The 56,154-nt window shown below is 39.1% G+C and overlaps 2 protein-coding genes across 3 annotated transcripts; both read left to right on the top strand.

Moving 5' to 3' along the window:
* The first annotated feature begins 21,317 nt into the window (after positions 1 to 21,317).
* On the top strand, positions 21,318 to 41,265 carry LOC135480874 (chymotrypsinogen B-like). The gene is made up of 9 exons (XM_064760804.1): positions 21,318 to 21,398; positions 21,823 to 21,979; positions 24,049 to 24,191; positions 26,019 to 26,076; positions 34,025 to 34,214; positions 36,865 to 36,955; positions 38,305 to 38,461; positions 40,125 to 40,267; positions 41,095 to 41,265. The coding sequence occupies exons 1-9, from the start codon at positions 21,318 to 21,320 to the stop codon at positions 41,263 to 41,265; spliced, it is 1,191 nt and encodes a 396-aa protein (XP_064616874.1).
* A 3,921-nt stretch (positions 41,266 to 45,186) lies between these two features.
* Positions 45,187 to 54,676, top strand: LOC135480109 (pre-mRNA-splicing factor 38B-like). Of its 2 annotated transcripts, XM_064759866.1 has the most exons (7): positions 45,187 to 45,315; positions 46,794 to 47,037; positions 47,521 to 47,589; positions 48,262 to 48,413; positions 48,819 to 48,879; positions 51,230 to 51,483; positions 52,314 to 54,676. In XM_064759866.1, exons 2-7 carry the CDS (start codon positions 46,882 to 46,884, stop codon positions 52,768 to 52,770), a joined length of 1,149 nt encoding a protein of 382 aa, XP_064615936.1. In that variant the 5' UTR covers positions 45,187 to 45,315; positions 46,794 to 46,881; the 3' UTR covers positions 52,771 to 54,676. The 2 variants fall into 2 exon arrangements, with proteins under 2 accessions (XP_064615936.1, XP_064615937.1); XM_064759867.1 differs by lacking the exon at positions 45,187 to 45,315 and having other exon boundaries at positions 46,794 to 46,912.
* Positions 54,677 to 56,154: the final 1,478 nt, after the last annotated feature.

Here is a 56,154-nt window from a genome sequence, read left to right as displayed (position 1 = left end):
CAGATATTTGAACGCATTTCAACACTGTAAAAAATATCTGTAAAAAATAAATGAAAGTATTTTTACATATAGTTTTCAGTTGTCTGTGTGATGAACCTTACTTCATATTTTGACTTTATTTTATTTTATTTTACCGTTGCTCTCTTACATATTATACGGGAATAGTTAGAAAACATATTTTTGTAGATATGCATGTTATAAAATGTGTCAGTCATATCATTTTGCACTAAATTTCACGCTGGAACCAGGGTTTCGTATTTACATTCAATGCATCCTCATAGAATACTTAAATATGAATTATTCTGTTCGTGAAAATTACCGTATTACCCACATCAGATAACTAACTCAAGGGAAAATTTCCTCTGGCGAAAGCACGCAGTTGAATGCCTCTCAGGACATGAGGTTGCTAGTTCGAATCAAGCTATCTCTTGTTCGGTTGCGACCTTAAGTTAGGAGTTATGTTCTGGAAAAGTTTTTCACGTACATCGTCTCCCCCTTACCTACCTACGAATCTAACCGCCGTCGCATTGATGGTTTAAAAAAAAAGAATCAAATTAACAAGTAAATAAATCCATAAGATACTAGTTATGTGTGAAAATAATTATGTCTTATTTAGTTTGTTTATAGCGCCGCTCTGACCTTGCCATATGTTTTCACCCGGGGGCATTTTCGATGAAGACGTAAACTGAAGAAAATACGTCAATTAATGAATAATTTTCCAGCCATTAAGTGAAAACAGTGGAACGTTACGAGACAACAATAGGTGCGAGGATGTTCTACAGCCCAATTATAATGCTGGTTCGTCGCTTTATGACTGACAAATTACTAAGTACGACGTGAAAGCCAAAGCGTACAATACGCATACCTACATAGAACTGCTACCACAGGAATATACATTTCTGAATACGCGCAAAACGTAAAAAAGTAAATGATAGGCCTATTATAATTAGTTCTCACCTAAAACAGGCAGTTTTCATCTAGGTTGTACTATTGTTTTATCCAACCCACGGCAATTTGGACCTGCTATTTACTCCAGAATAAAAACCACGTATCGAATAGACTAGCGAAGTTGACAGCAACTCGTTTTTTAGCCGCGCGAAGGTAAAGGAACTTGTACAGCGCCCTAGGGAGCCATAGCACATGCTTAAGTACATTTATGTGACATAAAGGTTAACCGGAGACAATATACATGTGTGCACATACACCTAATGGCTCATCGTTTTCATATGACTGAAAAAATGCTAAGTACGACATTCATCCCCAAGCATACATTCATACATACACACATACCTTTGTATGAGAAGAACAAATGCTACGCGTTACGAATGAAATAATGTAGATATCTACAGAAAAGTAGTGCCTGCATGGAGACACAACGGAGATAATGCAACAGAGAATCACAACTGAATATAAGATTTATTTATTTATTCGATTGGTGTTTTACGCCGCACTGAAGAATATCTAAATTACACGACGGCGGTTAGTATTATGGTGGAGGAAACCAAGCAGGTTGAAAGCCACGGCCACTCGCAGGTTGCTGCAAGGCCTTCCAACATAGGAATGGACAGGAAACCGGCATTAGCTGGACTTGAACCAAGAGCGATCTCATTGGTGAGGGGCTCTTGAGTTGTTGTGCTGCACTAGCATATAACACGTGATATGTGTTATGCAACAAATGAGCCAAAAATACAGTTATTCTTTTGGAATACCAGAACAAATCGGCCATACTTAGCATAATATTTTGAAGCAATAACATAATCTATTCTGCTATTAATCAGAAGATTTTGCGAAAAGCTGCAGGGAAATAAGTAGGTCTAATCTGTGTTATTTAGAGAATCATAACAAGGAAACCACAACAATGTTCATTTCCCACAGTTTATCTGCAAACGATCAATCAAATAGTGACAGCTTTAGGACCACAAACTGGACATAAAGTCGTAGGCGGAAGATGTTGACTGATGAATGACTGGGCGGGTCCATGCAGCGTCATGGCGGCCTGTCGCTACCGCGTGCGTGTGGTAGTTACCATGGGACTCACGTGCATGGTACGTCATCGACTAATAATCAGTAAGACAACTCCCAGAGTGCCTCGGGCGGACTGATCTATCCTGATGAGGATGAGGCGAACGAATAAGCTCACGTCCTTGATTAAATTACAACTGAGGTATAGCAACTCTTTGATACCAAACGGAAATATGTTCAGTGCTTTCTCTTCATCTGTATAGTTTAGTCTTTTTTATGCGTTGTTGTCTTGAGGATTACTACCAGTTTCGAAAAGAGTCCATCTATAGTCCAGTATATATATATATATAATTTTCCACCCATAACACTTATATACACTTCAGTTAAATTAACACTTAATTCTATTAACTCAACATAAATATTCTATCAGACTAACTTATATACACTTAAGTTAAGTTAACACTTAATTCTACTAACTCAACATAAATATTCTATCTATGACTAACAATCATACGCTGAATATGACAGAATGTTAAGTTATAATATTAACAGAATACATTTAAGCATCACTCAGACAACAGACTTTCCGTTAAAATTAACAGATTAATTTTTGAGCTTATATTTTCCGAGCGCCTTGCACATACCTTAAGTTGCCCGGTGACATAAATAATCATGCCATATATTAAATAAAATTTAAACTAATATCTATGGTCAACAATATTTCCATACAGAGTCAGGAACCTTTACAAATAGTCAGGATCATCCAAAAATGGTCAGGATCATCCACAAATGGCCAAGAACATTCACAAAAGACCAAGAACATTCACAAATAGTCAAGAACATTCACAAATAGTCAAGAACATTCACATATGGTGAAGAACTTTCACATATGGGCTTTTGTGAAAATTATGGTTATCAGTGGATGAAATCGATATAAGACTGTTTGAGTCAGGTAACATTTTAATGTAGTTTTTTTGTAAGTGACTAGTTATATTTCAACAAAAATGGATTCTTATCATAATTATACCCAATACATTCTTTCAGGCCGCGATAAAAGGGACATATGCTACGATATAGCATATGAAACAAAATTTATATTTATTTAGTGTATTGTTTTTAACGCGACAATTGGTCTATTATAAATTGATAGTTTTATGGGCACAGGAAACCGGAGTAAACCACTGAGACGTTTGAAGTAGAGGCGCACAGATTTTTGCGCCATATTGGTTAAGGCGAAGTAGACTAAACCAGTACAAATGACCACACCACCTCAGTCAACCGCTTACTGTGAGAAGACGCGAGGAATCGCGAGATTTCCTGGCCAAGGCCTGAATTGTCGCGCACGTAGCCACGGAAGGCCAGAGAAATCATAAAAATCTTTTAGATTATTTCTAAAAATCTTTTAAAAATCTAAAAATCTTTTAGATTACACGCATGAAAACGTCGACAACACGTAGTAACAGTTCAGCAGTCTTGTTAAGTGCCCACAACGGTAGGTGTATATGTGTGTTCGGGGTTTTACGTTGTACTCAATTTTCCGAATATGACGACGAGGAGTCATTAGGTGTGTGAGCATATATTGTGTGTTCTTGTGGTATGACGAGTCCACGCCCCCGCTCCGCAATCATGAAAGTATGTTCGCATTAACATGATAAGCGACTTTTTAATCTTTTAGATTACACGCATAAAAACGTCGACATTCCAAACCCATTCTGTTTAGGCAAACAACAAAGAATCGTAGTTGCTTATAAGGTACCGGTATGGGTGCAAAGCTGTGAAGGCGAATTGTGAATTGTAACGCGTTCACATCTTGCGACAGTGTGGGCAAACACAGGTCAGTGGCGTACATTGTCCTAAATCGGGTTTGGAAGGCACCAATACACCGTCAAAATTTCAGCTTCATCTCGACCCAATTTTTCAGGCTCACAGGCAAACTGACCCAGAAACACAGCATCGGAAAATAAGAGTCATTGTTCTAAATAAGACAGATTTTTAGGGTTGAAACAGGACATTGACCCTAAATATTTGGGATAAGTGACCTTTTTATTTGGAGTTGGTCATGATTATGCCCTGAATATCAGGGTCACATCTGACCCTAGCTTTTCTGCTAGTTTTGACCCTTTTCTTTTAACAGTGTAATTTAAGCTCTTTTAGTTTTTCTGTTTCGTTTTATAAGTATTAACAATTGTCATCTAACTTCATGTTACAACCAACAACAATGATTACATTATGTTGTAAATTAACACTATGTAATATCAAATTAACACCTTTAATTGTTGTGTTTCACATTTATAAATGTTATGCCCGCGCTGCCCAAGGCCACAGTAGCCTCTCACCAATGCGATCGCTGTTGGTTCAGTCCAGCTCATGCTGGCTTCCTGTGATGGATGGTGGTGGGCTTTTTCCGGGGTCTGCCCGATTTCCTCAAACCATAATGCCGGTCGTATAAGTGATATATTCTTGAGAACAAATCAGATAAATAAATAAAATACAAATGTAAAAAATATTGTAATCTAACTTGATATTACTTCAATCAATCAATGCCCGACGTAGCATGATGTTGGCACTCCTGTTTTACATATTAAACATGTTACTTCATTTCATACATTTAAAGAGAGCACAAAGTAACTTCGTTATGCCTTCTTCTGCTTGGTACATATTGTATGCATTGTATTGTGTATTATATTCTACATATACTTAACAAAGATATAAAAGCAGGAAGCAATGAAATATTGTTTTCTCTCATTAGGTACAGTGTTAGCTTCACAATTAGGGTAGGTATTCATTAAAAACTATGGCTTCAATTTCCACCAGATTTTCACTTTTAGGGCAATAATCCAGGAGATAAGGCTGCATGAAAACAGAGAGGTCGGTAATCATAGTTCACGCTCTGATGCTAACGGTGGACAGACCAGACGCTGAGTGTTGTGAGCTGTGATTACTGACCGCACCGTTTCCTCGCTGCCATAGCTCCTGGATTATTGCCCTAGAATGTTAAAATCTGGTGAAGCCACATTTGATAATACTTACCCTGTTTGCTGAGTTAACACATTATTTAATACTGAGAGAAAACAGTATAAAATTGCTTCGTGCGTTTATATTTTTGTTCAGGTCAATTATTTCACGCGTAGCTTATGAATTTTTTATCCCTAGTGCCCTAGCTGTCAAACTGACATCAATATTTATTAAAATTTCTGTTAAGCGACTGTAGTATGCATTTGCAAAACATTTGTTTCGACCTTGAAACGGCGTTAAGAACCAGTTTTATTCCAGACGACTTCATGCTAAGAGGAAGCTGTCTAGACCTGTGTGTTATGATAATGTATGTGTGTATCAACAATGGCTGATTTTTCATTGTTTTCTTTTTTTTATTTACACATGTTTGGACACAGCACTCATAATAATGACATTGAGTCATATTTTATGTGCGTCTGAAAGCGTGGCCAAATTAGACTTCTCAGGAGAGCCATTTTAGCCATTTTTTTATTGTTGTTTGTATGGTATGTATGTATGCTTGGGGCTTGACGTCGTTCTTAACTATTTTCAGCCATAAGATGACGAGGGGTCATTTAGTGTGTGAACATAATATTGTGTCTTCTTGTGGGAAGGCGAGTACACGTTGCCAGTGGTGATGCCACTGAAGTACCATGCCGAAGACACCAGACATGACACACCATCCATCCACATTGACACAGGGTCAACCGGCCATGTTTCCTTTCTCAAACCTCTGAGTGTGGAGGCAAGCAGAAAGCACTATTCTTAAAACCTTTGGTATGACCCGACCCGGGTTTGACCGAGGGTTCTCACGACTTCGAGGCGGACGCTGTAACCTTTGGGTCACTGAAGCGGTTTATTATTGTTTAAAGTTACTTTTAGGATGCCGGCCCGATTTATTGGTGTCCAGGTTAAATCAAGTAACAGGATAAACTTTCCCACATGCAACTTCATATTATATATTAGCAAGGTACACGATGTGAATATCGATTTCACTCATTCATCTAGAGCATACTTTAGATCTTTCAAACATCGCAGAAAACTGCTGACAGCTTCTCTTTCCATGCCAGACAGCAACAAGTACCATTCTGAAGTTTTTTTTATGAAATATACTACACATTTCAGTTGTGCCCGTGTTTGAATTTTTGACTTAAGTTTTCAGGTTTGATAAATATGGGCCCGAGGGCCGAATCCACAAAGCCATATCTGATCCAAGTCAAGACTGTATGCAATTACTTCGCAATAATTAGTTTTTGGTGCTGGAAGTAGAAACTTTGACATATTTGCCTTACGACAACATTGAGGAGTTGGTCAGAATTTCTAGCACCGCCCTCTCTCTATAAAAAGCTTTATAATCGCATTTCGAAAATTATTTGTTTACAAAATGTCAGATTTCAAAACATTTTCACATTTGTAATAGGAAGAACATCTTAGTGGTGCTTAATACATCAGAAAGTGTTTACTTAACGTGGACAAGTTATTGTCAAATGAGAACATCTCAGTATTTTATAAAGTTATAAATCTCTAAGGATTTTGATATAAAGTATTAACTTAACGATATAATTTTTTATTTATTTGATGTTTATTTATTTGATGGTGTTTTACGCTATACTGGAGAATATTTTACTGATACGACGGCGGTCAGCATTGTGGTGGGAGGAAACCGGGGGAAAACCCACGAGCATCCGCAGGTTACTGGCAGACCTTCCCACGTACGGACTTGAATTCACAGCGACTGCATTGATGAGAGGCTATCTAACGATATAAATGCTTTCTCTCCACCACAAGGTACATTTTGAATTTAACATTGTGAAAGTCATATCTAACATATCGGTTTTAAGAATGTAGTAAATTTGCGCTTAACAATATTTGAACTGCACTAACATCCTTAACCCTCAGGCCTTAATTTATTTCTTATTTATTTGTTTTTCTTTAACTTATCTTACAAGCTGTCTCCGGAGGCCTTTTACAGATCTATTTCATACATTGTGTAACTGAACGCTTAATATTCTTTTCCAAAGCACCGCGGGCCTCCTTGAATGTCTGTCTCATCACTGCTGTTTTCCGATTGGTTGACACACTGAGTTGCTGCTCGTGCCGAGAATGACGAACGCCCGTCTCGTGACAGACGCTAGAGAGCTACATCATTATGAGTCAGCTTAAATTACTAAGTCTTCCCAGTACCTGTCTAAAATACGATTACAACCAAATAAAAACACCATAATACAAGGAGAAAGAAAAAATAAAACGTAGTTCAAAGCTATTAAAGAACAATTCAACGCGTGGGAGTGAGATTTGGGGCAAGATATATGTTCAGCATGGAGTTTAATAATTATGCAGCAGATACAGCGATTTTCGTTTGAAGTGTGCACGTGAAAAGAATTATGACTTAAATTTACTTGGTAACAGAGGAAAACGATGGACAAGCGAATTCAATTCATTGATCACGTTAACTAGATAAAATCACGCCTGCTGGTCCACTAATCCAATTGGTCAAATCTATAGCAACACCACTTTTGTCTGCAAAAAACACCACCGAACGAAAACATATGCTGAATACTTAATCACGTCATGTTTAGCTAGTACACCACAAGTTAACTTGAATGATCAAACAACATGTTAAAGGACCGGTATCGCGGTTTCTAGAGCATCAAAAGAACATTATCTGACCAAGGTTGAAACTAACAGATTGCAAATAATGTTGTTTTTATTTTAAATGAGCTTCCTGTAATGGATTTACATCGGTAACGAGACTTTCGCAAGTCACTGAGCAGACGAATGGCATCGAAGTCGACCTATGTCTGTGCATCTTGTAATGTCAACAAGTCAGGATGACAAAATAAAATAACAACTTACATTTATGGACTGAGCTGCTATATTCAAGTAGATACCTATAGTTATTAATTTGACTGGTGTTTAACGTCGTACTGATCCTTTACTTATCAATCATTTTTGTGGGTGGAGGAAATCGGAAAGGCAGGAGAAAACAACGTATCACATTTGCCAAGTAACTGTAAAACTTTTCTCATGTTTCTCATATTGCTGAACATATTGCTGGTGGCCAAGTGATTTCCAACGAACTCAAGCCGCCCACGCTGTTTGTACATGTACCACCAAGGCATACCTCCCCCACCCGCCACGAACTGCAGGGGAGGGAAATCGCAGAAATGGACATGCTGTGGGATTGAGCCAAATCCTTTGAAAGACTCTGTCACGAGTCGCTCCAAATATCGTTAAGACAAAGAAAAAGAAACAAGGGTCGTAAAAAGGACCATGTACATCACATCTGCAGATATTTCAAGGGTTTTTTTTTTCACCAGATAAGTGCAATTAATTGTTCAAATAGCAATGTGATTTACACGGTTTATATTTTTGAATTTAACAGAAGATGTATTGTCTGTTAATTAGTCAAATTAGTCTGTTAAGTATTACATGGATGATCTAACAGAAGATGTATTGTCTGTTAATTAGTCAAATTAGTCTGTTAAGTATTACATGGATGATCTAACAGAAGATGTATTGTCTGTTAATTAGTCAGATTAGTCTGTTAAGTATTACATGGGTGATCTAACAGAAGATGTATTGTCTGTTAATTAGTCAGATTAGTCTGTTAAGTATTACATGGATGATCTATTAACTCGACACAAATTTTGTATAAGATTAACACCGTATTAAGTTGAATATGACCCATGTTATGTTATAGTAACTAAATACATTCTGGCATCACCCATACAACAGAATTTTCTTTAACATTAATAGATTATTTCTTTTTGGCGTTTTTAGGAGAGAAAAAAACCGAAAACATTTGTACACTGGTGTTAACGTACAGCTTTCAATGGTCTTTGTCTCGTCATATTTTTTTTGCCTTCCTCACCCTTAATTGAGGATATAATTTGATTTATGACTTGTCATTTTTTTCTTTTTATTTTGTGTTATATAACTTCCTGATTTACTAGCCCCAGTTTTACATAACCGCTGTATATGTATGTGCGTCTTAAGAACGACTTGGGGTATGCATTTTTAGATAGTCAGTACATGTATCTTACTTCGTTATACCAGGAGGCTTTGAATTAAAACAAAAGACAATGGTGGATCAAATGTACATATGCAACGATAGAATATCCCAAATAAAGTTTAAAAGGTGTGTCTTTCTAGTTTTGTGATGATACATAGCCGATATACAGTAGTTTAATGTGACAAAAGTTGCGCATATTTAGAATGCCACCATATTATTACTTTGAGCCAAACAGGTGCGACTTATTTCAACAACCCGAGGACGCATCTTTCCGCTTTCGTTACACAAACCCTGTTTTGCCTTCTCACCATATGTGCGTGGGGTGTGAGTGAGGTGACATCGAGTTTCCAGTTTCTCTAACATGGTCTCATAAGAGTTCCTGATTAAAGCTGATTTACAAACCATATCAGAAAAATGAAGGTTGCCCTTTAGGCCAATTTCCTCCCATCTTCGGAAGTAACAGAAATTATATTAGTCGCCTTTTTTAAAAAGTCTAATGAGAAATGCGGGTCATTAAGTGCTTGATTGGTGATCAGCGTCGAATTCAGTCATATTTCCCTTGTGTTTCGCATGGGTGGAGGAAATCAGAGTTCGCCGAGAAACCCACCGGCCTCTGGCAAGTAAGTGATTTTCTCACCGGCAAGGTACAAATTTTCACCAACAGAGCTGGTTTCCTGGAATCTCGTCTTCCTCGTGTTATCGGCATTTTGTTCGTGTAAGTCGTGTGTTTAATTTTTTTTTGATTGGTGTTTTACGCCGTAGTCAAGATTAATTCGGACCATCCGCAGGTCGCTGGCATACTTTCTCACGTACTTTCCGAAAGGAACGGAAGTCGTGTAGCTAAAAGTTTCGAATACAGCAACAACAAACACATCACTTCAGTGACCAATGACTGATTTTGCCCCCGTGTGACTGGCGCGTAAAAATGCGATAGGCATAGGAACAGGAAAACATCTTCGCGCAAGTCCAACGTCAGAGCGCCTATTGAGCTTCATTGGCGTAATGTAAATGTTTTTGTTCGGTCTTGAACTTTTCTCTCCGGTCGTTTGCTGGATGCCATGTAACTTGGTATAATGTAAGGTTTTGCGGGATTACCGCACAGCGATTTCATTGCGTCGTGTATTTTGGTTGAAGGAATGTGATCTGCAAGGAACTTTGTATAAGACTACCAAATGAGTTCTAGAGAAGGCGGAGAAATGGGAATAGTGCAATATCTCCCGTGAAAAGCATCTTAAATCATCTTCAACCAGGCAGCCGCATTCAGCCGCATCTATCACTACCGGCTGAGAAATTTCACGGATCTTTAACCAGGAAACAGATGATACCATGTGTATGTTTCATGTTGACACATTGTGAAAAGAACTTTACTTATGGATATCCATTTAACCGTTTAAGATAATTGATCTGTTCAAGAAAGCTTGTTTTTCTCTCTATTTTTTTTTGTCTTTAAGATTTTCTGCTTTCTGAATTTAGGCACATTGCCACTGGTGGAAAATATGATAACAATAGTTTACATAACAAAAATGCACATACATACGTTAAGATTTATATCTAGGATATTTTCATTTGCTGGATTTCTCGAAACGACTTATTTAAATGTTTGTTTTTTTTTTGTTTTGTTTGTTTGTTTTTGTGGATTTAACGGTTGACTGTTTTGAAGACGCTTTAAGGTTATTGTTTCAAAAATGCGGTTAAAATATCACATTCCTGTGTTAAAATGCTCGCGTCCTAAGGGCACCAAAACAGTGGATGAAATCCTTGCTTCTGCCTTCAAATACATATCTAAATCTCCACGCATTCGTGTTCACCCAGCCATGCGGTTGTCAGTCTCACAGCAGCATGGGACACCGGGTTAAAATAAAAAGGCCCCTATCTCACATATTACAATAGCCATATAACACACCCATTATTAAAATTTTCATTGTTCTTGGGTCGAAAACTGCTTTTTATCGCTTCAGAGAACAAAAAGGCCTCTCTCTATGTTAATGAATCATTGTGTTTTATTTATTTATGTTTTATTTAACTTTTTTTTGTACTTAAGGCTTTTTTTTTTTCTTTTCTGCCGTAGTCATCAGCTTGCTACAACCTACGCCCGAGGCTGTAGGGATTGTTATATGAGGTTTTACCTATACTCAGATAGCGTCAGTGTAAGCTTGGCTGCCTTGTACAGGGAAGATGGATATCGTATATTGTGTGCTGTCTTTGACAATAGCGAGCTTTGTCAGTAAGTAGTGTTTATACTGATTCTATTGTGTAGTGTATACAAAAACACATTTTCCGCCAAGATATAAGAGTTTACTTAGTGACTTAAGATAAACGGACCCTTGGCAGGAAAATTACCCATCTCACAGTTCGTGGGCACTTCATAACATTTGACTCACTCAAAAGCATTCAATGAAGATCTCTTGTCTTCCATCAGTATATGGTGTACACGTCTATACGTCACACGTCGGAAAATTCACCAGTTACTTGCCCGGGGTCCTGCCACTCTGGTTTCCTCCACCTACAAAACTGACATCGTACAAGTGAAATATCTTTAAGTATGGCGATAAACAACAATTAAATTAGACAAGAAATAAAGAGAACAACTGATTAGCAAATAATACATTGCTGATGTTTAGAAGTACAGCTTACTTCAACATCAAAAGACATTTTCGACGAATGTTTTCATTGCAATTTCTCGTACGTTATGTTGCCATAAATTTACTTTATCTAGAGCAAAGTTGCAAACAACTAGTTCTCAAAGTTTTTTGAAAGTTTCGTCAGAGCGGTAACTCTGCCATGAGTGAGAACTCTAACATGCATCTAGATGAGTTGAGCTTTTCACAATAATTTTAAAGCAAAACTATATGTGATGCGTAAGAAGATACATATTATATATGTACACGAACAGGTTATCATGTTCAAAATGGGCTCAGTTGTTTAGCGCGCTAGCTCAGCGTAATGACCAGGAGTCTCTCACCAATGCGGTCTCTGTGAGTTCAAGTCCAGCTCATGCTGGCTTCCTCTCCGGCCGTACGTGGGGATGTCTGGCATCAACCTGCGGGTGCTGTACAACAGTGAAACAATGTAAAACGAAATTACTTATATTGGGCTGTTGTTTGCATATGGTGCAGAAATCCTTTTCTTTTCAGCCCGAAAGCTGAGTCTGTAACGGAGTAGACTAAAGTATAACTGTTTATTGCATATACAGGGACATGGCATAGTTCAAAGTGCTTTTTAAATACTTATTTTATTGTTTATTGTTGCACCGAAGAAGTTTTTGTGTGTGGAAAAAAACCCGATGTACCGCGGATAAATGTGCGCCATTCGGCATGAATCTGGTACACTTTTTGATTTAATGTCGCGGCTAACCCTGCGACATCACGAGTGAGGGACCAATTACAAAACTTTTCCTGAATTCGCGACGAACGGCTTCCCGTTGAAGGACTTTTCTCTAGTCAATATAATAATAATCCAATAATTTGGATTCCTTTTTCATTCCCACTCAAAGGAGAGGTTATCGGTCGTTATCCAGGATGTTATTCGTTTAGCTGTGAATTTGTTTATTTATTTACTTGATTGATTTTTTTTTTTTTTTGATTGGTGTTTTACGCCGTACTCAAGAATATTTCACTTATACGACGGCGGCCAGCATTATGGTGGGTGGAAACCGGGCAGAGCCCGGCGGAAACCCACGACCATCCTTAGGTTGCTGGCAGACCTTCCCACGTACGGCCGTAGAGGAAGCCAGCATGAGCTGGTCTTGAACTCACAGCGACCGCATTGGTGAGAGGCTTCTGGGTCACTACGCTGCGCTAGCGCGCTAACCGACTGAGCCACGGAGGCCCCCTACTTGATTGATGTTTTATGTCGTACACAAGACTATTTCACTAATACTTCGGTATCAAGCATTGTGGTGGGAGGAAACCTTATATAGTCCGGGGGCAAACCACGACCATCCGTAGGTTGCTGCAAAACCATCCTACGTACAGTCAAAGGGGAAGAGCCAGCATGAGTTGAGCTTGAACTCAAAGCGACCGCATTTGAGAGCTTCTCCTGTCAAGCCTTTATTCTTGTATCTATGTATATATGTCTACATTTATCTGTCAGCACATACAAGAATACCCTATTGAAGCAATCAGAGTGTAACGATACGAATGTACACTCCAAAAAATAATCTGTTAAATCTAACAGAAAGCCTGTTGTCCGAGTGATGCTAGAATGTATTCTATTATTGCAGCAGATCATTCTGTTAAATATAACACACATTCTATTTGTCAAAATAAAGATTCTATTAGGCTAACAGAATATTCTGTTTAATATGGCATCACTTTAGCATCACTCAAACAGACTTTCTGTTTAAATTAACAGATTAATTTTTTGAGTGTATCTATGTTTATTGGGCGAACGCATGCCTCAGAGCATGACAGAATATACAGTTAATTGAGGTTGTATAACATGCGTTATATAAATTTATATTCAGCACCAACCCGCATGTATCTGCCCGGAAACTTTCGTTCAGTTCTATTCTTCAACAGAGCACCTTGCCAAAAGCTGTTTATTTCATTGCTCTTTTATTTGTTTGTTTTTTTTACGCCGTACGGGTGCTTTTCTCCGGGGACTTCATTTCAATCCACCCATAAAATTCGCCGACATCGCATTAGTGAATAATTCTTGAATAGGTCGTGGACTAACTAAATGAATAAATAAGTACGTAAACAAATGAATGAATGAATGAATGAACGAATAAACAAACAGACCAATCGGTATTCCTACTGGTAATTTGACTAAAAGTTCTAGTTCACTCGCATAACGATTGACCTAGTCCAGTATAAGAACATCTACACATGCAGTTTATCCTTTGTAAGCTGTGACGAGAAAACAAATTTAAAAGGAAAAAAAATGACACGCTACATACATTTACACAATAATGCATTCACACAATTAAAATTCTCTTTAAGTGCCGAGAGCGCTTTGAGCTGAGCGTAGAAATGAATAAATGCTCTAGAGTTTCTTGAAACAAAAGAATGCTCTTTTGGAAAGGAACGAAGAAAGAAACCAAGATATAGGGCATAAGTTCGTCAGTACTGTAAGCGTGAATGATTTTCCCAAGCGGTAGCTATGTGTTAATTACATTGCCTAACTTTGGAGTAAAACGTTAACTGAGATAATTTGACAAGAGATCATATTTCACGTATGACCATTTGACAACTATCACACTGTCGCCGCGACAATCAATGAGTCTTTTACGCTGTACTGTTTGTAGATTTACCTGCACAGTCATGTTCATGTGTTGGGTACATTCATGCAGTAAAAAAGCCCAATACCTACTGTCCTACTAGTATTTATGGTCTGACTCTACCCTGCATTTATTTATTTATTTATTTATTTATTTATTCGATTGCTCTTTTACGCCCAGAATTATGGGGGAAGGAAACCGGGCAGAGCCCGGGGAAACCCACGACCATGCGCAGGTTGCTGCAGACCTCCCCACTTACGGCCGGAGAGGAAGCCACACGTGTGATGACACACGAGTTGTGGATTCAATCCGGGCCCTGGACAGCGAATTTATGGAATCGCCTTGTCTCATTGCTTGCGTTAGCTTTGGTGACAATAATCGGTCAATGTTACCGTGTTAACTGTGTTACTGTTTGTGCAGTTTAATAATGTCGTTGATAACCACGCATCTCGAACCAATTTGGTGTATATATCTGTACGCCACACGTGGTTAACGAACCAATTTGGTGTACATATCTATACGTCACACGTGGTTAAGTTCTTCATTAACTTCTTCATTAAACTACCAAAGGAAGCCCTTGGGAAACTCAGGACCATTTGCAAGTTTCTGGAAGACCTTCACTCTGATAAATAGCATTCTACAAAGATGGCTGATATTATTCCACATACTTACAAACAGACTTCGGTAAAAACCACATACTCCATTTCCTTCTTTTAGGGAATACAGAGACAACCGAAATATCGCACTTCATCATTAACGGAAATGAAGCCGCTGACCTCGCGTATCCATGGCAACTGTCCTTTCAGCGGCGGGTGAACGGCAACTGGGCACACACGTGCGGGGCGGCGCTGATTGACGAGCGGTGGGCGTTGACAGCCAGCCACTGTGTCTACAACAGGAGGTAGGCAAAATGCAATTAGTAGATCGATAGGCAGTAGATAACCAATCAGTTAACCTAATCCTCAAATAATCTATCTATTTATTCATTCACTTTTTAAATCAACCAATCAATCAAGCAATGAATCATCTGGTGAGCTTCGAATCGTTCACTAACTCAATCACTCATTTGCCCAATCAATCAATCAATCAAGCAATCAAGCAAAACAGCATTAATTAATTAATTAATTCGTTTATTCATTCATTCATTATCCAACTAATGAAACAGTCAAACAGAAAATCATCCACCTTTACTTCTTTCAAGTATTCATGCATCCATTCAGTCACTCGGTTTCTTAGTTAAACTGTCAGTCAGTTGATCAATCAGTCAGCCAAATATTGTGTGGGTGCTTACATGTACGTCCAATATCTGTGGAAACCGGATGAAAGTACGCCAGCGGCATTACAAATAGTTACAATTTTTTCCATGAGTACCTTTTAGCTTCATGTAATTAGCAAATGTTTACATCAATGAGTAAAATCGATAAAACAACAACACTAGAAACTGACACAGCCAAACGCATTGACTGATATTACCTGCATATACAGTTAGAATAAAACCCTAACTGAGATGAAGTGACAAAAAGCCGAATTTTACTAATTACATGTAACCATCTATCAAATTGCACACTGTTGTCGCTGCTTTGATTTTATCCCCTGTGTTGTTTTCTTTTGAGCCAAGGGCACCGACAGACATTACATGCAACAAAGTGACAAGAAGACAGATTTCACCTGGTTACCTGTAATCGTTTGCCAAGTATCACACCTTTGACCTTCGTGGCTCGCATATTTTTTCTGTGCCCTTTAGTCTTCTGTATTGTATCCCTGTACAAACGAGGTTTCCGCTGGTAGACTAAGTATCCACGAGGCCTGGTCCCTGCTGGTGGACTAAGTATCCACGAGACTTGGTCCCTGCTGGTGGACTGAGTATCCACGAGGCCTGATCCCTGCTGGTGGACTAAGTGTCCACGAGACTTGATCCCTGCTGGTGGACTAAGTATCCACGAGGCTTTGTCCCTGCTGGTGGACTAAGTATCCACTAGACTTGATCCCTGCTGGTGGACTAAGTATCCACGAGACTTGGTCCCTGCTGGTGGACTAAGTATCCACGAGACTTGGTCCCCGCTGGTGGACTAAATATCCACGAGACTTGGTCCCTGCTGGCGGACTAAGTGTCCAGGAGGCTTGGTCTCTGCTGGTGGACTAAGTATCCACGAGACTTGGTCCCTGCTGGTGGACTAAGTATCCACGAGGCCTGGTCCCTGCTGGTGGACTAAGTATCCACAAGGTCTGGTCCCTGCTGGTGGACTAAGTGTCCACGAGACTTGATCCCTGCTGGTGGACTAAGTATCAACGAGGCCTGGTCCCTGCTGGTGGACTAAGTATCCACGAGACTTGGTCCCCGCTGGTGGACTAAGTATCCCGAGACTTGGCCCCTGCTGGTGGACTAAGTATCCACGAGACTTGGTCCCTGCTGGTGGACTAAGTATCCACGAGGTTTGATCCCTGCTGGTGGACTAAGTATCCACGAGACTTGATCCCTGCTGGTGGACTAAGTATCCACGAGGCTTGGTTCCTGCTGGTGGACTAAGTATCCACGAGGCCTGGTCCCTGCTGGTGGACTAAGTATCCACGAGGTTTGATCCCTGCTGGTGGACTAAGTATCCACGAGACTTGATCCCTGCTGGTGGACTAAGTATCCACGAGACTTGGTCCCTGCTGGTGGACTAAGTATCCACGAGGCCTGGTCCCTGCTGGTGGACTAAGTATCCACGAGGCTTTGTCCCTCCTGGTGGACTAAGTATCCACGAGACTTGGTCCCTGCTGGTGGACTAAGTATCCACGAGACTTGATCCCTGCTGGTGGACTGAGTATCCACGAGACCTGGTCCCTGCTGGTGGACTAAGTATCCAGGATGCTTGGTCCCTTTCCTGCGATGATAACACAACCTTATTACAATATTTAGACATGTGAAGTCTGATAACTTACACCCTTTATCACTGCAAATTTGTAAAACTAATTCTGCTGAACATTTGTGTAAATTGTTGTTATGTAGGCATGTATATAGACATTTTAAGAAAACATTTTAAGTACACTGACTAGAGGTTGGATTTCACTTGTTATGTTAGACCATTTACAAACTATCACACTGCCCTTACATTTCTGATTTTTACTCTCTGTATATGCTGTAGTCTTTTATATGTTATGGCAATCAACCCTATTCTCCTCCCCAAAACCCCTTGATTTGAATCCCTCTTTAATAGTCAGACGTGGGTTCTCCTTGGGTTCTGCCTGGTTTCTCCCACAATAATGCTGGCCGCCGTCGTATAAGTGAAATATTCTTGAGTATGTGTACATGTAGAATGGAAGTGCCTCTCACCAATATTCTAGAGCAGGAATGTGACAGAAGTGTTACTCCAGAGCGGGAATGTGACAGAAGTGTTACTCTAGAGTAAAATGTGACATCTTACCGGAGGTAAATCGCTACCTGAACCGAATCACGATTTTGGTGGATTTTTCTTTTCGGACTAAAGTGGAGCCTACTATTAATTTTAAAGAAGAAATAAAAGAGAAAATGGATGCATATGACTGAGTTTAGTATTATTAAATGACTGTATGAAATAATATACACGTATAATCTATGGCTGGATGGGCGTGGGTTTCTCCCGGGCTCTGCCCGGTTTCCTGCCACCATTAATGCTGGCGCGTAGTCTGATAAGTGAAACAAGTTTGAGTATGAAGTAATCAATAAATAAGTAAATAAATAAATAAGAAATGAATATTAATAGTTAATAATTATCTTTTTATTTCACAGTGCTCAGAACCCTGATGGCACGTATCCTAGCTATAGGTGAGTACGCCACTGATTCAGATATATGTCATGGCCGATGTTTGATGAGCCAGAACAATTTATAAACTAACATATTTTCATCATACTATCACTCTAATTTTATTCACCACACTTTAGTCTTTTATATTAAATAGTGATATCTTATGTGAGGTAGTGGAAAATCAATTTGTTGCGATTTGTTTATCCTACTTCAACGTGTTTGTCGTAACATAACAATTATCAATTCTTTTTCAAGAATCGCGCTGTGTCATTTCAAGCAGGGGCCTCCGTGGCTCAGTTGGTTAGCGCGCTAGCGCAGCGTAATGACCCAGGAGCCTCTCACCAATGCGGTCGCTGTGAGTTCAAGTCCAGCTCATGCTGGCCGCCGTCGTATAAGTGAAATATTCTTGAGTACGACGTAAAACACCAATCAAAAAAAAGAAAAAATCATTTCGAGCAAGTAATAAAAAGCCGTTACATCACAGTTAGCGTCAATGAATGCCTTTTTGTCAGGCTGAGCCGCAATATTTGCATGGTTGAAAATAATGCGTAGCATGGTTGATCTTTCGTGACGGTGTTACATGAGGTTATAGCGCAACAGCGTTAAAGCTTTTAGACAGTGGGAGCTCAGTCCGTTGTACTCAATGTTGGTTACTACTTGAACATACACCAAGTGTGTAAGATTATGGACGGTGACTCGACCTATGATTTGTTATGTGGGAAAGTAAATCTGAATTGATTAAAGCTTACATATACTCTTGGGAAGTCTAATAGTAGATTATACAACTTCTGTCACATTGACATAACCAGGCCCCGAGATAACCAAAATGTTCGTAATCAGAGTGCAACAAATTAGACCCACCAGTTCACCTGGTACAAACTCTGTTTTGCTGTTCATATTTGTGCCTGAGAGAGTTGATAACGCCATTCTGCCTTTTCTCACAATGGCAACATTTGGTGTATTTCAAATAAAGGCGAATAACGAAACTGTCAGAAAATAAATCTCACATTGATAAGAAACGAATGGAGCCTTCATATGTAACATTCGTATGTTAGACAAAGGATTGACGCCACAACAAACGTTTAAAGTAGTTTAAAAATTAACAGTTTGCTTGTCTTCCCGGATAGCTCAGAGGGATATTGGAATGTTTTAGTGTTATGGTCGTAGGTTCAAATCCCGCTCTACCGTACACCACTCATGTGGTACAAGTTGCAACCAATCACCACTCAAACTCGCAAGTGTGGATGCTTGAAAAATAATCAACTACGCAGAAAATAGCGTGACGTCCCAGCAAACGTTTAATGCGGAATAATCCAATCCAAGTAAATGTGACGAGTATCAGTGCTTTACTTTCTGCTTTGTGGGCGTGTCTTGCATTAAAATTTATTCATAACCTTAAGGTCGTATTGAATTATCGTTTCATGACACAACGTTTGCTATAGCGCTAGTCTTAAGTTCACTACCAGCGGACTAGAGCGGGCCCATGTCAGTCCAGTCTGAACTGGCTGTATTATTATGAAGGCGCAGAGACACATGCTCTCAAAGGGTTAGAACAGTTGATTATACCGACTGCACTCTGAAAGCACAATTCTTGGCGGCCCTTCGTTGACCTTTGGTTCCTCTTGTTCTGGAATTTGTTTCCAGCACCTTATGAGGCACATGTAGGTTGTGACCGCGAAACTGGGGTACTCACCATTGAATCATAGGACACACGATGTTGTTGTTGTTTTTTGTTTTTAATAATCTCCGATTCCAGTGCTTCGGTCATGCTATTATAAGCTGTAAAAACCACGTGCTGTGCCGTGTTTTCACAAAAAAGCTTCATTTATAATTTTTTAAAACCCTTTTCTATACTACAGGCAACTTCCTAAAAATGTATTTCCTGGAAGTCTTTAACATGTAGCCATAGGAGACGCAATTGTATTGTGTGTCTCTTAACGTGTGTTAATAAAATCGCCTAATATACTGAACGAAATCAGCCGAGAAGTGTTTTTTGCTCTGTTCGAAACAGCTCTGACACACTTTCTTCGAGAATTTTACAAGCAGTTGTAGGAACTGCCTTCTGTATACCAGCCGTCAACCATTAAGGACGTTCCAGGTCAATACTCTCAAGGTCATTCAAAAACGACGTATAACACAAACCACCAAAGAACTAAGAACTAAAATTTTACTGAATTTTCTTTGCCTGCAGCTTTTTGCCTACACATACAACTCTATTGTACGAAATTGATCGGACATACTTATAGCATTTTATATGCGCTTGTAGGAGCTCTCAGCCTGGTGACATTTTTGTCTAAACTTTTTGGTCACAGTTGTTACACAGTTATGTACAGAAGCCGACTACTTATATATACAACATCACTTATGAGCACTTTAATAGACTGTACTCCTAATTTTATTAACCTCACAGGGTTTTGGGAGTTTAACTATGATTTTGTTTCACCTGTCGACGGCCTAAACAGCCATTTGGATTTTGTATTGAAGTAACAGTACTGAAACTTCATAAATATGTAAAGTTTTAAGTAACACTGGATAATTTTCAAAACGGAACTATCTCAGCAGCCACATCCATTAAACCCTATGAAAACTGCATTAAAGTCATCTGGAGCTCCATGGTTTGAACCTGCTGAGACCATACTCGTCCAGATAAAACGGAGTGAATCGAGTACAGTGGCCATTCATTTCTTTTGGGGTTTCATGCCATTCTAAAAAAGTATACCTTACCTACCCTATTCGGCGGTGCATGTGTGCACAAGTATTGTCCGAATTTTTCAGCATTATTTTTAAACGCACAAGGGCCGGTTTCATGAAGCTCACTTACCTAAGCTTATGTATTTGTTTGATTGGTGTTTTACGCCGTACTCAAGAATATTTCACTTATACGACGGCGGCCAGCAAACCAGGCAGAGCCCTGGGGACACCCACGACCATCCGCAGGTTGCTGCCAGACATTCCCATGTACGGCCGGAGAGGAAACCAGCACGCGCTGGACTTGAACTCAAAGCGACCGCATCGGCGAGAGACTCCTAGGTCATTACGCTGCCCTAGCGCGCTAACCAACTGAGCCACGGAACCCCCATCTTACCTAAGTAAACCCTTAACTACCATGAAAACGTATGTTGTAGAGATATAAAGTGGACTTAGTTAGGGGTTTCTTGCGATTATCAAGTCAGATTATCGTTCGCGTTTCAGGAATGGTTTCTTGTTTTATGAATGTCTCGTGTTTTAGGAATGGTTCGTGTTTTAAGAATGGTTCATGTTTTAGGAATGGTATGCAAATGTTATACTTGCCGCTCAAAATTAGCCAAAACTTGAAACAACCACAAAATATTTTTGTCTCCCCCACAGAGTTAGCGACATGCGGGTAATAGCTGGGGCGACGAGGATCAGTCCACTAGAAAGAGGCGCAGAAATACATTATTTCAAGAAAGTCATTACGGTAAGAAATAAATTCGGTTTTCCATTGAATATTTAATTCAGATATTCAATTCAAGCGCCTTTCTTTACTTCAGTTGCCTAAAGCATTACCATGCTCACAGTAATGTGACCTTTAGCCAAGGATGTCGCACGTTCGAATCCATCCAACACCGCTTTTTCGACTGCAGCTTTGTGTCCGAGATTTTGTCCGGTACCTGGCGAAGGGCGGTGGTTTTCTTCCGGTTATCTCGTTTCCTCCATCCATATGCATGCATATCAAACTGATTTAGAAAGAAATACTTGCACTTATATCACTTTCTAAATAGCATGTGCACTGTTACTTATGTTGCGTGTTAGAATCCACGTCATAAATGAAAAACAATATTAATTTCGAAGCTTTTAGTATTCAGCTGTTTATGTACATCTCTTTACCTTTTTTTTCTCAGCCGTATGGACTCAGCATTTACTTTGACGTGGCTTTAATCGAATTTGAAATTGCCTCGGACACAAATCGCTCTGACGTCACACCAATCCAGATCGCAAACGAGACAGAACCAGTCTCAACCGGAGACTGTCGGATCTCAGGATGGGGGACTGTTGACAGTACGTTTGCATTAACATAATGTGCTTCCCGCCAAATAGCTAAAACTTTTCTCCCCCTTTTGCCTGTCTTGTGTCGTTTCACTCTTTGTTTTATTCCATTTGCTTATTCCTCAGAAGTATCGCAATTAAGCTGCGGTATATGAGTGCCGTTATGAATGGACAGGTGATTAGATAGTGGCCCGCAGGAGCGCACACAAGAACCACTTGAGTGGTATGAACACAATCCTGCGATCTTTCCAGCAAAAATCTTATTTGTCATACTCGAACAATTCTATCTTGTGCTGAATTAAACCAAGGTCCTGTTTATGTTAAGTTTGCAAAAAAGTGTGTATTCCACATGTATATAACACATGATTGTGTTGGGGTAAACACATTTCTAAGTTAAATGAAACAACACAAGTTGACAACAACAGTTGTGTTACATTTCAACACAAATGTTTTTGTGTACTGGAACTGTGAGTCAAAATGACGTAAAAGATCTTGGAATGTGTTGAGGTAATGATTAATCAAGGATTGAACAGATTGGAGTTATCAATCAAGGAAGACATGGCTCACTTTTAATACGTATTGAAGGTACAAATGAGAAAGATATTGCACGCCATGGTTGACAGAAGAAAGCGGTTTGATTTGAGATATGGCTTTGTGCATATGATAAGGTTGTGGGTAAATGAAGCCTTGGTTTTGTTACGGCGAGCTTTGGGGGAATGTGTTCAGGAAGATATGCTTTCGGTTAAGGTTATGACTAAAGCAAGGCGTGATTAAATTGTCATGGAGGGCCTCGTGGCCCAGGTAGTTAGCATGCCAGCGCGGCGCAATGACCCAGGGCCCTCTAACCAGTGCGAGTGAGTTGCCTCTCTGGTTGTACATTGGGAAGGTCTGTCAGCAATCTGTCCTGGTTTCCTTCCATCATAATGCTCACCGCCGTCGTACAAGTGAAAATATTCTCGAGTTCGACGTAAAACACTAATCAAATAAACAAATAAATTGTGGTGCTGATTGTGTCCGTAGTTTAGAGAGATACGATTAGATAGCGGTGTGGGCTGGGCGTAATAGGTAATGGAAGGCATGATTAGATTGTGGTGTTGATTGTATTAGTAGTGTAGAGTGATACGATTAGATAGCGGTGCGGACTGGGCGTAATGGGTAATGGAAGGCATGATTAGATTGTGGTGCTGATTGTATTAGTAGATAAAAGTGATACGATTAGATAGCGATGCAAACTGGACGTAATGGGCAATGAAAGGCATGATCAGATTGTGGTGCTAATTGATTTAGTAGTTTAAAGAGATACGATTAGATAGCGGGGCGGACTGGACGTAATGGGTAATGAAAGGCATGATCAGATTGTGGTGCTGATTGTATTAGTAGTTTAGAGAGATACGATTAGATAGCGGTGCAGACTGAACGTAATGGGAAATGGAAGGCATAGTCAGATTGAGGTGTTGATTGTATTAGTAGTTTAGAGAGATACGATTAGATATCGGTGCGGACTGAACGTAATGGGAAATGGAAGGCATAGTCAGATTGAGGTGTTGATTGTATTAGTAGTTTAGAGAGATACGATTAGATATCGGTGCGGACTGGATGTAATGGGTAATGAAAGGCATACTCAGATTCTGGTGCTGATTGTGTTTTTATTCTAGAGAGATATGATTAGACAACTGTGCAGATTGGGGGCAATCTGTGGAGGAATGGATGATTGGAATGTGTTGCTGACTGGGACAATGTATGAAGGAATGGATTATTGGAATGTGTTGCGAACTGGTGCAAGGTATGAAGGACTGGGTTATTGGAATGTGTTGCGGATTGGTGGCAATCTGTGAAATTTTGGAATGTCAAAGGAAGTCAAGGAAATCTTGTTTACGATACGATGTTGATTGATCGAGAAAGGCATCATGTATATTACGTAACCTTGCAACTGATTGTAAATTCGTTAATGGTCGAATGGGGAAAGAACCGAATGCAGTCACTATATAGATTCATACGATCCTTAGATTTGATTCCTGACTTCACACCACTACAGTAACAGCCTATCAGAGTCATTACACTTTTGTGTTTGGTTATTTCAGGGCTTGTACAGAGGTTCAATCCGGTCCTGAAGGAAGCCCGTACCAAGTTATTAACAATTCAGCAATGTAAGGACTCGGGATGGCCCGTTACTGCTACCCACGTGTGCGCGGAGGGACGGCCTAAAGGCGTCAGCGGTTGTTTTGTAAGTGTATATGAAGCTTGTGGTAATGAAGTGTTAACAAACTATTCATTTTCAGTAATTCGTGATTAACATCACATATTTTTTAACATAATTTTGTCTTTAAGCCATGGTGCTGTATGTTTATCGGCTGCATGTGGTAGCATGGCATTTTTCCCTGCGAAAGTCAGAGAATATAAATTTTGGGGGGGGGGGGGGTGAAATTAACAAAGGACCTGGTACAGTATGGCGGGGAATCGGCCCCAGGTACGATAAGAAAGTGTAAGTCCCAGAACAATTCTGTAAATTTCGAAATCAGAAGTAAAAAACTTGGTCGAATCACGCATAAAAGTTATATGGCCATGAAAGAGATGGTTGCTCAGTAATAATTTGCCAAATATACACTCTCGATCAAAAATGTCAATTTTTCGTTCAAACGAAGGACTGTGTCTTTAATTTACAGTATGAAGATCAACGTTAACCAGAATGATATCTTTACTGAAAGTTTCATTTGTGCATTTTCACGTGCTGTCAAAGTTTTGTTTTGGTTAACCTTTGTCTTCATGTGTAAAAATAAACTTTATAATGTGATCATTTTTGTCATATTTTTTGCAAGTTTAAAATCCGTATTTATACCATACTGTGTGAGGCATCCTTCATACAACAGTGAACTAACGAAGTAACAACAGAGAGCACATTTCACCTCGTGAAAGTTCGAATCTTAGTGGGATTTTTTTCATTGGCCGTATATTTATTTATATATTTATTTATTTATTGATTGATTTGATTGGTGTTTTACGCCGTACTCAAGAATATTTCACTTATACGACGGTGGCCAGCATTATGGTGGGAGTAAACCGGGAAGAGCCCGGTGGAAACCCACGACCATCTGCAGGTTGCTGACAGACCTCCCCACCTACGGCCGGTCATTGGCCATACACTTTTTGTGTGAGTAAAGATATAGAATGTCTTGCATTAAATGATCGTTATCATGAATGAGAGTGGATAATTATTAAGACCCGGTATTATGTAGCTAAAGTATAAGGTTGAACATTTGTTATATATGTATTTAATTGATTGGTGCATAACTGCGCACTCAAATTTTTTTTCAAAAAGTTACATATGTGGTGCAGTGATTTTTCCCACTCCACAGTGTCTAATGCAAAAAAAAAGAAAGATATTTCACTGTGACCGGAACAGGCTACAATTTTTCGATTTTATGACCCAATTATTGCTTGAATGCACACTTGCCACATAACAGGAAAAGAAAAGTAAAAAAGAACTGAAAAAAGAAATAGCCTTACCAGTGTGTCAGTAACTGTCAATCACAGCTGTAGTCAATTTCGCTTCTTGAGGGCCCGATTCCCCGCCTTAGCATACCAGGTCCTTTACAACATAAGTTGTAATAAAATCAATGCGCACAAGTAACCTAACCACGCGTACGTATGTGGAACGGGATCAAAAAGGTCAAACTTGTCTGTTGCCAACTGTGATCTAAAAATGACCGTACGAAACAACCCATGTGTACGGAGTAGTGTGTCGCTGAAGAAGTGGCCAGTCATGCTTTCGAGCATCCAGGTTCTTTGTCAGGTGTAGAAAGAGATCAGTAACATGGAGCTAAATGAGCAAAATACTGATTATTTTGGCATAGTTTTATATACCACGGCGCGCTGAAACTATCATACTTGAACGTGCGACACACCATGATTACTTGTCCGGAAATATTGTTTTACCCAAAAGCTCTCTGTCATTGTTTATGGTAAAATGCAAGGCATACTTTATATAGGCATAGTGTCAGTGATTAGCTCAAAACATGTATGACGTCCCTGCAAAATGGGTTATTTGTTTCAGGGTGACAGTGGCGGGCCTCTGACGTGTTACCGGACAGACGGGACCCCCGTACTCATGGGTATCTCATCGTTCGTGTACGGCCGATGCTTTACGTTTCGACCAAACGTCTTCGCTAAGGCTTCCATCTACCGAAGATGGTTGAGACGGTTGACTAAAATCGACAATATTTAGGCTCTTCATAATTTGGCACATGCGCACAGGAACATACATGTATCTCACCTCAACTACACTCAACCAATCAAAATCCATATGAAATGTAACTTACAGTACGCCAGGCGAATCACTGGGTGGCATCCTGTTTCAGTGGAAGAAGAAACCGGTGGTTTAAAAATCACCATCAAAACTGTGCCGTTCGTACATTTGTCTGCAGATCATCACCGGATCGTTTAGAATAACCATTCAAAATGAAGGATCTAATCAATTAACTTTCTTGAAACAAAAATCCTAATAGTTCTTTATTGTTCACACTACCTCTCATCTGATAATGGTTATCCAGAATGCTTAGACCTGACACTTACCTCATTCCCTGCGATCTGAATGCAACCAACTCTTTCGAGGAACCAAAGCCTACTACTTTGAGATAAACCAAGAATCTCACTTCACTGGCCTGGAGCCGGAATACAACTACTTGAAAACAGTATCAAAATGCCTTGGTCTTGGGATTAGACCAGCTATTTGGAACTAGGGCCAGAATCTGGTACCCTTGGTCTTGGACCGGAATTCATCTATTTCGACCAGAATCTGACTTTTTCTATCTGGAACCGGAATTTATTTACTTGGTTGGACTTGAATCAAAGTTATGCCCAGGAACCTTGAGTTGGAAACTACCTATTTCAAAGTGGACCCAGAATGCGTTTTTGTTCATCTGAGACTAGTAATACAAACCACAACTGTTACCGGACAAATCAAACAAAAAATCTGTCCATGCTGAACATCCAGCAATTTAAGACCATTCTCACTAATACTGGTCAGAAAAATGTTATATATATATACCTGCTTTTAGGGGTCTTTTCCCACATCGTCAGACACTATCATCGGTCATCACGAAGATACGCGACCACAATGTTTGATAATCGAATGCCCACATCAATACATCATCATTTGGCAATACAACTCTGCTTGTAAATAATAATGGTATTCTGAATCAGATTATAACGATAAGAGACCTTGCCGAATAAATTTTCAACGCCCTTGACGAATGCCAGATTGACTGAACGTATAATCGATTGAAGTTCATATTGTTTCTGATTGAGACGGAAATGGGAATGTACGATATGATTAGGCAAGTCACATAGTTCTCCTTTTGGCTTTATATAACTTTTATGGTCTTTTATTTTTTTTTGTCAGGTTGCACATTACCTTGAATATGAATTACCATGGATTACATTCGGTTCTAATTTCGTGCATTTATAAATAAGTATATTGTGATTGTATTGGGACTGTGTCTTGTTAGGGTACACTGGGGGTTACCCTGTTCACGTCAATAAATATCTATCTGAAGTGGCCAGGATTTTTGTTCTCCCAGCTAAAATAATGTGAAATCAAGCCAAATATTAGTTCCGGATTTATTTTAGGCATATTTTGTTCAAAGCAGAACTGGGACATAACAATCAACTTTGACTTTGAATTTTTGGTACAAAACGCTGCATATTATTTCTGCGGACTGATAAGACCTAATCACGTTCAGCAATATAGGTCATATATATTATTCCGCATGTATGTATGGTTTGCTACAGCGATTGAAATGTTATCTCTTCTCCAATTTCCACGCTTAACTGAAGACCCAGTAAAGAGAAACAACCTACATGCAGACAGATAAACATAAAATTTTGCCTAGAAAAGTTGCAATCGCAGCCATCTTTATATAATGTGCGATAATTTATGCGTGACCAAGATTGCGGATCATGCAACTTGCATTTGTGCTTTACTATAAAAAAAAAACGCATGGCTACGAAAGATCGTTGTTATGGGCCACAACAGTAAGGTATGATTGACCAACCGTATTACCGGAAGTATATTAACCGGAAGTATATTAACCGGAAGCTGCAAACCGAGCACGTGCACAATGCCCGCGGCATTTGTGGATTTTTAAATAATAATTATGCGCTTCTGGCTGTTTTTGTGGTTTGCTGCGCATGACAGTGTTTTCGCATTCTGTATTGCGTGGTACAAGGCAAACGTCAAGCAGGTAGAAAACAAGTTCGCAGTCAGCTATTGTTTGAAAAAAATAATTAGGGTCACTTGCAAAATATGTTTTTCTGACAATAAACATATAGACACGATAAACTGGATTCTTTGCACTATGTTGAAAGGTTAAACTAAGTTCAATGAATTCAAATCTCAAACTCGATATACATAGACAGTGCATATATATATATATATATATATATATATATATATATATATATATATATATATATATATATATATATATATATATATATATATATATATATATATATATATATATATATACATATATATATATATATGAGAGAAATACTCAGCAACATAGACATTCTGACATAAACCGAAACCCGGTCCAAGGATCATGAAGCGATCTATAAAATGGCTAATTTTTATGGGGAACAAGGTCAAAATATTGCTTGACAATGTACAATTTGGGTAAATTATTTTATGTTCATCTCTTTGGGAGCGGCGAGATGATGATAATTCAGATAATGGTGATGACGCTGATGATATCGATGATACTGATGACATATTCAATATAGAAACTTTAGGCAGTATAAAGGTTGAGATTATTTAACGTTTTTCCTGCAGACGTGATGCTGATGCTGTAATCATTCCATTTGAAAGGGACTTAGATTAAGCTGTTCATAGAACATCAGTGTATACATATGTGTATCTAGTTTATCTTGTCGTGTAGTGTGTTTTGTGTGTGGCCTGAAGAGCGGGTCTCTTCTGAAACTGTTCTGCACGTTGACAAAGAGAATGTTAAAACATGTCTGCCAGACGTGTTATCAGACGTTATCGGACCTTTGCATTCGTCTCAAGTCAATTATTTCTTCTATAGATTTTGAAACCCACACATTTAATACCAAGAATAAAAGTGTACAAGAATCTGAAATAAAATATTTTCTGATATTATCAAGTTCTATTTTGTCTCGTTTCTGCACAGCGTGTTTTGAAATCGCCCGGATCATGCTGACTAGTTTTATAAGGTGGTGGCTTACTCTTCCTGATTCTTCCTTGTCCGTGTCTCACGAAAACCCTAAGGTGTTTCATATATGACACATGAGTTGACTGGTTGTTTAAATCTGTGCGTCATGAATAATAATGCGCTCAGATGAAGCGTTTACTGGAGGATTGACTAAGAAATGCGAATCCTTGCATAAAACAGAATTCTGCTGGTGGACAAAGCATCCCCTATAGACATGGTCACTTAGAGCTCAAGTTTTCATCTTGTGGTTCATAAAATGTAATGCCAAGGCAGAATTTAAAGCAATTCTTGATCATTGGTGTCTAATTAATTACAAGAAACATAACTGCTTTCACGTTGATAGGGGAGGTACTTAAACATCTACATTAACAGTTGCAATAAAGCCTAACTGAGGTAAATTACCGAGAGGCCGTCTTTCACCGGTTACGTGTGGGCATTTTGCCAACGACCACATTTTCGTCGCTGCTCTAGTTGTACTTCATGTGCTTTGAGTCTTTTATTACAAGTTGCGCAACTCTTAATCAGAAGTTCAGTAGCAGTAATGAACAATAAGTTTCTATATTTTCTAACTCTCAGTATTCGTGAAAATCTTCGTGACAATAAGCGGTCTCTGGCACAGTCGTACGTTCATTAAAGGTGACTTGTCGGCTGCTTTTTAGCGGGCACTATAATTTCCTCCACCCGTAAAACTGACCGCCATTATAGGATTAAAAATTGATTTGAGCATTGAACTAAGAAACAATAAATCAGTCAACATATCAATCAACCAATAATGGGTTTACGCTTAGTGGTAATGAACATTAGTAAAATGTTATATATCTATCTGCAGACGAAAACGCTTTAAGAACAAGAAATCCTTGTTATTTATTACCTGACACAACTGTAGTAGTTCGAATTAGTTTCACCATTTTAAAGTGTTTCCGGAACATAGTAAAGTGTATTCGAATGTTTTAAATGTTAACAAACTTTTCTCCTCTACTCTTAGCCACGCATTTATACTTTGATTTTGACCGGTGTTTTATACTGATTAGACAAAAATAACTTATACGACCACTGCTGTGAGGAGGGCAGGAACCTAACAGAGCCCAAAGAGATTTACGACAAGAAGGTCTATTCATAATACTTTTAATATATAGTGTTTATTACACTCACAATGGAAATATATGCTGTTTCATCATAAAAAAACTAACCGGCCTCAGTTAGTAGAGCGTCTGCTTCGGGACCGGTTGATCCAGGGTCAGTGCTGGGTCGGGTCACACCTAAGACATTAAAGAGGAAGTAGCTTCCTCACTTGGCTTTCAGCATTAAGGAAAGTGCATCGACAGGTTGACCCGCATCAGTATAATGTGTCTGGTGGGGCGGCTCACTTGCCTTTGGTATGTCGTCTCAGTGAAGCAGCCCTAGATAAAAGAATGGTGGAAATCCGGCCTGCAACCAGCAGGCACATTACAGGTACATGCACTCTAATGGCTCCTTCGTCGTCATATGACTGAAATATTGTTAAGTACGACATTAAACCCCATGCAGACATTCACTCACTTACTCTATTATACAAACTTACGACAACAAAACTTAATTGATAATGAGAACAGTTTTTCTATCAATACAATACTGAATAATTTATAGCATATTCCTTGTCGCTCTTTTATAGTATTAAACCTCTTTGAATAATTCTGTCCACAATAATTTTGTCAATATCCCAACATATAATTAAATGCAAATAACTCATATATTTAAAAAAAAACACGAGAATATATTTTTCGGACATTTTGCAGTGGTGTATCAAGTGATGAGAACGAAAGCTTTCACAGTCTTTTTGAAGAAAAAAATGATGTTGTGGCACTATTTTACGTCTTCGGCATGAATTAAATCTGGAATTCACAGGTGTTGTTTTGTAGCCTTTTCTTAATTCCTCTCTTTATTTATTTATTTACTTTTGTAATCATTGCATTTTATAAATGTTCAATTAATTCTATTTTCTTTCTTATTTACTTTTTAATTAAGGCTTTACGGCATTGTTTTTTCTTTTCGCTGTTTTGTTGTTTTTGTTTTTTAACTCATTTGTTTTCATATTTGGCTTTCAACCTAATTGTAATAGTCTAACCCGTTAGCCTATTAAGTTGTGTTTTATGCCCGTGTAATTAAGATCGCATCACTCCACAGGCAGGTCTCCGTACCTAAGACCCCCAAGGGGGTTATAACCAGTGTTATATGACAGGTCACCATCACTACCCTGGATCCAGTGATAACAAGACAACGTGACAGCAAGAACGATGGTGCTAACCGTAGCATGGGTCCTACTGACTGTGCTTGCTACAGCAATTGGTAAGTATTCTGGAAATTTCGTTGACACGATTAAGACAGTATGTATGTTTGTATGTCTGTATGCATGTGTGCTTGGGTTATTATGTCGTACGTACTAATATTTCATTTATACGACGACGAGAAGTTATTTGGTGTGTGTAAATACACTGTCTTCTTGTGGCACGACAAGTTCATGCTGCCAAAGCGCTGGTCCATTGAAGTATTATGCCAAAGACACCAGACTTGACACCTACCCAGTCTCATATTATACTGACACAGGGCTAACCAGTGCCCAGCGAGGCAGCAACATATAATATAGTTCCATGGCATGCATGCATACATACATACATACATACATACATACATACATACATACATACATACATACATACATACATATATACATACATACATACATATATACATACATACATACATACATACATACATACATACATACATACATACATACATACATTCATGCATTCATGCATTCATACATTCATACATACATACATACATACATACATACATACATACGTTTCTCCCCTAACAGTTAGACAATTGTGAATATGTTACAATATCCGCACACACATACATACGTTCCTCTCCTAGCAGTTAGATAATTGTGAATATGTGACAATATACATACATACCTACACACATGCATTCATACATACATATATACGTTACCCTTCTAGCAGTTAGACAATTGTGAATATGTCACAATATACCCACATACATACATACATACATACATACATACATACATACATACATACATACATACATGCGTGCGTTCCTCTTCTAGCAGTTAGATAATTGTGAATTTGTGACAATATACATACATACCTACACACATACATGCATACATACATATATACGTTACCCTTCTAGCAGTTAGACAATTGTGAATATGTCACCATATACCCACATACATACATACGTTCCTCTTCTAGCAGTTAGATAATTCTGAATATGAGTCAATAATGATGATGTATATTCATGTGTAACTAAAGTCAAAAGCCCTTGCTTTTTAAATTAAAATATTAAATTAAAATATGTATGCAGTTCTATACAGACAGTATATGTATACATATTAACAGTGTGTAGAGCGTGTTGGATCAGTCATGATTCGATAAACACAACTGAAACCTTTCATAATTATTCGTTCTAGTGACTTTGCAGTTTTTTAAATTCTCAAGTAGGTCAAAATCTGAAAAGTTAATAAAAAATATCTTTACTCGTTATATATCATAGATTTCTTCAGAAAAACAGGAAAAAAGGCCTGAGGCCATGATATGATTTCCTGGTCACATGGTATGAGTTTCTAAAAGCTTGTCATTAAAAAAAAATAACATTTGATATGAGTTTCTAAAAACTTGTCATTAAAAAAAGAAAATAAGAGCATACTTTGCCATCAACTGTAGTGTGTCTTCACAGTCCTCGGCTCTCTTAACAAGAAAATGTTAAGAAATGTTGAAAGTATTACAACAATGCAACAAAGACGCAAATACTCTAAAATACAAGTGTAACATTTCAGAATGCGAGGTTGTGTGACAGTCGTTTGAAATTGATAACTCAAGATTTTTGAACATTCAAATGCCGAACACAACTATAAAAGTGTTAATTTATTAATTTCACACAAGATTGCGCCGGATTACAACATTTCCACTCATTTTGTGAAGTGTTAAATTCATAAGAACGTTAACCCAACGTTATATATATTGTACCTCCTCCAACATGGTCGAAATGTATTATTTAACATTAATAAAATGGTTCATGTAACAATTAAAGTCTTGAGGCACTGGCAAATAGATAAGGTATTCCACCACAGTCCATCACCGAATATAAGCAATCTCAAGTTTACCTTAAAGCATTGAAATTTTGTGACTTGTGTCGTGCTCATTCTAAGAAAGTGACGATTCCATACATTCTAAAATAAAAATGTACCTATTGCTATTTACACACTTACCACTTGATTTTATATAACAGAACACAGTCGATTAGACTGCAATGATATATTTTTTCTCATATGCCGCACGAAGAGCGCAGACTTGCTTTGCCTTCAAACGCTACCATTTGCCTTGGCATATGCGATAACTTTTTCGAACTCTCCTTTCATGCTGTCTTTCGTGGGCGTCGCCATGTTGAGCAACTTAATATTCATTAGTTAATACGTGAGTAAATAGTTCATTTTTATTTTAGATGTTTTTGATTAATTCAGATACAGGTAGGTGCTTGATTTTTTCCCCAATGGCACCTATTTAGACTAAACGAATGTAAAAATACTTATTAAATATCTGATACTTATCTACCAACACTTGTGCCCAAATTTTGTGGGAAATCACTTTGCTGATGGCGCCCATCTATACACGAGCCTTACCTCGACACCGTATGATCACATAGAAAGGATTCCATAACTTAAAATTACAAATAAATGAAGCTTGTTTTCCAATGCACTACTTTCTACAACACATGTTTGATGCTTTTAGCTGTGATAACTGCTTTCTTTATCCAGGTAAGCCTACATCCGAAGCAGACAGACTTTCAGCTTTCATTGTGGGCGGAACTCGTGCTGACACTGGGAAACATCCATGGCAACTGTCGCTCCAAGTGCGGTTAGCGGTGGGGTGGGGTCACTCCTGCGGGGCGGTGCTGATAGCTGAAAACTGGGCGGTGACGGCCAGTCATTGCCTGTTCGACAGAAGGTAAATTAACCAGTCAATGAGCCCGTCAATCAAACTCAAGATAAATGCTAGTCTTTTCGAACAAGGGGCCTCCTTGGCTCAGTCGGTTAGCCCGCTAGCGAATCGTAGTGACTCAGAAGCCTCTCACCAATGCGGTCGCTGTGAGTTCAAGACCAGCTTATGCTGGCTTCCTCTCCGGCCGTACGTGAGAAGGTCTTCCAGCTACCTGCGGATGGTCGTGGGTTTCCACCCACTATAATGCTGGCCGCCGTCGTATAAGTGAAATATTCCTGAGTACGGCGTAAAACACCAATCAAAAAAAAAAAAAAAAAAAAAAAAAAACTTTTCGAACAACATTCCTTGTATGTATCCAAGAACGTCCCTGGTACAATTAGCGAAATCATAATTATATGATATTATATCCTTACTATAGAATTCAAACATCAGAACACGTAATATCCTTATCTGATATATCTGCCAACTAAGCTAAATAGAAAATTCATCGGGCTACCGTCAGAGAAAGAAATGGCAAGTTGTTCCGGTTTCTGCGCGTGATCACGTGATCACGTGGTAAATAACGTGAAAGAAAAGAGGATCGCTCAAGCAGTGACGTGTAATTAACGATTTAAAACAAAAACTGCTGGTCCAGAACAGCAAATAAGCGAAGTCATTTTAAATTTCATGGGTTCAAGAAAAAGAAAAAAAATTTAAAGAAAATTGTTAACCGAGCTTTACTTCTAAGTTTAGTCGAGATCGAGATGTGGTCACCTGGTCAAATAAAGATCTTGCCCTTCAGTTGCTGGATCAGATTAACGACACGTGTGTTCAATCCCAGTCCCGGGCAGGGAATCTTCCCGCGTCTTACATTGTTCTCTTTAGCATGAATTGTATAAGGCCACTTACCAGTATACCAGTATGACGTGTGTTGCATTTGGGAAAGTTTTGGCGCTATGGTTCTCTTCACCTATAAAACTGGGCGACATCGCATAACCAAAGAAATCCTGAATATAGAGCTAAACAACAGCTATATAAATGAACGTAAATTTACTGTATGAAACAAGAAATCTTATCTCTCTGCGTTCCAAATATAAGTGCCCATGCACTCTGGCTTATAGAAAGATATCTTTTGTAATAAGCTTAAAGGAGTCAAGACCGGTATCGTTTTTTTTTCTTAATATGCAGTTAATGATATAGGCCAACATATATAATGGTACAAAACCCCTCATACCGTCAACGCTGATAGCTGTGAAAACAATTTGTGGGTTGAAGAATCCGAATGGGGCTTCGGGAGCCGATCTGTTTCCGCCTTGCGACTTAAAACTTCATGTTTGGCGTAATTTCCGAAAATTATGAACGAAAAATATACATAAAATAGAGGGGTAATCAGAAGATATAAAATATAAAATATTCCCTGCCCAAAAGATTATCTTTCTCATTTTTGCGAGCGCTAATTCTTATTTCACCGTTACTTTTTATGATCTCTTGCAAGGTCGACCAAAGACATTTATTGTGGAATAAATGGATGAGGTTTAAGGCTACACAGGACAATATCTCAGTCACATTGCGCTGAGAACATGTTAGAACCAAGGGCAGTTTCCTCAAAGCCACTTCTGACTTAGATCAAAATCTGAAATGCGATCTTAGCGCTCATTTTTCGGCTTCAGAAATTTAAAATTTTCTAAAGTTATGATAGAACAAATGTGTCTAAATTTCAACTTCCTCCAGCAAAAATTAAGCGTTGTGAAGAGGTTTTAAATTTTGACTCAAGTCAGAGAGGGCTTTGTGGAATCCGCCCCAGTACACGTGGAGTTATGTTTTTTTCCCTAATTCTATTGTGAACAAAAGTTTTTTCGTCTTCTTGATTTTCTATGCGTCAATTACAGCTGAAATCAACGGTTGATCTTTCTTTGTGTTAAGCTATTGGAAATTTGACAGGATGTTAGTTTATGCAGTTTTTCTACTTGGAAACAAAAGCGTTTCTAACAATACCTGTTGATTCACTTTAATTAATTAATGAATTCTTCTATACCTAAATCCGTTTGCAGAAAGCGAAATGCGGATGGATCCTATCCGAGGTAAGTCGCTCCTGAATTACGTCTTTGGGATTTTATGACCAGGAGCCTCTTGCAAAAGGCGATTGTAGGCTAAGTTAATTGTAACTACCATGGCGACACATGTTAAAAGCACATGTCGCCATGGTAGTTACAACTTAGGCGACAATCGTTTTGTGAAAGAAGCCCGTGTCTTAGAGAAAGAAATCTCAATTTACTGTAGGCCTGACTATATGAGATAGTACAAGTACATACCAATATGTAAACCTTGCAGCATATTCTTTGATTGTTTGGTATTGATTTAAAACATGTCTTACGGTGACGAATTCAGAAACAATGTAGGAAAAATCTGGGAATCATGGTACACCTTTGAGAACACTGAGCTGGACTTGAACTCACAGCGACCGCATTGGTGAAGGGTTTCTGGTTTATTCTAGCGCCCTAACCAAGTGAGCCACCCATTTTTAAGTATAATATTCGTTTTACACAATGATGAATATAACATCACACGGAGCTCTTCTTAATCATAACATTAAGAATCATTTCATATAAAGAAAATGATCAATGACATAGTCGGATGTTGTAACAGTATGTATACATGTATGTGTCTGTCTTGGCAGATACAGAGAACTGAGAGTCATGGCGGGTTCCTCAAACCTCTTATCTAAAGACTCCGATGTACAGATTCGCACCATAACACATGCCTTCGCGGTAAGAAAAAACCTTTGTTTCATTTTGTTGACGATTTGAGACGGAACTCATGCACGTGACCTCACTTGCCAAACAGTCTAATGCTTTCTGACAGGGGTTCACTAAACCTTGGCCAGTGAGATCGCAGGCTCGAACCCAGTTCCCACTGGTTCTGATATCCTATGCTCCGCCCAACACATGCGCTGTTCTGTATGCTTACTTTACATCACTGTTTATGCAGCTGCTAAATTTTTAAAGAAATTTGCAACCATTTCACGTCCACTGCGATGATGTGGCGGGCAGTGATGTCAAACAAAAACTAAAACTTTGTCTTAATTAACTTTTGTTTTGATGATTATGGGAGCCGGATGAGAACATCCCCGGGGGCGGGGCGAGATGTCCTCATCACGCTTCCATGCATAATACCGGATTGCATTCTTTGTTCTCAGTAGTATTCATACCGTGATTTTCGATGTGTATTAGTATATTATTAGTAAGCAGACATTAGTATACCAATTCTCAACCATGTAATGGACATCTGAAGTCCAAAAATTAAAGACCAGTTCAACACAAACCGTCAAAGAAATTAAGGCTGTGTCTGAAGTAAGAAATGTCTGTAATACCGAATGTCTCTCCTGCATTTTTATAAAACTTAGAAATACGTCTCCCAATTTTTTTTATATATGGGGACAATGTTGAAAGAAAAAAAATCGATGAAATGCTGTAAGTTTTATTTAAAAAAAAAGTGTTTATAATTCATGTGTGGAAACTAAGGTTTTATAACATGTCCAGTAAAAGACAGAAACACTTTAAAGCTCGGGAGAAACGGGAGTTTAAGAAACAGCTCAACTCAACTATTGTCTCTAGACGAAAGGGCTCGTGTTTGTGAAATAACAACGCGACTCAAATGAAGAGAATGTCGGTCCAGTTCAAAGTCGTATGTCCATATGCTGACTGGGCCCAACTGCCTAAACGACTAGCTGAGTTGAGTCGCGTCTGAAGCTAGTGTGTATGCCGAGTTTGAAAGCTATTTCTTACACTTACACTTACACTGAAATCCTACTCCCGTGCAATTGGGTGTCATTAAAAATAAGTGATGCAGACATATGTCGTTTTCAACCTGAATATATTTAAGTTTCTTTTTGGATATTTTGAAGTATTTTTTGTCAAATTGGAGATTTACTCGAAAAGCCGTTTGACGGAAAGTATGCACAAATTCAGACTGTTAAGAACTATTAAATTTGCCTCAATGAAAAAAAAAAAGAATTTTTTGACAAATTTTTCTTCATTATCATTAAAATTATACATTCTGTTTTATCATACCTCTTCATGAATCCTTTAAATGCGTATACATTCTCTGCTGTTTCCAGCCTTTGGGATTCAGCGTTGTGTATGATGTAGCTGTGCTGAAACTGGAAAATCCCGTAAACACGTCACGTGACAGTATCGCGCCAATAGTCATTGCTAACCTGACAGAACCGAGCACAACCGGAAACTGCATGATCTCGGGCTGGGGACTAAATGCTTGTAAGTCTGAATTTTTTTTTCTTCAAGTTTTCAGCCTGCCAGCCTGGCCCATTGTCGAGCGCGCTACACTTGTGGCCCAGATAATCTTGCGCTATTATTTCTGAACACAGAATTTCCATCTGAATGGCTGGGTCAATGGCTGGTTAAAGAGTTGGTTCAGATGATTAAACCATTGGTTAAGATGACTAAATGGCTGGTTCAGATGGTTGAAGCGCTGGTTCAGATGGTTAAACAGCTGGTTCAGATGGTTAAAGAGCTGGTTCAGACGGTTAAAGCACTGGTTCTAATTGTTAAAACTCCGGTTCAGATGGTTAAATCGTTGGTTCAGATGGTTAAATCGTTGGTTCAGATGGTTAAAGCGCTGGTTTAGATGATTAAACCGCTGGTTTAGATGATTAAACCGTTAGTTCAGATGATTAAATCATTGGTTCAGATGATTAAAGCGTTGGTTCAGATAGTTAAAGTACTAATTCTGACGGTTTAAGAGCTGGTTCAGATGGTTAAAGAGCTGGTTCAGATGATTAAAGAGCTGCTTCAGATGGTTGAGGGGCCTCCGTGGCTCAGTCGGTTAGCGCGCTAGCGCAGCGCAATGACCCAGGAGCCTCTCACCAATGCGGTCGCTGTGAGTTCAAGTCCAGCTCATGCTGGTTTCCTCTCCGGCCGTACGTGGGAAGGTCTGCCAGCAACCTGCAGATGGTCGTGGGTTTCCCCCGGGCTCTGCCCGGTTTCCACCCACCATAATGCTGGCCGCCGTCGTATAAGTGAAATATTCTTGAGTACGGCGTAAAACACCAATCAAATAAATAAATAAATAAATCAGATGGTTGAAGCGCTGGTTCAGATGGTTAAAGCATTTGTTCAGATGGTTAAAGCGCTGGTTCAGACTGTTAAAGAGCTGGTTCAGATGGTTAAAGAGCTGGTTCAGATGGTTTAGGCACTGATTCAGATGGTTAAAGGGCTGGTTCAGTTGGTTGAAGCGCTGGTTCAGATGGTTAAACAGCTGGTTTAGACGGTTAAAGCACTTGTTCGGATGGTTAAAGAGCTGGTTCAGATGGTTAAAGCACTGATTCATATGGTTAAAGAGCCGGTTGAGATGGTTAAACAGCTGGTTCAGATGGTTAAAGCACTGGTTCAGATGGTTAAAGCGCTGGTTAAGATGGTTAAAACGCTGGCTCACTTGCTTACAGCGCTAGCTCAAAAGGCTATAACGCGTTCTCGATGCGACTATCGGACCCTTGACCAAAGAGGTAGTGTGTTCGAATCCAGATGTCGCCATTTCGACCAAGGCTTTATTGCAGGTATTTTGTCAGCTATCTGGAGAAGGTGGGTGATTTAACCCGTGCACACTGACATTCTTCCCCATAAGCCTGATCGACAACATATATTTGTTAAACACTAACCAACCAGTCAATAAATCGATAGGTAACCGGAACCTACACATTAGCGTGAGACATTTCCCGTCAAATGTAATTTAATTCTAAGTTTTGTAGTCTATTTTTCATTTCTGTCACTGTGGGGATGTTTTGCGGATAAATTGATCAGTACACATGTACTGCAAAAGAACAAGTCAGTCCACCTTGGACACGACTCACCATTGCATAGTTAAAGACATTTTTGAAAACTCATTTTGAAAACTTATACTCTTCCAATCAATGACCTTCAGGGAATGCAGAGAAAAGTTTCAACCTTCTCCAAGACGCTCCAGTTAACTTAATAGCTGCCAGAGATTGCAACGATCCAAAGTGGCCTGTCTTTCCAACTCAGGTATGCTCCGAGGGACAGAGGAAAGGATCTTCGGCATGTTACGTAAGTGAAATAAATTCAAAACTCTATTTCAGACTTCAAAATATTCTACGTAAATGCTGCACGGTTCATTGTAAAGGCTCTGAATATTAACTGTTTTCCGGTTCCTTGCAAAGGCTCGATATAAAGGTTGTCTGGTCCCATGTTAAGGCTGTACATAAAGGTTGTCCGGTCACATGTAAAGGCTATACTTAAATCTTGTCTGGTCCTATGTAGAAACTATACTTAAGTCTTGTCCGGTCCTATGTAAAGGCTCTACATAACTGCTTTCTGGTTCCATGCAAAGGCTCTAATAAATATTGCCCGGTCCCATGTAAAGGCTCTAGATAACTGTTGCCCGGTCCCATGTGAAGGCTCTACATAACTGTTGTCTGGCCTTATGCAAAGGCTCTACATAAATGTTGTCTGTTCCCATGTAAAGACGGTGTAGAGCCGAGAATGAATCATGAATGTTATGAATCACTTTTCACAGTGGTATGAATCACTTTTCACAGTGGAATGACTCACTTTTCACAGTGGAATGAATCACTTTTCACAGTGGAATGACTCACTTTTCACAGTGGAATGAATCACTTTTCACAGTGGTATGAATCACCTTTCACAGTGGTATGAATCACTTTTCACAGTGGTATGAATCACTTTTCACGGTGGTATGAATCACTTTTCACAGTTCCAGAAATCACATTTCACAGTGGTATGAATCACTTTTCACAGTTCCATAAATGGCTTTTCACGCCGTCATCGTCATTTCACGAGTGAGAATTTCATAAGGCACGTACCGGTCAATCTCGCGACAATCACGTGATTAATTACTGCTTTATTTGTTGCAGGGGGATAGCGGCGGGCCTCTGACGTGTACCAGAGAGGATGGCACCCCTGTCCTGGTGGGGCTGGGATCTTATGTTTACAAACGATGTCAGACGGTCAGGCCTAATGTCTTCTCCAGGGTCGCCGTCTACCGGAGATGGTTGAGAAGAGTAACTAAGATTGAAGATCTATAGGGTCTTTATCCGTAAAATACAGGATAACGGCACAAATTTGCGTAGACATCGATTGAGGTTATCTTGTGTGAGGTTGGAATTTTAGGGCGTTTTGCATTCGTCTCTCAAGGGGGTGTTCCTCAAAAAGAATGTGAATTTATGGCCAAACTAACTTTTATTTCATTTTTCTGACACAAATACGGAACCTATGTATCTCCCCAAATGTCATTTTCCGAATTACCAGGACATATAGTTCAAATAATGAACTGTTCTGAAATTATCTCCCTTTGTTTCTATCCCTGCAATCCTTTCAGGTACTTTGTAATAATTAATACACCACACATTTGATCAGATCTTGGACAAAAATGTAACCATGCGTTCTTTGGTTTGTGGCCGGAATAAGTTATCTACATGTAGCTATATACTGTTTTCCCCATAAACAGGGCAGAAAAGGGTTTCTTGTCTGAGCAATGGTGAGATTTCATGTGCTCTTTTGGCAATATGAATACGTACATACAAGAGCAGTATCACCAAAAGAATTGCTTATTCACAAGATTTTGTCATTTAAACCGAAGTCCAGATTTCTTATTTCAAAGAGATCAGATAAGCTGATGACAGACACAGAGTACACATCTATTTCCTGAAAATCAGATACCCGTCTGCTTTATCATATGGATAAGATTCACGGAATTGTGCGATCAGTGCCGTGCCATACAAATCCTCACCAGTTTTCACAGAAGAACTCGCATATATAAATGTTAATAATCTTTATGTGAATGTTTTGTCTGCTGAAGGTACCAGCTTGTCCAAGGTATACTACCAAGCTCCGTACACTTGCCAGTAATATTGTTAATTGTTGTCAGTCAAGGTAATTATAGATGGCAATGTAGGCACCTACGATAAATAGGTTGTGATTATTTATAATTTGTATAAATAATTCACAGTATAATTGTTAGAAGATGATATAAAGATAATGTTCTACAAAACAGAAGATAAGTGAATATGCAATAAAACAATGAGACAGTGGTATGTTATATAGTTACCGTTAGTTTACGAAATAAAAGAAAAAAATTGTCGAAGATGTTTGTTTCGAAGAGATTCATTTTATTAGGTTTGAGGGATGCTCGTAATCATTGCATAATTCTATATCATTGTTGCACTTTCTGGACACTGAAACAGCCACTTGAAGGTGTTATTGGCTTTTTCTTTTTATTGGATTGACTTTTTCGACGGCCGGCGGTTTTATTGGCGCACAGAGGAAACCGTGAAGTTCCCAGGATAAACCAGCAAACTCTGGCATGTTACTGGCGAACTTTCGTTAGATCACAAATCTAATACAAATTCCTTGTCATCGTAAAGCATAACAGTTGTTGTTGAAACGTTACTGTCACTACATAAACGAAGCGGCAATGTAAATACGGGTCAAATTTCATTAAATTCATTTAAGATGGAGATCGGGTTTTACGTTTGGGGACTATTTACGACTCGGTTTAGGGCGATCGGTGAATCGGGTATATTGCTGAGGTTGTTTTTATTTTTTTTTTCTGAACTTTTATAAAGACAGACGTCCACATCAACAAATTAAAATTTGTGCTTGTTTTCCGATGTATTTTGTTCGTGCTTAGCGTTCATTGGCTAACACGTATTACTTTTCACTCGAATCAGAAAACATGAATCGAATCAACTGATTCGAATGGCAAGTCGTGAAGAGAGTGCAATAAACGGTACAAATGGTACGCCTCCAGTTCTACACGTAACAGTGAATGGTTTCTTTTTAAGTATAACAACACGGGAGCCTCTCACTAACGCGGTCTCTGTGAGTTCAAGTCCAGCTCATGCAGGCTTCCCCTCCGGCCACACGTGGGCAGGTCTGACAGCAACTTGCGTATTTCCCTCGGGCTCTGCCCGGTTTTCTGCTACCATAATGCTGGCCGCCGTCGTATATAAGTGAATATTCTTGAGTACGGCGTAAAACACCTAATTAATAAATAAGTAAATAAATACATAAATGCATTAATATAAAGTATAAAACAGAACAGCGTGTCCGGGGTAAACCATCGACCTCGGGCAAGTTACTGACGAGCTTTCCCAGATGTCATATGCAAATAAGTTGATCGCTTATCGACCCCAAGGCCACATGAACAGTGAGAGCGGAAGCATATATGAATTCTTTGATTCTGTGGATGGTCGTGGGCTTCCCCTGGGCTCAGCACGGTTTCCTCCCACAATGATCAAATAAAAAAATAAATAAATAAACAAATAAATATAAGGCCTGATTTTCTGTCATACCGTGGCTGAAAGACTTTAGGACATAGCGTTCAACTTTGGCTAAATAGCTAAATGATTAGAGTGTTACACCCTAAATATTTTGAATTATGTGACCGCGGCCAGCATCTTGATAGGAGGAAAACAGACGAAAACCCGAGGTCGTCCGCAGGCTGTAGGCAAACCTTCCCATGTGCAGTACAACCGGAAATGAGGCCAGAATGGGACGGACTTCAACTCACAATGATCGCATTAACGAGAGACTCCTGAGTCGTTAGCACGGTATCAGCACTGTATTGCCCAAGGAGGACACCATTAGGCTTAACAGGCTATAGTCTACACGTCGTTATGATGTCAATGTAATAAGTACCGCGCTATATGATACAATATTGTTATGACGTTTATCCAAATCTACGAAACCGCGGGTTACACATATTTTTTTCTTCATTATATTTAATTTTTCCCATAAGAAAAATTTAAAAAGAATATAGAAATATATATATACTCTGTACAGTTCCCAGGAAATTTTTTTATTGCATAAACTGTCCTTTTTTCAAAGATAAAGGCAACTAAAAAAAAAGAAAAAAAAAACTATATCCCGAAGGGTAAATGAATTTTGATTATTGAGTCAGTGACTCTGTATGATTTAGTTCTTCGCAATAAACAGCACTATATTGTGGAGGGAGAGAAATAGAGGATATTTTATTTATTTATTTTATTTATTTGTTTGTTTATTTATTATAGAGTTCATAGAGTAATGTTTAACATGCATGTACGCTGCTGACCTACTTGTACTTAATCAATATCTCGTTTGACCAGGTATGTCCGGGCATTTTACTCTAGAATCGCTTCTATATTAATTGAACCACATTATTTTAGTAATATCATCGCCTATGGACTTTTAATTTAGTATTGCCTTTCACTGAGGTTATAAGTTCACGGTGAAGGACTTAATACGCTATAGGGTCTACACGCTTAGGCCCTACACGCGCATGGTAAAAGTACATCAGTCGGCCAACACCAGTTTAGAATTCAAAATGAGTCTAGTACGAAGAAATGACACTAGACGAAACGACTTGGGATATAAAATCACAGGAGGGCTCTTTTACTGAGGGTTATTTTTAAGCTTCAGGTTTCTTCAGTGCATGTAACAACCTGTGAAGTGTTTGTTGTTGGGCTTGCTCATTGACCCAGTGTTACAGTAGACCTACGTGCCATTGTCACTATTGGATTGTAACCTTGGCTTGGGGGACTTTTGTGGTGTTCACATGAGGGAAAATGACCAATTACAGGCATTGAACTTCAGAAAGAAGCAAAAATGCATGTAGCCCACCGGTAGGCCATATCTAGGACTAATATAACTGTATAGGCATATTAGTCCCAGGACAAATATAGGCTTCTTTTTAGCTGAGGGACAAACGTGATCTGTAGACAGTTTAAGGAATTCTTTAGGAATTAAGTTCATAGGATCCGATTCATCAGGCTAGGGAATACATTTTTTTTTTTTGAGTCCTTTTATATAAGTCAGACATTCCTTTGACTTGTGAAAGCAAAAAAGGCATTTTGGCCAGAAATGAGTTAGCTCCGCAACTAGTTTGAGGGCAGCACTGTAAGCCTAACGTCCGACAACTCAAGCACTTGACAGAAAACAGAAAGTTGTAAAGTTATCTCCCCTTAGAGCAAGATTTTCACGGTGGCGCTCTCGGCTAAACGTGCGGAGGACGAAATTTAGCGAGGAAGTGAGAAGCTTAACAAAAATTCAACGAATATTACTAGAGTTTGGAAAGTCTTTCGGTTAGTGATTGGGTAAGTGGAACATTAAATGTTTGGAGTTTAAGAGGATGTCAGTTATAACCAATACTGATGTGCTAAAATGCTATATTTCATTACATGAAAGAACGTGCTTCTACGTCGAAGAAGATATACAAAAATGGCGGAAAATGAAGATATGTCTTTGGTGTGGATTTAATGCGTATGTGTGTGAATAATTTTGTGCACTAATCCCGCTATTTTCATTTGAAATGGTTTTTACCATAATGTTCATTATTTAAAACTTTTTTTTTGATATATTGATTCACAAAAATAAACTCATAATGTGTGATCGTCATTTGTTAATTTCCGAGTGAAGAAAAAAAAAATAGAAATTTTCAATTTCGTCAGGGCATCAAAGATCCTGTTCTCAACGATCAACACTGGTACATTATGTATTCTGGCGTGAATGATATATTTGCCATCCGTTACAGTTTACTTTGTACTTAATTCAAAACTAGTTCTGAGTTTGAACGCTTTTTATGATGATGTTATATTCATTGTTTTTTTGTTTGTTTTTTTTGTGTAAAATTTAATGGAACCATTTTTTATTTCTGGTAAGTAATGCCCATGGAAAGGTCACACAGATGTGTAATTACACAGAAAGAAGCAGAATGCTCTGCTGAATTAAATATATGTTTCATTGAAATTCTGCAGTGGAAATCATTCCCCTATTGAAAGATAGTAAACACACTGGAAAAACTGAAAATGTCAAGTAGGAAGTGTTCCTTTGAAATGTTGCTTTTTTGTTGACCATGAAAAGCAGCCGAAACCTCAAACTTCAAAGGGCTGATGTAGCTAAAAGGTGAAATTTGACAGTGCTTGGTAGACTGAATATGCATCTCGCATAGTCAGATGTGTCGGCTCAACGGGATTGTTAAGCAGCTATGGTAAAATCAAGTGTTTTAGCTGTGTTTGTTCAGAATTTGTTTCTAACCTGGGCTTACTATGGTATTCACATGAGAAAAAAATTACCAGCTGACACACATTGAATTTCAGGGTGAAGCAGAGCAGCCAACATTACCTGTAACAAAGAGCAAGTTTGGCCAAATAAACCATGAATCTAAAGCAGTAAATATTAGAAAATATGCATTTTCGTGATAGATATGGTATAGTGTTAAAGCTGTGAATGGTTTATGTTTCAATTTCTGGCCAAATTGTATGGTTACTTCTCACTTTGGCAGTGCAGAACCATGTCAAGTATCAGCAAGAAGAATCACCTCACATTTTTAGATGGTCACCGTAACTCTGATATTGAGATGTTTCTCATCCGAGTGCTGTTATTTTTCTCTTCAGAAAATCTGTATTTTTTGTTCTTGTTTATGGTTTATTTTTGAAAAAATTTATACCTGTAAGTAGTGTAGTTACACCTTCATTAATATATGCAGCAGTATACACAAAAGTACTTCTGATTTTCAGTCTTTTCTCCATCGACTTGTATTTCATTTTCTCTTTTCAACTTCTGTATGTTGTAGAAACTCTACATTAGATGGGCAGATGATCTAGCAAGGAGGAGATTGCATAAGCCAGTGTCTGAAGAGACTGAAGTGCCAGCTGGGCAGTATGGCCCCTAACAACCCCTTACCTACATGGGGTAATGAAAAGACAATGAATTTAAACCCTCTTATTCTAACAAATATTCAGTCCTCCCCTTACTTCAAAGTCAATTTGTATGAGTTGAAGACGTACCATGAGGTCATTGATGAAATCTATTACAAGGTCAGTACAGCAGCCAGACTTGATCTTGTGGCCACGCCTAGCACACCAGTTGAGGATGGCCCTCACGTTTGCACTCTACTTCGACCCTGGAAGGACTCGTATACTCAGTACAAGCTTAAAACACCCCGTTATACACCCAATTCACACACCCCTGGTGCAGGCTGGCTAGGCCTTAAGATGAAGTCTGTTTAGCAATAGCTTGGGAAGACTCAAGCATTTAGAAATCATCCATTTTTCTTTATACTGGATTTCTTTGCTTGGCATTGTGAACATCGGAAAAGTGATTCAAGAGAACGGAAAAAGAAAACCAGAAAAACAGACCTTATGTGAAAGATCTATTTATTTTTACGTGTAAAATTATTTTTTTTGTCTTTTGATAACTGGTGAAAGCTGTATGTGGGTTGTGTTTGTGTGACAGGTAAGTATTTTTTTATCTGATATGTTTGCAGTTTATTATTCATGGTTGTGGACTTGTGTTGTCAGGTGAGCCATCTAGAGCCATGGGAGAAGGGCAGTCGGAAGACGGCGGGGCAGACAGGCATGTGTGGAGGGGTATGTAAGAAAAGGGTATCCTAAAATCATCACTGTATGGTCCTTAAGGCAGACTGACCAGAGTTATTTTGAGGTTTTCTTCCCCGCCTCCCCCACAAAGCAGGTCTCTTCAATTCATTTACGACTGGCCCTGATAGCACAGCTGGTAGAGCTTCCGCTCAGGGAGCAATAGATCTAGAGTCAATCCTGGGTTGAGTCACACCTAAGACCTTAAAAGAGGAAGTTGTAACTCCCTCGCTTGGCGTTCAGCATGAAGTGGATAGTGCAACGACTGGTTGACCCGTATTAGTATAATGGCTCGGGCGGAGGGGTTTACTTGCCTTCTTTAAGTCGTCTCAGTGAAGCAGCACTAGATAAAAGAGCGTTACGACGATAAACCCCAAGCACTCACTCACCCACTCACTCAATGCATTTACAGAAAGGCCTTCCCTAAAAATATAACGCCTTGTTGATTTTAACCTGAACTTATCAGCAAGAAAAATATGATACATGTATGTTGGTACACAAATTTTTTTTTCGTTCTGGCTAATGAAAAAGATAAGCACTTTAAGGAAACTTAACTGTGAGAAAAAAAAAGATCTAAGCTGAAATATAGTAGGGCATTTTTATTGGAGAGCCTCGAGAATTCTCCAAAGTGCTTCTTGATTGAAGATGTTATTCTTTATGTTGCAGGTGCGAGGTGTGGGTGCAGGGGGCATTGTCTCAAGTGCTTACTGTTTACTGTACAAGCTGTTCACATTGAAGCTGACCCGTAAACAAGTGAATGGTCTCCTCACACACTGCGACTCCCCCTACATCAGGGGACTCGGGTTTATGTACATTCGGTAAGTCATCAGAGTGTACTGTGTCATAGACTGCTTTGTAGGGCTTTTCTGTTCTCACCCAGTATGAGGTAATCAAATCTATCTCAACTTGGGTATTTTTCGAGTCATATTTTGGATTCCTTAGTTATCTGGATGCCCTTGGGGGGATAGCTTATTTACAAATTTTCTAAGATCAGAAATTGTGATTGCGTCCTACATTTTGGATCATACACATTGCAGTAAAATGCTGTTATAGCAAACTAATGTGGTCCCCCACTCCCCCCTTTAAGGTGGTTAATCCTTGTAAACCAAAGGGTACATGTAAAATCCATGTTAAAATATTTCCGGTATATATCATTTCTGTGTTCGTGTTTTTTATTTTTTTTTAAACCTATTTTTTTCCTTTTGACTTTACTTTGCTTTTAGGTACACTCAGCCTCCCCAAGACTTATGGACATGGTTTGAAGAATATCTTTTTGATGATGAGGTATGTTAAACAGTAAGAACAGAAGAATAACACCCACACAAATAAAAAGAAAAACAGAAGGCATCAGTTCCAGTATTTTTTGTTTCAACCTCACATTTTGTTTCCACCAAACCATTTTGACACCACTTTCAACCAAGCACACAGTAAGTAACACATACATACATTTCACCCTTGCTGACTGATGTGGCATCACTGAGAAGCCTACAGCAGATCATGTATTGGTGAGTATAAAAAGGATTTTATTTAGCTCGGTTTTTCTTTTGTCTTTTATTATTAATGATCAGATTATTTAATAGATTAAAGAATGTAAAGTTTACGTGATGCCGGTACAAGCAGTTATCCCTTGAATTTAATCCAGTACATTTTTGGACTGCATTGGTTTATGACCAGCTATTTTGTATCTTTAAAACACACGAAGGAGGTTGTTTCCGTGAATGCAAATCAAATTCTGATTCATGTTTTGGGCTTAATTGGTTGGTTTCATACCCACCAAAAGGAAAAAAAAAAAAACAAGTGGAAAAAAACAAAATTTCAATCGTAGTTTTGCGCTTCTGCATATGTCTGTGTTCCCTTTGAAATATCTAATCCAGTTAAAACCGGTCATCTATTGTCTAAAATTTAACTATCTCATTTTATGACAATACTGTGTATTTCCGTTTTAGTTATTTTCTGTACTTTATGCCTACAGGGTGTTGCTCTAGTTCAAGACGTGCAGTTTAGGAGGATGCTGATGCGGTTATTGCTCACCTATTGCCCTTAACTTGTCATTTACTTACCAGGATGTCTCACCTGTAATTAGGCAGACCCTGGAACATGCATTACCTATCAGGCAAGACCTTCAGCCTACCACAGGATGGTTTACCTTTTAGGATTTAAACATGTGGAGAAGCTCTTATATTTGTGCGAGTGTGTGTGTGTCTGTGTGTTGGAGGAAAAACATTGATAAAGACTGATGTTGAAAATGTTTATGATAAGGCGTTTTGGGAGCTTTCAGATCTACATGCAAATGTGCAGGACGTGTAGTTTTGCTGGAAAAATTGATGACTACGTGTCTGGGTTTAGGTCATGGAGATCTTGAACAAATATCCAGCTCAGACCCTATTTAGTTAACTGATGTTGAAATATGGTTTGCTGTGGACTTGTGTATACTTGTGTTGCGTAGTGGTACATTGTGGACAGATTCCTAATATAATACCCCAAATTCTTTGATGAGGACTTAATGTGTGTAGTCAAGATCTTTATGCCATAGATTCTTTGGTTTAATGTTAGGAAATAAATCAACTTTTATTAAAACCTGAAACAAATTGGGTAAAGGTCAAGAATCAAAATAAAGCTAGCTGGTGAGTGTCAGCAACATGGTTTATCAAAAAAACATTTCTCTTTGTGTACAACCTGGCACTACTGTATCATCGATACAAAATGCAATAAATAATATTGTGTACAGGGATGGCTGGGCTGGGCTTAAGAGATTGAAACACAGTGTATATGTGCATTCCTAGACAGTGATTGTCGTCCAACATGTTCTAAAGAAGTATTCGTATACGCAGGTTTCATATTTATATTTGCGTTTCGGATAGTGAAACTTAAGACTACCAAAATTGTTCTGCCTGATTTTGTTTTCTCGACTTGCAGTCTAAAGTTGTGAAAAATTTTTTGTCCCCAAAAGTTATAAATAATAGTTTTAGCTTAATATCATTTAATAATAAATGAACGCTGATTTTTAATTTGCACATTCACATCATTCTGTTAGTGAAACTGAAACTGAAACTTAGTAAAATAACAGGACAAGCCTTTCCTACAAAGCAAGATGAAGCAATGACCCAGGTTAGCACTTGTGTAGATCACCTCGTTGTTAAGTGTGACTCGAAACTCTTGGAAAATAGCCGAATGAAACAAAAGTAATGACTTGATTTCCGATATTGATGGTGTCTTTCCTTTGCCTGTCTGTCTGTCTTTGTGTTGTTTGACATGTTAGCTGCCATGGATTGGCTAGAGCAAAACCCTTGTTAACTCTTCTTTCACTTCTGTGAAGGACTTGTCAGTAATTGCCAGTCTGTGGGTGATTTCACATTCTTTCCTTTTCACATGTAATGTTCACGGAATCACTAACCTTATCTTAAATTCTGTATAAAATTACTGTAATTTTATGTCCCATAATGGAGCATGATGGCCTGGCATTATTTAGATATTTGAAGGCTGGTATTACAATACCCCTTAACTGATTTCACAGTCGAAGAGGAAAATAGGGGAGGTAACCCATTGATGGCAAATATTGCAAGTGTCCGTCTTATAAAAGTGTTCTGCCTAAAGTGTTGATACCCGTGTTCTCTGACTTGCTCTCATTGACCAGGAGGTAGACGTAAAAGCAGGTGGGGGCTGTGTGATGACGATAGGAGAAATGCTGCGCCAGTGGTTGATGAAGCTTGAATGGTTCAGCACTCTCTTCCCAAGAATTCCAGTCCCTGTACAGAAAAGTTTAGACGCAAAGTTACGATCTCTGCCGGTTGCACAGCCCGAGCCTGAGCCAGCACCGGAGCACATCCCTGATGAGAACGTGTCGTTTGGAGAAGCCGAGAGACAAGCCAGCATGAGAGACGGAAACAGGTGTGGGGGCATAGCTTTCAATACCTTAAATTGTGGTTGTTATATAGTCACGTCAGGATAAAACGTTTGCTCAAAAGGTATTGATATTGCACTAAAGTGAAAAATCAATGTGAAGAGATACGGTATCAAAAGTTTGACCGACTGGCCCAGGCTATGGGATGTACAGAGTTCATTTGACCAACAGCTGACAGAGATCGGCCTAAAACTTGCACATTGTTTGCCTTTCTGGTTTTCTTTTCCTGGCATAGTGGTCCAGTTATGTCTGCTGCCAAACCCAGTATTAAAACTGGATTCAATGAAGTCCGCAGGTTCATCAGTAGGTTTAAGTATATATGGTACTTTGCCAGCTGCAGTAGTTTGTACACCTGTCATATCAGTAAAATTTCCTGAAAACACAAAAGTTTCCACCCACCATAATGCTGGCCGCTGTCGTACAAGTGAAATATTCTTGAGTACGGCGTAAAACACCAGTGAAATAAATAAATAAATAAATAAATAGATGAAAACACCAAGTAAAGAAATAAAATTTTCAAATTTGCAGAGAGTATGGGGGGCCTTGGTGACAACCGGCCGTCCAGAATGCTCGCAGAGCCATTGCACGGTTTGTTCTTCGAAGACCTTGTTTTCCACCTTTATGGCGGGCATATCTGTAAGTCACAGTGGACAAGAGGTCAGTAACTTGCCACAGGTTCAAATTTCCTCCCCAGTTTCTTCCGGGCACAAAACTGACCTCCTAAGAAATGCCAAAAATTTAGTATCGCGTTAAACAAGCGCATAAAATGAATACATTGCAGTACATTGAATGTTTGTTCTTCGTCATTATTTTGCAGAAGTCCTGTGGATGACAGTAGAAAGCCGCGCCCTGTGCATCGCTCCCCTCCGCCCAGCAGATCCCCCCATCGTCGCCCCTCCCCTCACCGTCGCAACTCCCCCCATCGTCGCCCTTCCCCTCATCGTCACGCCTCTCCTGCGCGACGCACAGGCACCTCACGGCACTCTTCACCTCCTCGACACTCTTCAAGCAGGTCAAGTGATTTCTCCCGTGAATTGGCTCGCGAAAAAGAACGGCAGAGACGAGAGCGGGACGGCTCGCGAGAACGGAGGCGATCTCGCTCCAGAGAGCGCCATCCTGATCGTCACCACGATCGACGATCAAAAGACTCTGAAAAACGCCACAAGCATAGGTCCAGATCCAGGTCAAGGTCGCGGGAACGACGGAAAGACCGAGAGGAACGACGTGAGCGACACGGTCACCGCTCACATAAGTCACGCAATGGAGATTTCTAATTCTGGATAGTATTTTACTTCGTTTTTACGCTTGAAGAAGATTCCCACTATTTTTGTTTTCGGGCGAGGCAAATTCAGGTATTCAATTTGTCTAGAATGAATTCCAGTGTTTTTGATGCATGTGTGAGTCTACCTGAAACCTTGCATTGTCTTGATTTAACCTAGACCTGACCCGATTGAGGTTCGGCCAACACAACTGTTCGGATTTAATTATAAAGCCTTAAAAGTAAGTTCTTTACTGTTACAGTGCCTACTTATCTGTGTAATTACTGTCCACGTAGGTTGACAAACTGTAAACATCGCAACAATATTTAGTAGTTTTAAACATCCATCATTATATCAGCATGGTTATGAAATAAATTATCTTATGTACAGGGATGAAACAGTATTTATCAAGATTTGATAGATGACAGTTCCGGTAAATTCTCAATGGTCACTGTCAAAGGTTCGCAATCTTAAGAACAAGTCAGTCCCAAGTAAATGTACAAGTTGACTTACTGTGTCGATTTATGTGTAAGGAAAGAATATTATTCAGGGCAATCTTGTACATATCATATTGTAAAAATGACGAAAATGTCAAATGTTCTTTGTATTGATTCTCTGAAGAAATGCAGAAACCTGTTTTAAATGTTCTGTTTTACATACACTTCCAAAGTTCAAGCTATATCCTTATCTATGTCGGACATTTAAATGCTTCCTTTCATTCATGTGACGGTCTTTTTGACGCTCATGGCTAAAATGCATTCCTGGAAATGTCAGGGAACTATATGACGTCCACGATCTGTAGACGTACTGAGAATATTTCAAATAATTGTCTTGGTCTGGAAAGATTTATGGTTGTAGTGACCTCCAAAAAACAAGACAATCAGTATAGAGGCTAACGAGGTGTAAGAAGATATTCCAGATGTCCTCAGTATGCTAACTTTTTTATCCTTACAGCTCGTGGGTGGAAAGCAATTTCTGCAATATAATTTGCATGTGTTGAACAAGCTTTGTCAAATATATTTAATGTTTGTCTTGGAACGAAATTACAGTTTATCGTTCACATAAAGGAAACAAACAAAAAAAAAAATATTCACTTACGAACGCGATGTATTATGAAAATATTTTGTCCATTCTGGCCTTTTACTGTCTGATTAACCTGCACCCCATAACAGTACCCTGTATTATACGACATTTTATTTCGTATTCAGTATCCGTTTTGTACTCGTTATAGACGTTGCATTTCATTTTAGTTTCAGGTTATAGGTTTCAGTGCAATTGAAAAAAAATAGTGTCGTCCAATTTAGGTGCGTTCTCCTGTTTTAATTTCAATTTTAAGTCAAGTTTCATACATGAAGAAAACGAGGGCGTTTTAGTGTCGATGCACTTTTGACCATTTCGCGCATAGATACATTGGGCGTGTTTAAAGGTTCGTCTTGTCCTGATTTAACCCCCAGTATTGATAACAGTACATCATTCGTGTGACAAGGATTATATTGCGTAGACATGCATCAAAACTGTCTTTATCCGAGCATTATTTTTAATGAAACTTGATGAAAATATTGATACATTGGGCATGTTTAAAGGTTCGTCTGATTTTGATTTACCCCCCAGTATTGGTAAGACTACATTAGTCGTGTGACAAGGAGTATGTTGCGTACACATGCATCAAAACTATCTTTATCCGAGCACTCTGACGCCTGCAATACGTGCTGTAGACCACATATCGACCAAGGCTGCCTGGTGAGTCGGAGATTCCACTGGTTGTATGTTGGAATGTTTGCTCAGTCACACATGCATGTTTAGGGCAGAAAAATACCGATTAACAATATTTGACGCCAAAACAATTGGGTGCCATTTAGGTGAGTGGGCTGATAGGTCGTTTAAAAGCTTTACGTCTCCGTTTTTCATTATACGTGTTAAAACGTGATCAGCATCGTAGGTAATAGCTGGTAAGGGGGAATATTCCTTATAACGCTCTTTAATTTATATGAAGAACATGTTTTACTCGAAACCATCAAGCGGAAGGTGTTTAAGTAGTCTCTTCTAGGAACTCAGTTCAGGTTTTGTTTTGCTGTTTTGTATTGTGATGTCGCAGAACTGGCAGCCGGCGAAGTCCGAATGAGCCAGCATGCTTCGAAGAGAACTGCATACAGTTAGAAATACGTAGTTCTTCGCATTTCTGTTGTAAAGCAGGTGGCTTAAGAATTCTTTCCTTGAGAAGGTGAGGGATTTCTCAAACTCATAGCCTTTTTTCTCTTTTCAAATTCCCTGGTATTTAAATGGTCACGTTCCAGATGCATTTGTGCTTTAGCTTGACTGACCCCTTTGAACAGTGTGATCTTGTAACCTGAAATGTGAGTGAGCAACATATTAACGAAATTGAATGTTATTGATACAGTAGCTGCATATACATAACCTCTTAACACTGCGTGTTTTTTTTTTGTTTTTTTTTTTATTAATGTTTCACGACGCAAAAATTAATTACATCTTTGGTTTTAATCATATTCGCACAGGCCTATGTGTGAGTCGTCAGCCACTTGGCATCATGAAAAATAAATGCTATTTTAATTTAGAAAGTGTTAAACTGTGTCTTGTTTGATGATTATGGGAAAGCCGTACCAGCTGCGAAGGAACGTCACAAACTCGCCCTGACGTAACTATCTGCGGTTCAACTCTTGCTGTCTACCGCTTCAGCCCCTAAGTATGATGGTCACGCAGAAGCCTGCGGATGCTCATGGCTTTCCGCCGGACTTTACCCAGTTTCCTCCCACCATTGTGCTGCCCACCGTCGTATATGTGGAGATGTGCTGTGTCTTTCGTTAAGACGTTCCAGCAGGTTATTAATATCAGCATATGGACCGGCCTGCTACAAAGTGACATAATAGTGTATCACAGAAACAATCATGCAAGCCACATTCAAACTGGAGCAAACAAAGCGCAGCGATAGGTAGCCATGTACTAGAGAATACGAATCCAGGTACTGAATATACATAGGTACATGTGACTTCGCATGCTCCGGATCAAACCATACATCAGACTTTAAAAATGGTACAAGTAATGTGGCTGCCTCGCTTGGTGCTCAGCACTGAGAGGTTGCAGAAAAGAAACCGGACTGGTTGACCCGGTGTCAGAATAATGTGACTGGGCTGGGTGTCATGTTTGGTGTCCTGGGCATGATATTGAGTGGCGGTGTGGATTCGCCCTGGCCACAAGAAGAGATAGTATATGATTGTGTGCACTTACCTAATGACTCCATGTTGTAATATGACTGGAAAATGGTTAAGTATGGCGTAAAATCCCAAGCATACATACAAATTTTTTCGTTATGATGTGCAAGTGAGGCAGTATATGCTTATTGTCGGTACAGGGGCTCCGTCTCATGTAAGGAGACAATGTCAC

This window comes from Liolophura sinensis, chromosome 13, assembly GCF_032854445.1.
Source record: "Liolophura sinensis isolate JHLJ2023 chromosome 13, CUHK_Ljap_v2, whole genome shotgun sequence".
Taxonomy (NCBI): Eukaryota; Metazoa; Mollusca; class Polyplacophora; order Chitonida; family Chitonidae; genus Liolophura; species Liolophura sinensis.
The sequence above is the reverse complement of the archived record's forward strand: the minus strand, read 5'-3'. Positions and strand labels throughout refer to the sequence as shown.

Bases quoted from the DNA above. Each gene is read 5' to 3' on its own strand.
- LOC135480874 (XM_064760804.1), top strand. From the start codon at position 21,318: ATGCGGGTAATAGCTGGGGCGACGAGGATCAGTCCACTAGAAAGAGGC. The intron at 21,980-24,048 runs GTACGTTTGCAT...TGGTTATTTCAG, and splicing joins AGGATGGGGGACTGTTGACA to GGCTTGTACAGAGGTTCAAT. The intron at 34,215-36,864 runs GTAAATTAACCA...CTGTCTTGGCAG, and splicing joins CATTGCCTGTTCGACAGAAG to ATACAGAGAACTGAGAGTCA.
- LOC135480109 (XM_064759866.1), top strand. From the start codon at position 46,882: ATGGCCCCTAACAACCCCTTACCTACATGGGGTAATGAAAAGACAATG. The intron at 47,038-47,520 runs GTCAGTACAGCA...TTGTGTTGTCAG, and splicing joins TTGATGAAATCTATTACAAG to GTGAGCCATCTAGAGCCATG. The intron at 48,880-51,229 runs GTATGTTAAACA...CTCATTGACCAG, and splicing joins AATATCTTTTTGATGATGAG to GAGGTAGACGTAAAAGCAGG.